This window comes from Lathyrus oleraceus, chromosome 4, assembly GCF_024323335.1.
Source record: "Lathyrus oleraceus cultivar Zhongwan6 chromosome 4, CAAS_Psat_ZW6_1.0, whole genome shotgun sequence".
Taxonomy (NCBI): Eukaryota; Viridiplantae; Streptophyta; class Magnoliopsida; order Fabales; family Fabaceae; genus Lathyrus; species Lathyrus oleraceus.
In genome coordinates this window covers 205593248-205665336 of record NC_066582.1, presented here as the reverse complement: position 1 = coordinate 205665336, position 72089 = coordinate 205593248, and the positions used below count along the sequence as shown (strand labels likewise).

The 72089-nt window shown below is 39.8% G+C and overlaps 3 protein-coding genes across 3 annotated transcripts; 1 reads left to right on the top strand and 2 right to left on the bottom strand.

Annotated features, from left to right (window-relative positions):
• Positions 1 to 27397: 27397 nt before the first annotated feature.
• On the top strand, positions 27398 to 29094 carry LOC127136676 (uncharacterized). Its single transcript, XM_051063209.1, has 2 exons — positions 27398 to 27946; positions 28444 to 29094. The coding sequence occupies exons 1-2, from the start codon at positions 27398 to 27400 to the stop codon at positions 29092 to 29094; spliced, it is 1200 nt and encodes a 399-aa protein (XP_050919166.1).
• Positions 29095 to 40473: 11379 nt separating this feature from the next.
• LOC127074539 (uncharacterized) lies at positions 40474 to 43407 on the bottom strand (the record flags this gene model as incomplete). The annotated part of the gene is made up of 1 exon (XM_051015872.1): positions 40474 to 43407. A coding segment is annotated over exon 1 (2934 nt), but the record flags the coding sequence as incomplete, so codon positions are not given.
• Positions 43408 to 44161: 754 nt separating this feature from the next.
• On the bottom strand, positions 44162 to 46642 carry LOC127136675 (uncharacterized). Its single transcript, XM_051063208.1, has one exon. The coding sequence runs from the start codon at positions 46640 to 46642 to the stop codon at positions 44162 to 44164; it is 2481 nt and encodes an 826-aa protein (XP_050919165.1).
• Positions 46643 to 72089: the final 25447 nt, after the last annotated feature.

The window sequence follows — 72089 nt, the reverse complement described above, 5'->3', positions numbered from 1 at the left end:
ATCGATTCTTTCTATTCATGATGTTTTATGCTTAGCTTTTTGTGGATCCGTCTTCTATGTTGCATGAGGATTAATTTGGTATGCTATTTGGTAATTTCTGGATAATTGCTGGAAAATCTGGAAAACGCATTTGAAGTTCATCTTCATCTTCATCTTCAACCTCATGAAGAAGATGAAGATCATGAGTTTTCCAGAACTTGCTATGAACTTGCTACGAATTTGCTACGAGTTCTTCAATTAGCTACGAAATTCTGGAGATTTTGCCAGGCTTAGGGTTTTGCTCCAAAACACTGTCGTTTTGGTGGAGCGCCAAAATTTGAATGTGGCTAAGGTTCGATCCTGGCCGAGCGCGCTTATTCAAATTACCATTTCATTTTCATGTTCCCTCCATATTTTGCCATGCCATATCCATTTTGACTTCAAATTTTTTTCCAAACTTCATAAAATCTTAACAAATTGAAAAATGCTTCAATTGATCCCCAATTTTTTGCAAAATGCTCCTTAGAATCTCAAGTTTTTTGTGATCATGATTTCCAAAATTGTGCATGGCTGAATTTTATTTGGTGCTAGGTTATGTGATCATGTATCCACTTGTGACCTTGCCTTGCTTATCTTATTGTGAAATGCTTGTTTTTGATCCAATGGACTTGATATTTTGGATGTTGGTTCTAGACACATTGCTGGACATTTTGGTTTTGGTTTGACATTTTTCTCAATTACCATTTATGTTTTATGCTTGTGTTAACTTGATGTGACAATTTGTGTCACACCTTTGATTGTCCAACTTATGCAATTCAATTTCCATGCCAAATGATCTCCAATGGTTCTGATTTTTTGTATGTTGATAATGTTAGGTGTGGTGAATGTGCATGATTTTTTCCAGATTTATTTGAATCATTTCTGTTTTGATTTGAATTTTTCATTCATGATGATCACATATGAGCTTTGAAATTGCCTTTGACTTCTTTTGATCATGAAATGCATTTGATGATTGATTTTGATGTGAGCCTTTTTAGGATATGTCAATATGTGTTTGAAGTTGCAATGTGTTGAATTGCAGCTCTTGTTTTAAATTTTTTCTCCATCTTTGACCCTAGGCTTTGACCTAGTGGTTTGTTGCTTACATGTGAGCTTTGATTTCAGGTTTAAGCATCCAAGTTCCATAGTTGATGATGCTTCATCATGTGAATGTTGATGTTTGCAATTGATTACTAACATTTGTGTGTCTTGTAGGTTGATGCTAACTCATTTGAGTTTGCCTTATGGCTTACACATTTTGTACATTGGGATTGTCTGTTGCTTATTGACTGTTGTCTGTTTGTCTGAGTATTGTACTGATTGGTTTAGCTGTTTCCACAGGTACCTAAGTTGCTTTAAGTTCATTTGAACTTTACTTCACATTGCTTGTGGTTTGCATACCACTGAGGTATAATTTATTGATCTTCATGTAGTCTGGAAGTCCTACTGTTATTAGTAGGCACCTGTCTGAAGCCCTCCTTAAGAGGCAATGCTTGTGATTGTTTAATTTTGTGCCAAGCAGGTAAAGCCCTCTTAGGAGGAAATTGGCAGGTAAAAGAGATGTGTAATCCATCTCCTGCTACTCAGTGTGTCATTCACCTTGCTCACACCATGTGTTGATGCATTGTGAATAAGAACCCAAGATCTTATAGAGTCAATCATTTGTGGAGAAGAGTTTCTACTTTCTGAACTCCCACACTTTCTACTGTTTAAAGCTCTCCCTGACCAGGGATAAGAGCTATGAGGCACACCCCTCATCTCCATCTCATCTGCTTCACCCTAACTCTCAATGTTAGGGTTAAGAGCTCAAAATACCCCATCCCAGTTGGCTGTAAAGCTTAACCTTGCTTGAGCCTAATTGATTGTGTATAGTCTGTGCTAATTGACTTGTGTATTTGCTTACTTGATTCATCTGTACATGTTTGATTATGTGTGCCTTTGTGCACTTATCATCATTACTTGTATATCATTTCATAAACATTGTTCATCACTTTGTAACATTTTGTTTTGTCCATGGAGGAGGCAAGCATAAGTCCATTGATTGGCAGTTGTTTCCTGTGATATGGTAGGAGACTAGTATAAGTCCATTGATTGGCATCTGGTATCCATGTTTTGTTTGTTTTAGGAGACTAGTATAAGTCCATTGATTGGCATTTGGTATCCTTGTTTCTTTGTTTTGTGAGACTAGTATAATACCATTGATTGGCATTTGGTATCCTTGTTTCTTTGCTTTTGTTGAGACTAGTATAAGTCGATTGATTGGCATCTGGTATCCATGTTTCTTTTTGTTTTAGGAGATTGGTGTAAGTCCATTGATTGGCATCTGGTATCCATTTTGTTTTGTGAGATTGGAATAAGTCCATTGATTGGCATCCGGTATCCATTTACTTTGTTCATCTGTTATTTGCTTGTTGCATATTCCAAAGGAATCACTTGAATCATCTACATATGATCTCAAGAGGTGAACATCTAAGAAGTTTTATATCCCTTAACCCTCCCACCTGTTTGTTGCTTTAAACCTCCATTTGCATGTTAACCCAAAACTTGAAAAATATTGTGCAAACATTTTCATCTGTTTTTCAAATTAGAAACCTAGGCCCTAAGCCTCTGATTTTCAAACTTCATTTTCAAAATACTTCTTTTGAATTGAATTCTAATCATACTTTGACTTCATTTTTTTGTGAATAGTCCAAACTGGTTAATTTCACTCACTCAATTGCTGTTGTGGCCCAAGTCCACTTCTTAATCAAGTTTTCATACATTAGCCATAGATCTCAATTATCTTAGTGGTTGATGTTAATCTCGCCTTTGTCCTTAGTGATCGAACCGTAAGACTTCCATACTGAAAACAGGGTTAACCCCTCTAGTATGTCGAAGCTATTCTCACATGGTGGACTCGTTGTTTGTATAAGGTTGAGTTTTCTCCCGTGGATAATGAAAGACCTTAGGGCTTTTGTTTAAAATCAATCCACTCACTTACTTTTGGAAATCTTTTAGCCGAACTACGGCGTTTTGATCCTTACCTTCCATGGAAAGGTGCGTAGGCAACGGGTTCATCCGTTCAAACACAAAAATAATAACTTGTACATTCTTTTCTCATCCCTTCAATCCATGTTTGCACAATAAATATTTCATAAACAAATAACATTTCATACAACAAGTTGTGAAAAGGGCTCTCTAGGAGTACCTAGGACGTTTTTGGTGCCTAACACCTTCCCATTGCGTAATTAACCCCTTACCCAGATCTCTGATCTTTTCATTAGTTTTCTATGTGTAAAACTTCTTAGGCTTTTGTTCGCTTTTTAGCCATTCCTTTGGATAAATAAAAGTGCGGTGGCGACTCTATCTTTGTATGCTTTGCTTTTGGTTTAATCAATAAATCATAAAGTGACGAATACACTGCTACAGAAAAGTGGCGACTCTGCTGGGGATACTATTTTCGATTTCCTTGGTGGTTTTGCCTACTTTTCACCCTTACTATATGATATTGTTTATTTGTTATATGACATATTTTTGTACAATTTGGGATCATTGTATTGATTGTAATGCTTGAATTGCTTGATATACAATTGCTTGTTTGCTTGGTGATCTCTGTGAGATGAGTTCTACACCCGAACTCGAGTGCACCTTAGGATAGGAGAATGGCATAGTCTTGCCGACTTGTGTGGAGTTATTCCTTAGCAAGTTGACTTGCGAGTCCATTCACTTGGTAGAGGTCATGTTGGATTAATAATGTCACACAAGTTATTTGTGGTTAGGCATTATTCTTTTAACATGTGCCTTAGAAGCCAAGGACCTTAGTTTACCAAGCCCATCTTAGCCTATTTCTAGGACGTAGTGCGGAGGTCATTCAGATGTAAGATCTGATGCGATTGTTACGCGATACTACACTCATAAGAGTGTCTCTTGAGAATATTTTTGGAATACGAGTATTCGTTCCTCCGATAATATTCGAAAGATGGGATGATGACTATGGGAACCTCTTGTAGAACATGTTCGGCAGGTTTAAACCCTAGTACACTCCCTTTGGGTGGTTCTTAACCGAGACTCCATGCTCGTGACTCTCAACAAATCCGTGATTCATGGTTGAGTCGTTCAGACATCCTTAATATCAATGGAACTTGGGTGTCGACAAGGTGAAAACCATAATTCACCAAAATGGATGATTGATATTAAGGATAATTGAACCGGTTCATGTATCGTTAATATCAATGGAACTTGGGTGTCGACAAGGTGAAAACCATAATCCACCAAAATGGATGATTGATATTAAGGATATTATGAGCTTTCCCATGACCTTTGTCTGGTATGATTTGCTTGATCCTTGAGTGTGATTGTTGCATTCATACATTCATGCATTCATCTGCATTCATGTCATCAGAAAAATCAGAAACTTTTCAAGGAACTTAAAGGGTTTTATTTGCAAAATTTTCAGACATGGAAAGACCAAAAAGGCATACAAAGAAGTACAACTTTCGACAGCCCGATCTGAAAGAGTTAAGGAATCTGACATCTTATGTATTAGATCCCTTGGGTTTCAAAGCTCATTATGGGAAGCTTCTGCCTCTGTTGACTACTCAGGTTGATGAAGGGTTGATGAGTACTTTGGCGCAGTTTTATGATCCTCTGTATCACTGCTTCTCTTTTCCGGACTTTCAGTTGTTGCCTACGCTCGAGGAGTATGCTCACCTTGTGGGTATTCCTATTCTGGATCAGGTGCCGTTCAGTGGCTTAGAGAGTATTCCAACTTCTCGAGAGATCGCAGACTTGTTGCACATAGATGAATCCCTGATTGAAGCGCATATGACCACCAAAGGTGGAATTCAGGGTCTTCCTTCTGATTTCCTCATCGCTCAAGCTACCGTTTATGGGAAGGCCATGAGTGAGGATGCCATTGAGGCCATATTCGTGCTGCTCATCTATGGTTTGGTATTGTTCCCCAACATCGACAAATTTGTGGATGTGAACGCCATTAGGATATTTTCGGTTCTTAATCCCGTTCCTACTCTGTTGGGTGATACCTATTTCTCTTTGCATCTGAGGAATGCAAAGGGTGGAGGAGTTATTGTGTGCTGTTTGCCTCTGTTGTATAAGTGGTTTATTTCTCACTTACTGCAGACGGTCGCTTTCAAGGAGAACAAGGGATGTCTACGGTGGTCTACGAGACTTATGTCTCTCACTAATGACGATATCTCTTGGTATGATCGCGTGTATGATATAGTTCAGATAATTGATTATTGTAGTGAATTCCCTAATGTTCCTCTTCTTGGTACATGTGGTGGGATCAGCTACAACCCTATCTTAGCACGTCGTCAGCTTGGGTTCCCCCTAAAAGATAAACCTCATAACATTCTGTTAGAAGGTGTGTTCTTTCAGGAGGGTAAACATCCCCAAGGCCTGAAAGCCAGGATGGTCCGCGCTTGGCGCAAGATTCACAAGAAGGGAAGAAGTGAATTGGGTCCGAAGAACTGCATTACTTTGGAGCCATATACGACTTGGGTCAGGCAGAGAGCTTCAGAGTATCTCATGCCTTATGATTATCCGAGACCTACACCTTTGGTTGTGGTTGGGCCTTCAACCCTCCCTAACCAAGGCGTGGAGGAGTTGAGAGACGAAGACCTTTCACGTGCCTGGATCCGTGAAAGAGAAGAGTTGCTTCAACAGCTTAAGGAGAAGGACACTCTGATCGAATTCCTCGAGCATCAGGTGATAGATGATCCGAATGATACCTGGACTTCTCTGCTTCCTCAGTCTTCCAAATTCTGGAAGAGGAAGTCTGATCGACTTGCTAAGGAGAAAGCGGATATGGAAGCAGCATATGAGAGAGAGATCAAGAGGCTTTGTGCATCTCGTCTTCCGGCATCTCGAGCTTCTAGGGATCCATAGGATGTTCATTTTCCTTTTCCCTTGTAATATGATCAACAATGTTGTACTTCTTTGTCTCGAATATATATTTGATGAGATGTTTTCCATATGTAATTAAATGCTTTAAATTTCAAAATTTGCAAATGATACCCTAAAAGTTCCTTGAAATAAAAACAAAGCATATGCACGAGCATTGCATGCATCATTTTGCATAAGCAGGTGTTGTTCTGGTCTTCTTGTTTGTGGCCTAACTCTATGATCTTCATTTATTTTGAAGACAAGCTGACTCATCGGTACTACACCCGAGCTAATTCTGCAAGAGTGATGGATCAACTCGAACAAGAGAACCGTAAGCTGAAGGAAGAGGTCGCCAGATTGAGCGCTCTGATGGAGCAATTCTTGGCTGCTCAGAATCAACCATCTCCACCTCCTGCAACTCCTCCCCAAAGGACTGTTATTTCTGAGGTTGCTTGGTCAACAGTGCGAGCTGCTAGTGCCCATTTTGTGCCGAATGCCATGCCGCCCGGGTTTCCTTGGGGTATGCCTCCAAGTTTTATGCCAGATCTTCCAGCTCCTACATTTGCTTCTATGCCGGCATCTAGCCCGGTCCTTGCGATGCCTCCTCCTGTCGTGCATACCATTCCCAGGGTAGACGACACCATCTATCATTCTGAGCCGTCTGAGGGCCCAGATGTTAATGAAAAGATGGATGCGATGAATGACCAATTCCTTGAACTCCGCAAGGAATTGAAGACCCTTCGAGGGAAGATTTGTTCGGCAAGTCTGTAGCTGAACTGTGTTTGGTTCCCGGTGTGAAAATACCCGTCAAATTCAAAGTCCCTGACTTTGAGAAGTATAAGGGGAACACCTGCCCGCTCAGTCACCTGGTTATGTATGCCAGGAAGATGTCTACTCAAACGGATAATGATCAACTGTTGATTCATTACTTCCAGGATAGTTTGTCTGGTGCAGCTCTTCGTTGGTACATGAGCCTTGACAGTGCAAACATCCGTTCCTTCAACGATCTTGGCAAAGCCTTCGTCAAGCAGTACAAATATAATGTTGATATGACTCCTGACCGTGATCAACTCAAAGCCATGTCTCAGAAGGACAAAGAGACATTCAAAGAGTACGCCCAGAGGTGGCGAGAGCTGGCACCTCAGATTACTCCTCCGCTGGAAGAGAAGGAAATGACTAAGATCTTTCTGAAGACTCTTAGTTCATTTTATTATGAGCGGATGATTGCAAGTGCTCCCTCTGATTTCACCGAAATGGTGAACATGGGGATGCGTTTGGAGGAAGGAGTCTGGGAAGGACGTTTGTCTAAGGATGAAGGCTCTTCTAAACGATATGGGGCGTTTAAGAAGAAAGATGGGGAGGCACATGCTGTGCAATCCCATGTTAAACCCAGAAGACCCTTTGATAAGAGGAAGCCAGTGTGTCATCAGCACCAGGTGGCTAATGTAGCACTTGTCTTCAGGGATAATTATCAACATCAGCAACACAATCAACAACAATCTCCTCAACCTTATCATCAACAACAACATCGCCCTCAGCAGCAGGCTTACCAGCCTCGCAGTAGTAATCCAGCTGGTCAGAATTATGAGAGGAAGAAGATCACTTTCGATCTGATTCCTGTATCGTATGCAGAGTTGTATCCCTCTTTAATAGAGCGGAAATTGATTACTCCTAGGGATCCTCCGGCTATACCTGCTAACCCGCAGTGGTGGTATAAGCCTGATTTGCACTGTGTCTATCATTCTGGCGCTCCAGGCCACGATGTAGAGAACTGTTTTCAGTTGAAGACTAAGGTTCAGGACCTTATGAGATGCGGCATTCTGAGCTTTGAGGACTCAGGCCCCAATGTTAAAAAGAACCCATTGCCCGAGCATGGGAAGTCAGTTAACATGGTCCAGGGTTGCCCTGGCAAATACAAAGTCAAATATGTAAGCCATATTCGACAGTCATTGGTCGAGTTGCGTCGGTTGCTGTGTGATTATAGTCATCTGGAGCACGACCATGACAGATGCCGTATCTGCTCCATCAATAGATTGGGTTGTCGCCAAGTGCGAAAGGATCTTCAAGAGTTGCTAGATGATGGGTCTATTGAGATTCTGCAGAACAGAAACGTTGACGAAGATGAACCTGAGGTGAATGTGATTTCTCCTGTGTTCAAAATCCCAGAGCCTGTTGTCATCCGATATGATGGTAGCAAACAGAAGTCTTTTCCTTCTCTGGTCATCAAGTCTGCAGGCCCTGTGCCTTATTCTTCTGAGAAAGCGATTCCCTTTCGTTACAGTGCTGTTGCTGTTGAAGATGGGAAAGAAGTATCGTTGCCTTCAACCTCTGTGGTAAATATTGCTGATGTGAGCGGGTTGACCCGTAGCGGTCGTGTGTTTTCTGCACCCCCGAAGCCTCACGTTGTTTCTGATTCTGCTGAGCGTCCGGTTGGGACTGCAGTGAATGTTCCGAATCCGGCACCTGTTGCCAAACCCTCCTCTATACAAAAGACTCTTACTTCTTCTGTTGGCCCGAGTGGCACTATGAATGAAGACTGTGATGAGATACTGAGGCTCATCAAGAAGAGTGAGTACAATGTTGTAGATCAGCTTCTACAAACGCCGTCCAAGATCTTCGTGCTATCGTTGCTTCTGAATTCAGAACCTCACAGGGAGGCTCTGCAGAAAGTGTTGGATCTGGCTTATGTTGATCATGATGTCACAATAGAACAGTTTGACAGTATCGTTGCAAACATCATTGCTTGCAACACTTTGAGTTTCTGCGACGCTGATCTCCCTGAGGAGGGAAGAGACCACAACATGGCTTTACATATTTCTATGAACTGCAAGAACGACGCCATGTCCAACATGCTGGTGGACACTGGGTCATCTCTAAATGTATTACCGAAGACCACTCTCTCAAGATTGTCATATCAGGGGCCTCCCATGAGGCAGAGTGGTGTTGTTGTGAAAGCTTTCGATGGGTCGCGTAAGACCGTGATTGGGGAAGTTGATCTCCCAATCAAGATTGGACCAAGTGATTTCCAGATCACCTTTCAGGTTATGGATATCCACCCATCTTATAGTTGTCTCCTTGGTAGACCATGGATTCACGAGGCTGGCGCCGTGACATCCACCCTACACCAGAAGCTGAAATTCGTCAAGAATAAGAAACTGGTTGTGGTAGGGGGAGAAAAGGCTCTCCTGGTTAGCCACTTGTCTTCTTTCTCATATATTGATGTAGAGGATGAAGTTGGAACGCCTTTCCAAGCTTTGTCTATTGCTGAGCCGATTGAGAAGAAGTCTCCTTCATTTGCTTCCTATCGTGATGCGAAACTGGCCATTGAATGTGGTGCAGTTGCTGGTTTAGGGAAGATGATTGAGCTTGAAGACAACAAGTCCCAGGCTGGCATTGGCTATTCTTCTGGGGCATTCAATGAGCAAGGGATGTTCAAGAGTGGAGGTTTCATCCACGCCGATCAAGCTGAAGAAGTTGCTGCTATTCTGGAAGAGGATGCAGAGGATTTGAGCAACTTTGTCATCTCTGGTGGTGCCTGCCACAATTGGGTCGCTGTGGATGTTCCTACGGTCATTCATAAGTCAGCGTAATTTGTTCACTTTGTTCAAAAAACACTTCTCCCATGCCAAAAGGAGAAGTGATGACATTGTTGGCATCATATATACAATGATATTTTCATTCAATTAATGCATTGTTAAACATTTGTTTTTCCATTTGTTTTCACTTTTTGCTTTTGCATGAAATCAGTGATCATAAAAAACCCTAAAAACAAGAATAAAACAATTTTTTCATCTGCATAATGGTTGCCTTGTTTGATTTCCAAAAAGCTTTTAGATTCAAAATCATTATGCAGGTTGATTCTTAAACCCATTGAACATAGTGATCCAACGCCATCTCCCAATTTTGAATTCCCTGTATTCAAAGCGGAAGAAGATGATGTTGAAGGGATTCCTGACGAGATTTCCCGACTTCTTGAGCAAGAAAAGAATGTCACTCAGCTGCATCTCGAGAATCAGCAGAACAACCAAACCGAGGCATTACAAATGTAATAAAAAAAAAAAAAAAAAAGAGAAAGAGGAGGGTGCAAAATCAAAATCAAAAATCAAGAAAAAAGAAAGAAAGAAACAAAAGAAAAATAGCACCCTCAAAGTCCCAAGTTGACTGATGCTGAATGGATTCAGAGTCGTTACGACTAACTGAATCTGATCAAAAGAAGCGATTGACTGCCATGTGCCATGGTCAGTTATATCAGCAGAGAATGAAGAAAGCATTCGATAATAAGGTCAAACCTCGTGTGTTCCGAGAAGGTGACCTCGTGCTCAAGAAAGTCTTGTCTTTCGCGCCCGATTCCAAGGGCAAGTGGACTCCAAACTACGAGGGTCCGTATGTTGTCAAGAGAGCCTTTTCAGGCGGAGCTTTGATTCTCACAACTATGGATGGGGAGGATTTCACTCGTCCTGTGAATTCAGATGCAGTCAAGAAATACTTTTCCTAAGAAAAAAGTATGTGAAAAAAAACAGAATAACTCGCTAAGTTGAAAACCCGAAAGGGCAGCTTAGGCAAACATGAGCGTCTCGGTGGAAAACCCGAAAGGGCGATCCAGGCAAAAATTAGAGACATAAAAAAAAATGATTTTGCATCCCGCTAGATTGAGTACCTCACCCTGGGGCAATCTAGGCAAAAATTAGGGATTTGGCAAAGTAACTGCATCCTGACAAGACTTTCTATTTCACAACTGTCTTTTCGTCAGAGATTCTCGATTCATCGTCAACTAAAGCTTCGAATACATCGAAATTCAAATTGGTAGAGAAAGGATCATTATGTTCAATATAGCCCTCTTCCAATATATATCACTGATTTCAAACTTGTACAGATCTATGGAGTCTTGCCATTCGCAGACTACCATTCCATCAAATCAATTTGAGCTTTTATCCAATTATTTGCATTCTTATTTGTTTCAATTCAACAAATGTTTTGCATGTTTTAATTGATAAAATGTCATTGTTTAAACAAATGAATTTTTCAAATTGTTGTTTTAAACAAAGTGAACATTCACAATGATGAAAGGATACTTAAGAATTTCTCAGTGCTCTCCCAAGGGTGGCATGATTTCCAACAGGGTAAGATATTTGTTCATATTCCTGGCATGTTTGTATCCTCTTTCTCCAGATCGTTGTTAGGGTTGCTCCCCAAGCAGAGCTTCTGTTGAGTTTGTTTGTGTTCCCAGAGCATAGTGCTTGTTGGAAACTTCAGTTTTCCTCTCCTGCAGCATTCTCTCCCCAGCACGGTCGTTTTACATTTGGAAGATTCAGTAGTTGGTGGGTTGACACCCCGTTACCTTGTCGTTTTCCCCGGTGAAGTCGCCAGAGGAGTTGTTGATATGATATTTCATCTATGATATCTCCCCATCAGAGTGCTTGTTGAGGTTTTCACCTCCCCCCCTTCGGCAGAGCAGTGATTCTTTCCTCCTCAGCAGTTGTGGTATTTTGTGAAGGTTTGGTATTTGGTGGTTGATTCCCCAGCCCTCCTTCTCTTTCTCAGGTAAATCTCCAGTAGATTGGTTGCATGGTGGATTGTATCTGTGTTGATTTCTCCCCTGCAGAGAGTGGGTAATTTCCTGATGTTTTGATCCCCAGTAGAGTGGCTTGTATGGCAGAATCTACTTGTGTGATCTTTTCTCCCTCAGTGGGTTGTTCCCCAATGGAGTCGCTGACAGTATCCCCAATAGAGTTGCTTGTGCGGCTAGATTCTACTTGTGTGTTCTGTTCTCTTCAGCAGTTCTTGCCTGTGCAGCGAGCACCTTTTTCTCAGATGAGAATGATAATCTCTTGCAGGAATCTCATGATTTCTCTACATCTCCAACAAAGTTGCTTCCGTGGCAGTTTCTGCTTGCTGTGAACTTCTGTTCCCCAGTTGGGTTGATTGATGATCCATCTCTTTAAGATTTGGTGATTCCTTTGATATCTGTGATCTCTTGCTTCCCCGCAGATCTTTGCTTTTTTAGCATTCAGATCTCCAGCAGATTGGCTTTCCAGTTGGATTTCTTATTTTTTTCCTCTGGAAGTGTAGTACCGGGCGTTTGTTCCCTGGACCTGTTTGTGTTAGAAATGTCTGTTTTGTCAACATTCATCAAACATAAATCACGCATATTCATGCATAATCATTAACATACAGATATTCATGTTGCATTTTTGCCATATATCTTTTGTTTGTTGTTTCCTGCTAATGGTGATACAAATCTCTCCAGTAGATCTTCCCAAGCAGATGTCGGGTGTCTAATCTCTCGATATAGAGTCAGCCCTTAAGCAGAAAGTGTCTATCCTTTCTTGCCATTTCCCTACTGAGATACATCCTCGTGGATGACGGTTGTTTTCGTTTCCTCCCAACACACATAATGGGACGGGTTTTCCCTTTTGAGTTCTATCCTCATTAGGATGAGTCTTGATTCAGTTCGCCTTTTTGGTTTGATCCTAAATTGGCCCCCCTTTGTCAACTGTCTCTCGTGTTGCCCTGTGGTGTAAATGAATAGTTGCTTACTAACCGACGCTCATTCATCTTATCCTCAGTGGAACTCTTGGCTTTCTGCCTACAAACCGACAGTCGTAAGTCCTATCTGTGTGGTTTATTACCTACTAACCGGTAGTTATGAACCCTGTTTTTTCTCCCCTAGCAGAGTTAACTTTGTTGTTCATCCCAACCGATGACAGTTACTCTTCTGTGGTATTCTACCCCAGTATTTGGTAGATGTAATCCCCTCTTTGTGGTTATCTTCATCCAGTATTCGATGTTAATTTTCCCTCTCTCTTCTGGGTAATTGTTGTATTGCTAGCAATTTTATCCCCAGCGGGTCCTTTCACCATTTGCCAGTGATTGTGTTCCTTGGATCATTGATTTTCATCAATGTATTCCCGGCGAGTCTTCTTTCATTTACCTTTTTGTTGGTAATGTCTGTTGCTTCCTTTGATCGTTCATCATTATATACCTAGTTTGGTATCCCGATGCCTTTCGTTTCGGATGATTTATCCTTTAACAGCCTACAACCCGGTTATGGATAATCTTCCATACGAGAGTATACTATCTACGTTTTGACGGCTATAGATAATATATCTCATGCGCTCTTCGGTCGAAGCCTTTCGTGTTTCCCCAGTCGAGTAAGATTCATTATCCCTTTGCGGAATCGAATATTCATTCACCCCTTCCTCCTGGATAACTGCCTTGTTCGCGCAATTTATCCCCAGTGAGTCATCTTTCGTCTACCCTGTTGTTGTTGGTAACGATTGTTTCTCTTTTCGGTTGATTCATCCTTTAACAACCTACAACCCGGTTATGGATAATCTTCCATGCGAGGTTATTATCTATGTTTTGACGGCTATAGATAATATATCTCATGCACTCTTTGGTCAATCTTTTGATTGTTTTCTCCAGCAGAGTAAGATTCGTATTCGTTGTGAAATCGAATGTCCATCCTATAAACAAGTCTGCTTTTCTAGCTTTCTTCAGGATGATGAGTGTTTTGGAACACAAACCAATTCACGATTTCGGATGATTTATCCTTTAACAACCTACAACCCGGTTATGGATAATCTTCCATGCGAGAGTATGATCTATGTTTTGACGGCTATAGATAATACATCTCATGCACTCTTTGGTTGAATCCTTTGTTTGTTTCCCTAATTGAGTAAGATTCGCATTCTGTACAGAATCGAATATCCATCCTATAAACAAGTCTGCTTTTCTAGCTTTCTTCAGGATGATGAGTGTTTTGGAACACACACCAATTCACGCCTTGGTCGGTCACCTGTTATATGCCTACAACCCGGTATCCTTGGTGTTCCTTCATGTCTGCTCCCTATTGCGACCTTGGTCCCCTGTGGAGTCAGATTTCCCTGAGTTGAAGTATACCTTTTTCAGGTTTTCCTCAAATGATTTGGTCGATTGATATCTCTCACCCGTACACAGGTCTTAGATATTCATTCTTCCCGAGCATGTTACTCACTAACCGATAACATCTCATCCTTTGGCTTCCCCTGGAAAGTCTTTGTTAGATTTCCCCAGCGGAGTTGTGTTTATTTTCGTGTTGCTGTATTGGCGTTTTCCCCAATACACGCATTCTTTGAGTCAGCTTGAGTCTTTCCAATGGATGTGTCTTCCTTTGGAACTCTTTCCTCCCCAGTTTGAGTCCTTTACTCCCCAGTAAGGTCTCCAGTCCAGTCGTGTCCTGCTCACGCAGCGTTAGTTTCCCCTAATTCAGAGCCGTGTCCTGCTCACGCATTTTTTATCCCCATGAGAATCCTGTTAGAGTCTCTGTTCCTGGTGAGTGTATTACTCCGATGGATCGTTTTTTCTTTGTGAACTCATATTCCCCACAGACATAGTTTGTTTTGCATTCATACATCTTCATCATGAGGTCTCTCAGGGACCAAAATTCGTCTCATTATTGTATTTAAGCCCATTCTACCGCGTCGAGATGAAGACTTTAACCTTCACTTCTTCGGTTAGAATGACCTTAAATAGGGGCATCTGTAAGACCCCAATTTTGTCCCTAAGATCCCTCATGGCATCATATCCTATCATTGCATAGCCTCAAGGATCATTGGACACCTTGCTTCCTTCCCTGTGGGTGGGTTATCTTTTTGAGAGTGATTCTTGATCACCAAGCATTCCTTGCATTTATATGTCATTGCTTTTCTTTTGACCACTAACCAAAAGTACAAAAATATGTCATATAACATTTGTCTTGCAGATGAAGCAATAACAGGTCAAAGCAGTTAAAGGCATTCATTGAGCAATAGATGGTGGTCATTCTTGAGATTTGGACCCCATAATCATTCACAAAAGTTCATATGAGTTATGATGACATGTTGAAGCAAAATCCCAAGTGGTAGAGGCTTGAATCTCATCAGAACACTTTCAGGTCATCTGAAGACCTAGAAAGTCAACTGCAAAGTCAACTGTGGATTTGGAGGTGGGAAGTGATTGGAAATACTTCATTCATGTTCAAACAAGTCTCATTTGACATTTCAAACACTCACATTGAAGAATTTGAGGTCCAGTCAAAAATTTCCCAAAATAGAAAGTGACCCATAATTTGAACTTTCCAAAAATGGAAGGGTTTTGGACCAACTTCAACTCAATATTACATCATCAAAAAAACTTCAAATGAAATTGTGTTGAACATGAAAGTTGTGGATCTTTCTCTCCCATTTCCAAAATGCCCAAGATCATGAGCATATGATGTGTGGTTGAGGAGATATGATCCAATCATTTCCAAGTATGCATGGGACTTCAAATGGCCATATCTTTTTATTCAAAGCTCCAAAATGAGTGGTTCTTTTTGCAATATTCTCCTCTTGACCTCTAATTTCCAAATCATGCATCACATTACATGAATTATCATCACATAATCACTTGTTAATCCATGCCTTTTTTGGAGGGAAATTGCAAAATTCAAAAATGGTGCATTGTATGGACTTTCACCATTGCCATTGAGTTCAAAAAATGATTTTAAGTGAAATGGTGAAGCAATTGGTACTTTTCACGTGTAAATGGTACATGCACCATGCAAATTTGGATTTTGGCAAAACACCTTATTATCATTAACCAAGTTAATTATGGATTAGCAAGTTGATTAGTAGAGCATATAAATACCTAAACCCTAACAGAATTGAAGGAGATTAATCATTTTTCACATTTCTAGATCCAAATTCTCTCTCATTCAAATTTTTTCTCTCATTCATAATTCAATTTTCTTCCAAATAGCATTGCATTTTGACTTCATATTCTTGTTCCTGAGCTTGGATTTAGTGTAGATCAATTGTTGTTTTGTTAAATTCGTGCAAGAATAGTGCAGTTCAAATTCATGAAGTTGAAAATGGAGTTTCTGTTTTGAGCTAGATCTAGCATCATTCAAGCTTCAATTGCTTCATCAAACTTCATTTCAAGCATTGTAGAGTGGAATTGGACCAGTACAAGCTGTGGATCGTGGCATTTCAAAGGTTCTGCACTTCAAGAGGTCAGAATTCGAACCTTTTAATTTTGAAATCCATGTATATATTAGTGTAGATCTTGTTCTCCTGGTAATCCTGGTGAAAGAATCGTGTGATTTGGTGCGTTTTTGAGCTAGATATGTATGATTGAATATTTGACATGTTGAAATGATTTTGATCGATTCTTTCTATTCATGATGTTTTATGCTTAGCTTTTTGTGGATCCGTCTTCTATGTTGCATGAGGATTAATTTGGTATGCTATTTGTTAATTTCTGGACAATTGCTGGAAAATCTTGAAAACGCGTTTGAAGTTCATCTTCATCTTCATCTTCAACCTCATGAAGAAGATGAAGATCATGAGTTTTCCAGAACTTGCTATGAACTTGCTACGAATAAGCTACGAGTTCTTCAATTAGCTACGAAATTCTGGAGATTTTGCCAGGCTTAGGGTTTTGCTCCAAAACGCTGTCGTTTTGGTGGAGCGCCAAAATTTGAATGTGGCCAAGGTTCGATCCTGGCCGAGCGCGCTTTTTCAAATTACCATTTCATTTTCATGTTCCCTCCATATTTTGCCATGCCATATCCATTTTGACTTCAATTTTTTTTCCAAACTTCATAAAATCATAACAAATTGAAAAATGCTCCAATTGATCCCCAATTTTTTGCAAAATGCTCCTTAGAATGTCTGGCTTTTTGTGATCATGATTTCCAAAATTGTGCATGGCTGAATTTTATTTAGTGCTAGGTTATGTGATCATGTATCCACTTGTGACCTTGCCTTGCCTATCTTATTGTGAAATGCTTGTTTTTGATCCAATGGACTTGAAATTTTGCATGTTGATTCTAGACACATTGCTGGACATTTTGGTTTTGGTTTGACATTTTTCTAAATTACCATTTATGTTTTATTCTTGTGTTAACTTGATGTGACAATTTGTGTCACACCTTTGATTGTCCAACTTGTGCAATTCAATTTCCATGCCAAATGATCTCCAATGGTTCTGATTTTTTGTATGTTTATCATGTTAGATGTGGTGAATGTGCATGAATTTTTCTAGATTTATTTGAATCATTTCTGTTTTGATTTGAATTTTTCATTCATGATGATCACATATGAGCTTTGAAATTGCCTTTGACTTCTTTTGAACATGAAATGCATTTGATGGTTGATTTTGATGTGAGCCTTTTTAGGATATGTCAATATGTGTTTGAAGTTGCAATGTGTTGAATTTCAGCTCCTGTTTTAAATTTTTTCTCCATCTTTGACCCTAGGCTTTGACCTAGTGGTTTGTTGCTTACATGTGAGCTTTGATTTCAGGTTTAAGCATCCAAGTTCCATAGTTAATGATGCTTCATCATGTGAATGTTGATGTTTGCAATTGATTACTAACATTTGTGTGTCTTGTAGGTTGATGCTAACTCATTTGAGTTTGCCTTATGGCTTACACATTTTGTACATTGGGATTGTCTGTTGCTTATTGACTGTTGTCTGTTTGTCTGAGTATTGTACTGATTGGTTTAGCTGTTTCCACAGGTACCTAAGTTGCTTTAAGTTCATTTGAACTTTACTTCACATTGCTTGTGGTTTGCATACCACTGAGGTATAATTTCTTGATCTTCATGTAGTCTAGAAGACCTACTGTTATTGGTAGGCACCTGTCTGAAGCCCTCCTTAAGAGGCAATGCTTGTGATTGTTTAATTTTGTGCCAAGCAGGTAAAGCCCTCTTAGGAGGCAATTGGAAGATAAAAGAGATGTGTAATCCATCTCCTGCTACTCAGTGTGTCATTCACCTTGCTCACACCATGTGTTGATGCATTGTGAATAAGAACCCAAGATCTTATAGAGTCAATCATTTGTGGAGAAGAGTTTCTACTTTCTGAACTCCCACACTTTCTACTGTTTAAAGCTCTCCCTGACCAGGGATAAGAGCTATGAGGCACACCCCTCATCTCCATCTCATCTGCTTCACCCTAACTCTCAATGTTAGGGTTAAGAGCTCAAAATACCCTATTCCAGTTGGCTGTAAAGCTTAACCTTGCTTGAGCCTAATTGATTGTGTATAGTGTGTGCTAATTGACTTGTGTATTTGCTTACTTGATTCATCTGTACATGTTTGCTTATGTGTGCCTTTGTGCACTTATCATCATTACTTGTATATCATTTCATAAACATTGTTCATCACTTTGTAACATTTTGTTTTGTCCATGGAGGAGGCAAGCATAAGTCCATTGATTGGCAGTTGTTTCCTGTGATATGGTAGGAGACTAGTATAAGTCCATTGATTGGCATCTGGTATCCATGTTTTGTTTGTTTTAGGAGACTAGTATAAGTCCATTGATTGGCATTTGGTATCCTTGTTTCTTTGTTTTTTGAGACTAGTATAAGTCCATTGATTGGCATCTGGTATCCTTGTTTCTTTGCTTTTGTTAAGACTAGTATAAGTCCATTGATTGGCATCTGGTATCCATGTTTCTTTTTGTTTTAAGAGATTGGTGTAAGTCCATTGATTGGCATCTGGTGTCCATTTTGTTTTGTGAGATTGGAATAAGTCCATTGATTGGCATCCGGTATCCATTTACTTTGTTCATCTGTTATTTGCTTGTTGCATATTCCAAAGGAATCACTTAAATCATCTACATATGATCTCAAGAGGTGAACATCTAAGAAGTTTTACATCCCTTAACCCTCCCACCTGTTTGTTGCTTTAAACCTCCATTTGCATGTTAACCCAAAACTTGAAAAATACTGTGCAAACATTTTCATCTCTTTTTCAAATTAGAAACCTAGGCCCTAAGCCTCTGATTTTCAAACTTCATTTTCACAATACTTCTTTTGAATTGAATTCTAATCATACTTTGACTTCATTTTTTTGTGAATAGTCCAAACTGGTTAATTTCACTCACTCAATTGCTGTTGTGGCCCAAGTCCACTTCTTAATCAAGTTTTCATACATTAGCCATAGATCTCAATTATCTTAGTGGTTGATGTTAATCTCGCCTTTTGTCCTTAGTGATCGAACCGTAAGACTTCCATACTGAAAACAGGGTTAACCCCTCAAGTATGTCGAAGCTATTCTCACATGGTGGACTCGTTGTTTGTATAAGGTTGAGTTTTCTCCCGTGGATAATGAAAGACCTTAGGGCTTTTGTTTAAAATCAATCCACTCACTTACTTTTGGAAATCTTTTAGCCGAACTACGGCGTTTTGATCCTTACCTTCCATGGAAAGGTACGTAGGCAACAGGTTCATCCCTTCAAACACAAAAATAATAACTTGAACATTCTTTTCTCATCCCTTCAATCCATGTTTGCACAATAAATATTTCATAAACAAATAAGATTTCATACAACAAGTTGTGAAAAGGGCTCCCTAGGAGTACCTAGGACGTTTTGGGTGCCTAACACCTTCCCATTGAGTAATTAACCCCTTACCCAGAACTCTGATCTTTTCATTAGTTTTCTATGTGTAAAACTTCTTAGGCTTTTGTTCGCTTTTTAGCCATTCCTTTGGATAAATAAAAGTGCGGTGGCGACTCTATCTTTGTATGCTTTGCTTTTGGTTTAATCAATAAATCATAAAGTGACGAATACACCGCAACAAGATAACCTTTTGTTCATCCTAATCGATGACGGTTACTTTTCCGTGATTTTCTACCTCGTATCCGGTAGATGTAATCCCCTCTTTGACGGTTCTCTTTATCCAATATTCGGTATTGATATTCCTTCATCTTTTTAGTATACCACCCAGTAGCCGGTGATATATATCTTGGATAATTGCTTTGATCAAGCAATATATCCCCAGCAAGTCATTTTTTTCATTTACCCTTCTGTTGGTAACGTTTGTTTCTTCCCCCTGGATTGGTCATCACTATATACCTAGTATTCGGTATCTTGGTGTCCTCTCCCTTGGGTCGATTTATCCTTTATTAACCCAGTAGCCGGTTGTGGATAATCTTCCATGCGAGTATATTATCTACGTTCTTACGGTAATAGATAATATATCTCATGCACTCTTTGGTCGAAGCCTTTTGTTCTTCCCCAGTCGAGTAAGATTCGTATCCCTTTTTTGGAATCGAATGTCCATCATATATTCGAGCTTTGCTTTTAGCCCTCTTTTGGATGATGAGTGTCTTGGGAATATTCCCCAATTCACACTTTGGTTGGTCACCTATTATATGCCCAGTAACCGGTATCCCTGATGTTCCTTCCTCCTTGCTCCCTATTATGACTTTTTGTCCCTTGCGGAGTCAGGTTTTCCTGAGCTGAAGTACACCTTTTTAGGCCTTCCACAGATGATTTCGGATGTTTGATATCTCTCACCTTTATACCGGTCTTAGATATTCATTCTTCCCGAGCATGTTGTTCTCTCACCCTTATACCGATGTTCAGATCATATGTCTCTTTGAGCTTATTACCCAGTAACCGGTAATACCTCATCCCGTTGCTTCCTCAGAGGTGTTTTGTTTGGGTTTTCCCCAGCGAGGTCCCTTAGTGGATTCTCCCAGCCTGAGTCCGGATTTTCATCTGAAGCATCCGAAGTGGATAACTTCTGCTGTATTGGCATATTCCCCAATACATGCGCCTTTGAGTCGGCTCGGGTCTTTCCATTGATTTCTGCTCCCCAAGCTTTGAGTCGTGACCTACTCACGCATCTTATTCCTTTTCTTATCCCCATGAGAGTCCTCAAAGTCTCTGTCCCATGGAGTGAATTACTCATATGGATTATCAATTTCTCCTAATTTCTTTTCTTTCTTTGTGGACACATATCTCCACAGAGTATTACCTTTTGCATACATACATTTGCATCATGAGGTCTCTTAGGGACCAAAATTCGTCTCTCTAATATTATTTAAGCCCATTCTACCTCGTTGAGACGAAGATTTTAACATTCACTTCTCCGGCTAGAATGACCTTAAATAGGGGCATCTGTAAGACCCCAATTTTGACCCTAAGATCCCTCACGGCATCATAACATTGCATTTGCAAAGCCTCAAGGATCATTGAGCATCTTGGTTTCCTTTGCCTTTGGGTGGGACTCCTTGTGAGTGGTTTGAGATCACCAAGCATGCTTGAATTGTATATTATTGCTTTCCTCATTTTATTTACTAACCAAAAGCATAAAAATATGTCACTAACATTCTTTGTTTGTCGCTTGAGCAATCACAAGGTCAAGAGCTTCTATGAGATCATTTGTGCAAAAGTATGGTCAAGAGAAGATGAAAGCAACCATGGTAATGGTTCCCAAAGCTATCATCCATCAAATATGCCTCCCAAGTATCTCAATTCATCATTTTGATCAAAGCAAGTCAAGGGGTTTGAGGTTTGTTTCTCAAGGAAACCCTAATTCATCTGATCATCCACAATGCCTTGCTAATGAAGCAACCACAACCCATGGTCAAATACAATCAAGGGAAGTTCTATAATTCATCATTTCATTCATATTTGAGCTTATTTGAGTGTCCTCAATCATCAATTCATCAAGGCATGAGTTGTGGACTTGAGAAGTTGATCAGTCAATTCATCTGACTATTTTGAAATGCACTGAGACCTAACGTTTTATGAGTTGGTCAAATGGAGATGATCCCAAAATAAAACATGTTCTTAAGGACAATATGAACAACTTTAATGTTAATAAAAAATTGATTTGAAGCTTGGAAGGTCATCTCCCATTCCAAGACATTATAGGTCATTTTGACTAAAACCCTAATTTTGGGTCAACTTCCCAAGAACATAACTCATTCATTTTTTATGATTTTGAGGTGGGATCAAATTAATTAGAAATCTTAAGATGTCTACTTAAAATTTTATGTTGAACAAAATTTCAAAATCTCAAAGGAAATACATGTGATAATGCAAAAAATTATAGGTCACTTTGGACCAAATGCATTAAAAGGCAAAAAAGTCCAACTTCAAATGCCTATAACTTCTTTATCAAAAATACAAATTATGCAAAATTTAAGTCCATTTTTATTATATTGAGAAGATCTACAACTTTGATGTTGGAGGTTTTTTCATTTGGGGCTTTCATCAGCAAAACAGAAGGGCTTGAAGTTGGTTCATTTTGACAAAATTCTCAAAGGCATGTTTTGCACTATGAACTTCATGGCCTGTTTTCATAGATTTCCACACTTAAAATGAGTTTTTGCTTAACATAACATTTGTTCCTTATGTCAAGACCTTTCCGAACATTACCCACATGCCTATGTTTCCATTTTTTAATTGGCATTTTCGAAGAGATGAAGTTTTATGACCAAGTATGCATTTCATGGTGAAACTTCATATGCAAGCAATTGGAGGGCAAACCACACGTCCAAACCTTCTCCAAATCATTTCAGCATCCATTTGCATTTGCTTTTGGGCCCTCCATGCCCCTGTACAAGCCCATGCATGGAGGCCTTCAATTTTCATGCACACGAAATTCACCTTGCCTTGCCTCCAATTCAGCTATAAATAGACATGCTATGCTTCATAATTCTCAACCCTGAATGAACCTGAAATGCTGCAGAAATCAAAACCCAGCCACACCTAAAGGAACAAGTTCACATTTTCTTCAATTTTTCAGATCTAAAATTCAACTGAATCTGGTTGAATCCTTAGATCTAAAGTTCCTAGACCTTCATCATATGATCCATTGAACTTCTATTTTGCCAAAAGAACCAAGGAAAGGAGCTCAGATCTTCACAATTCAAAGGTTTACTTCAACTGGTTTTTTCATCGAAACTCCTTATTCCTTGACCTATTGAACAGGATATTGTGTTGTCTGAAGTTCTCTCTATAGAGGCATCATTGCTGTGTGTTTAATTTTTGAAATCAAGCAAGTTCATGATGAACACCATCATGCTTCCATCTTTGATTTCTCCATTTATAGGAATCTAGAATGGAAGTGAGTGCTACGGGAGTGATGTACATTACTTCCTCTTTCGAACGGTACCTAGATCGCCCATTTTGGTGGACATTTGCATTTCTGCAATTTTTGAGTCTCACCGGAGCTCACCGGAGAAGACGGTGGCGCTGGCCACTGTCTCTTTTTCAGATCAACTGGGAGCCTTTGGATCTGATCTCCAGTTTGTATCCCAGTCTTTGGATCTTATGACTTTTAATAATGCCTTGTGTGACGCATTTGATTGGAGACCACCATGAGCGCGCGCATGTGGAGCGTTTGATCAGCCACGTCAATTAATGAGGCTTGATCAGACGCTCCTGGTTTTTTCACCTTTTCTAATTTCTGATTGTATTTCTTTTATTTCCTTTAATTTCAAAAATTCATAACTTCTTCATTTTAATTCCAAAAAATATGGGACCAATTGCATTCTTCTCCAATTAAATTCTAGTTTCGAAAAATGATTTTTAATATTTTTTATTTTGTCATTTGATATTTTTTGTGAATTTTCTCTTTTCTGGTTATTTTTAATTCATTTTAAATAGTTTTCAATATTCAAAAAATACAAAAATATTTTCGTAACCTATTTGGATGATTATAGATCTATGAAAAATATTCTCATCAATTTTTTAATTGATTTGAGATTTTATTTCAATTAGGTTATTTTTATTCATTTTTAATTGATTAAAAATAGTTTCTGACTTTTAAAAATGCTGAATTTATTTGTCAAACTTTGTTTGACCTTGTTGAACTTGGGATAAATCACTTGGACCCTTCAAGGTTGATTTGAGGTGATTTTGAAGTTTGACCCTCCTTTAATGTTTTAATTCAAGTTTATTTTAAATATTAAAATGCCAAAAAATATTTTGTTTGTTTCTTGACTTCCAATCTTCATCTCACTTCTGTTTTTGATTGTTTGACCATGATCCTCAATGTCATTGGTCAACACTTGTTGATTGGTACATTTTATTTCATTCAATGCACTTTATTCTTTCCTTTTCCATTTTCCATTATTCATCTTCTTCTTCTTCTTTCTTCTTTTTGATCAATGAGTTAAAGGTTGATAAGTTAGCATTGATTAGGGAGGCTTAATCTTCTTTGATTCAAATCTAATTCATCTTGATCAAATGATCAAGTGAATGGCTTTGCATTAAGGATAGGTTGTTTCCTAAATCATGCAAATGACTTAAACCAATACAAGATCAATTCTCCTCTTCTTTTTTTTGGCATGGCAAGTTGTTTGAACTTGGTTCACTAATCAAGACTTCTAACTTGTGTTGTTGCCTACATTATTATTGACCGGCCTCAGATAGTTGTGACTTCTACATAAGTCCAATTACGATTGCTTAACATAGCGCTAAATTTTCCTTATGGCACACTAACTACTAACACTAACCATTAACCAGTAACATTTACTTTTTTGCACTTTACATTTATGCAATTTATCATTGTTGTACATATTATTCATTTGTTTTTCCCTTTGCTCATTGGAGCACATGTTTATGTTAATGCAATTTGCCTTTTGCTCACTTGAGCACATAATTGTGTATATATCTTTGGTGCTTGTGTTTGTTTGATTGTTATTGACCAAATGCAAAGAATTGGACAAAATGGACTTAGACTTTAGGACCTTTACCCAAGCTAATGGAGTTTGAAGAGAAACTAGGCCTCATGCCTTTAGAATGCTAATAATGTCAAAGAGCAACTAGGCTTCGTGCCTTTAGAATGCTTAAAGCTTGAAGATGACCTTGAAAGGACCAACTCCTAAACTCTTCTTGTCCATTCTTTGTTTGTTTTGCTAGAGTCTTTTAATGTATGTGCTCTTGTGCCATGGATCCCAACATTTAGCCTAAGTGAGGAACCATTTCCATGAGCCTAAGTGAGCCCAAGAGTTCATTTGATTGTTGATTGCTTGAGTTTATGCTTATGTGATTGCTTATTCCAAAGGATGGGAGCTACTTGGATCATCAATATGATCTCAAGAGAGGAACTCCATTGTGGTCTTATTCTTTATCCCTGACCTCTTGTATGCTTAGGACTTTAGCCTTTCTTCTTCTTCCCTCCACTCTAACCCTAGCCAAGCTTTTGTGCAAACATTTAACAATTGTTTTCAAAATTAGAAACCTAAGCCTTATGCTTTTGATTTTCAAACTTTTCTTTTCATAACACTTATTTTGAATTGAACTTCTAAGTCAAGTTTGACCATTTTGTAAATACTTTTCATTGGTAAATACAACCCATTCAAATGTCTTTTTGTGGTTTCAATGGCCACCTTCTTAATCAAATTTTCATAACCTTTAACTATTAGGTTTGAGTTATCTTTGAGGTAGATGTAATACTCACCTTTATCCTTAGTGATGGACAATAAGTCTTCCATGCTTATTATAGGGTTAACCCCTCACTAGCATGTTGAAGCTATCCTCACATGGTGGATTTGTGGTTTTAGGTTGAGTTTTCTCCCTTGGATAACAAAAGACCTTAAGGCTTTTGGACCAATCAATTCACCAACTCATTTTTGAGACTTTTACCCCGAACTACGAGGTTTTGATCCTAATCTTTTAAAGATGGTACGTAGGCAATGGGTTTATCCATCCAAACACAAAATGTAAATAAACTTGTATATTCTCTTCTCATCTCTTCAATCATGTTTGCACAAATAAATTTTCACAAAATACCAACCTTACAACCAATGTGAAAAGGGATCCCTAGGAGTACCTAGGATGTTTTGGGTGCCTAACACCTTCCCATTGCATAACCAACCCCCTTACCCAGATCTCTGACTTTTTTACTAGTTTTTGATTCGATAAAACTTTTAGGTTTTTGTTTGCTTTCTAACCGTTCCTTTGGATAAATAGAAGTGCGGCGGAGACTCGACTTGTATGGTTTACCTTGGATTTAGACAATATCTTTAATGGTAACGAATACCCCGCTACAGGGACCACCTATGACAAACCTGTAAAACTAGTCATGAGTGAAAAAAATGCTTCTAAGAAAAACATTGTGTCTATAGATGAAGTAGAGGAAGTAGAGATACAAAAAGACCAGAAAGTGAAGGATAAGGGAGAAGATAAAGATAAAGTTTATGTTCCACCCTCTCCTTATAAACTACCAATTCCATTTCCGCAAAGACTTAAGCAGACAAAAATTGATAACCAATATTAAAAGTTTATAAAAGTGATCGAGAAACTCCACGTAGAAATCCCTTTCACCGAAGCCATCACCCAGATACCATCTTATGCTAAATTCCTTAAGGAAATCTTAACCAACAAACGTAGGCTGGATGATCCCAAACCTTTAGAATGCAACTCCATTATTGAGAATAAACTTGCTAAGAAGGAGAAAGATCCCGAGAGATTTTCCATACCTTGTATTTTAGGGAATCATGTTTTAGACAAAGCGTTCCTAGACTTGGGAGCAAGCGTAAGCCTGATTCCTTTAGCAGTTTGTAGGAGGCTAAACCTAGGAGAATTATAACCGACTAAGATGTCTCTTCAATTAGCCGATAGATCTGTAAAATACCCAGTAGGCATATTAGAAGACATTCCAGCTAGAATCAGACAACTTTATATCCCAACAGATTTCGTGGTAATGGACATTAAAGAAGACGGAGAAATCCCGATGCTCCTTGGTAGACCCTTCTTATCAATAGCAGGAGCCATAATAAATGTTAAAAGAGGAAAACTAACTTTCGAAGTGGGTGATGAAAAGATAGAATTTATACTTTCCAAATTCCTAATGGCACCAGTCATAGAAGACTCTTGTTATGCCATCAATATCATTGATGAATGCATAAGGGAGCTAGATCAAGAAAGACCTCCCAAGACGATGAAATATTCCTTGACTTCCATAAGAGAAGATGACGGATTTAGAATGGAGCCTCACATGGATGACAACCTTTATGAATGCTTAGCACTTACCCCGAACCATATGCTATGTCCTAAGAAACCATCTATAGAGCTTAAGGAACTACCCAAGAATCTAAGATATGAGTTTTTAGATAAAGAACTAAATCGCCCAGTTATATAGATATCAAACAAACCAACTTTCAGATATCTTGCGAAAGTATCCCTCAACTTTAGGATATAACATATCTGATCTCAAAGGGATAAGCCCATCCGTGTGCATGCACTGGATCGTGCTGGAGAAAGACTCTAAACCTTCCAGAGAACATCAACGAAGGCTAAACCCTATAATGAGCGATATGGTTAAGAAAGAAGTATCGCATCTACTAGAGGCTAGTATAATTTATCAAATTTCAGATAGTAAGTGGGTGAGCCCTATACATGTGGTACCTAAAAAAGGAGGTTTCATGGTTGTGGAAAATGAGAAAGGCGAGCATGTAGCTAAACGTGTAGAAAACGGTTGGCGTATGTGCATCAACTACCAAAAACTAAATAAGGTAACTAGGAAAGATCATTTCCCTCTCCCATTCATAGATCAAATTCTTGAGCGTCTAGCTAGACACTCTTACTTTTGCTATTTAGATGGATACTCAGGATTTTTCCAAATTCCCACTCACCCCGAAGATCAAGAGAAAATAACCTTTACATGCCCTTACAGATCGTTTTCCTATAGACAAATGCCCTTCGGACTTTGCAATGCCCCATCCATCTTCCAACGCTATATGATGTCAATATTCGCAGACTTCCTAGACAAGATTATGGAAGTTTTTATGGATGATTTCTCAGTATGCGGATTCAATTTTGAAGATTGTCTAGCTAACCTTGAGAAAATGCTAGACAGATACGTGGAAACAAACCTTGTGCTAAACTGGGAAAAATGTAACGTTATGGTTACCGAAGGAATAGTATTAGGACGCATAGTCTCTGAAAAGGGAATTGAGGTTGATAAAGCCAAAATAGAGGTTATAGAAAATCTCAAACCACCTAAGACCATTAGAGAAGTCCGTAGCTTTCTTGGACACGTCGGTTTTTATCGATGTTTTATTAAAGACTTCTCTAAAATAACAAAACCTCTAACTAGCCTTCTAATGAAAGATGTCGAGTTTATTTTCGACGAAGAATGTATAGAAGCATTCAACCTTTTGAAACAAGCACTGATTTCCGTGCCTATTATGCAACCCCCAGATTGGAACCAACCCTTTGAAATCATGTGTGATGCTAGCGATTTCGTTGTTGGTGTTGTTCTAGGACAAAGAAAGGAAAAGAAATTACATGTAATTTACTATGCCAGTAGAACCCTGGATGTCGCCTAACTCAACTATGCAACAACCGAGAAAGAACTCCTCGCTGTTGTTTTTGCTATTGATAAATTTCGATCTTATATGGTCGGAGCTAAAATTATAGTTTATACAAATCATGCATCTATTCGATACCTAATAAGAAAGAAGGACGCTAAACCTAGGTTACTTCGATGGGTCCTTTTACTGCAAGAGTTTGACCTAGATATTTGAGACAAGAAGGGAACGAAAAATTTAGTTGCTGACCACCTTTCTAGGCTTGAATATTTAAAACCAGACCTAGTGCCAATAAATGAGGATTTTACCTATGATAGACTCATGGAAAAAATCGAAACCATTCAGGACGATAACTCCGATTTTCCAATGGATTGGAACATTGAAAGAACTCTAGCAGTGACCAACATACCTTGGTACGCTGACTTTATTAATTACCTAGCTGTTGATATCATACCCCCGACCTTAACTACCAACAGAAGAAGAAATTCTTTAGTGGTGTAAGGTATTTTTATTGGGACGAACCTCTCCTTTTCAAAATAGGGACATACGACATATTTCGTCGCTGTGTCCCTGAAGAAGAGGTAGGAAATATCATAAAACATTGTCACTGCACACCTTATGGTGGACATGCAGACACATCTAAAACATACGTTAAAATTCTCCAAGCAGGCCTCTACTGGCCAACATTATGGCGCGATGTTCGTGCTTACATTACCATATGTGATTGGTGCCAACACATAGGGAACGTCTCAAGGCGTGACGAAATGCCATTAAGAAATATCCAAGAAGTAGAAATCTTCGATGTTTGGGGGATTGATTTTATGGGACCTTTTCCATCATCAATGGGAAATAAGTATATCTTAGTAGTTGTTGACTACGTGTCTAAATGGATTGAGGCTATAGCCTTAACTACACATGACACTCGAGTAGTGATTAAGTTATTCAAAAACAATATATTCCTTAGATTTGGAGTACCACGCCTTGTTATAAGTGACGGTGGATCACATTTCATATCTAGAATTTTTGATAAACTTTTAGATAAATATGGAGTTAAGCACAGAGTAGCAACACCATATCACCCGCAGACTAGTGGACAAGCGGAAGTGTCAAATAGGGAGATTAAATAAATCTTAGAGAAAACAATTTCAATATCTAGAAAAGATTGGTCTCAGAAGCTTAAAGAAGCATTATGGGCCTTGTCGCATTACGCGAAAAACCGGCGGGAAAAAGACAAAGAGCCGCCACCGTGCGTTATTCATCCCAAAGGAGGGAAACGAAACGCTCGAAGTAAACCTGGAAAGGAAATGGTCTTACGACCAGAGATTGATAGGATCGGGAGTCGGTTATGCGAAGGGAAGGTATTAGCACCCCTACGCATCCGTCGTACTCGACAGGATCCACGCTCAAAAGAATAGAAAAAAGGTTGCTAAAAAGACTGCTCAAAAACTACACAAAACTGGAACGAAACACAGATGCAAGAAGACGGAAGAAGATGACTCGGCAGGATATCGCATCCTGGGCCTACGTAGTTTGTCAGACACAAACATCAGAGTCGACGTAGTTCGGGGAAACGGGAAACGTGCTCGCTAGGATATCGCATCCTATGCATACGTATCTTCTTTAACCAGAGTAAGAATCAGAGCACTCGTAGCTCGGCTAACGCACTCCGAAACAAACACTGAAAAATAGACGTTGAGATGTCAGAGCAAACACCCAAACACAAACTGGAAACGGAATTCCAATCGCTAGGCTTACATCCGACTCCACAAACGAAACGCAAACAGGAATCTGAATGCCAATCGTTGGACTTACGTCAGACTCCAAGCAAACAAACACACACGGGAAACCGACTGCCAATCGCTGGACTTACGTCAGACTCCGCATAAACAAACACCCACAGGAAACCGACTGTCAATCGCTGGACTTACGTCAGACTCCGAACAAACAAACAAGAAGAAGGAGGGTCTCGATTGCAGCTAGGGCAAGAGAAAGGGAAGGTCTCAATCGCAACGGGGGCGAGAAAAAAGGATCAAAGTTAGTTGTTAGTCAAACTCGACAAGACATCGTATCTCGTGCCTACGTATCTCATCTGAACATGAGAAGCAGAGTTGCCGTAGTTTGGCTAAACTATTCCTATATGTTTTGTGTTTTTTAAGTGAACAACGTTACTACATAATCTACTGGATGCTCGACCTTTGGAGACTTACTCACCTGTAGTAGAAGGAGTTAACGTGTCATTAAGAGGGGATCAAGTTGGGTTGTGTTTTAGGAAAGCTCACGCAAGAAAGGAAGTCCTAGACGAAGGAACCGTGCTACCTTAATTAACATGCAAACGAGACTATGCGAAGTCTAGCAAACCTATGGGAATACAATCACACCACACAAACACATACAGCATGAATTAAATACACCAACAAGGGGCTCAAACATCAAGGGTGAGGCTTTAGTCAAGGGGTCATGTCAACCTTGACAAACAAGCCAGCACTGAAAGGGTATCTGGGGGCTCTTAACCACTGACATTGATCGTCAGGGTGAGCAGATGAAAAGGTAATGAGGATTGGTCCTCATAGCTCTTAACCCGGCCTGGGTGAGCTTCAATTAATGAAAACGTGGGAGTCCAGAATGTGGGACTCTACTCCACTTGACTGACTCTATATACAAAGGATCTTTGGTGTTTATTCAAATGCATCAGCACGTAGTGCGAGCAAGATGAAAGCCTCAACTGAATAGTAGGGGATGGATTGCACATCCCTTCTATCTGCCAATGCCTCTTCACTTAGGAGGCCTTTGAAGTACATGGAACAAACATAAACAACCACAAACATTGCCTCTTAAGGAGGACTTCAGCCAAATGCCTGCCAAACATAAACGGCAGGGCTTCCAGACTACATGGAGGATAGGAATTTACCTAGGTGGTATGCCAACCACAAGCAAAGCAAAGTTCAAGTAATGAACTTAAGCAACTAAAGTACCTGTATGAAAAGCTAAACAATTAGTATTATGTTCAGACAAACAACCAACAGTTAACAGATAGCAACAGACAAACAAATCCAATATGTACAACATGTAAGCCAACAACTCAAGTGAGCTAGCCACCCAAGGACCTACAACACAATCAACATTAGTTAAACAAAACAAATTGCATCTCAATTCATGAGATCAACATTATCCATTAAGACTTATTGCTTGAACCTGAAAGGCAAAGCTCAAATTGTGAGTTCAAACCCCTAGGGCAGAGCCTAGGGTCAAAGGTGGAGAAAAAATTCAAAACAGAAGCTAATACTCAACATGAAGCAACTTTAAACAAGTAAGAACATGTCCTAAAAAGGACCAAGTCAAAAGAATTAAGCAAAGTCATCATTCAACCAAGAGAAGGTAAGGCAAGCAAAGGGTGCATACAATTGGTCAACAAGAATCAAAATTCCATATTAAAACAAAAATGACTCAAACAATCATGGAAATTTTTATGAACATACAATATGTCAAACACAATCATCATGCCAAAAATTGGAAACAGAGGAGCTCATTTGATAAGGCAATGAAAATGAAGTAGATCAACATCAAATTGTGTGACATACATTGTCACACCATATTAACACATGCCTAAAGCAGAAAAGGAAAATTCTAAAAATGCATAACCACGTCTCACAAGTCATGTATCATGTTGGGAATCAGTGTTTAAAATTTCATGGCAATTGGACAAGTATTGAGCATTTCACACCAATTTGAATGAGGCAAGGTCCATTTGTATACATGTTCAATCAATTCAACACAATTAAATATCCAGACATGGTAAATCCATAAAATCAACACCATAAAATACTAGACAAACACATGATCATGTAGAAAAAAATTGGGAATTAATTGGATCATTATTCTATTTTTTAGGATTTTTTTGAAATACATGAATAAAATGAAATAAAATGGTGAGAACATGAAAATAATATGAAAAATATGAATGAAATTGAGATTGCATTCAGGCAGAATCGAACAGGCGCGGCATCAAAACGCACAGTATCAATAATTGAAGTGGCACGCCACATCACTGGTCAATGCATATGTGGAATGGTCAAGGAAACAAGAACCAATGAATTCGCCACGGATGCACACGCAAGCAGATGACATGGAAATGAATTAACCAACAAATGTTGCAAGCAAGAATCGAACGCGTGCTCATGAAGTGAGAGGCGCTTCTACAGTGGAATTGCATGAGCTGCACTAGAAAGCCCTAGCTACAGTAAGCACGGCCATGCACGGTGGTTTCCACCGTCTTCTTCATGAAGACGGTGGCTGAACAGTAATCACCATCAATTTTTTTTGCAGAATCACATAAAACAAATACCGTTCGAAAGGTTATTCCAAGCACAATCCAAATCTAGCATCAACTAATCACAATAAGCCGTGGATAATGAGAATCGAAGGAAAACATTCTTGAACACAAAACTTTAAATCATCATAACACAGCCAATTCTCAACCAAATTCCATGAAATTTATATCAGATTGATCAGCAAGCAAGGATCTACAAGATTATACACATAAAAAAGAGAATTGAGAGGTTCGAAAACCTAACCTCTGGAAGAACAGTCACTGAAATTTGCAGTTCCAAGGCCTGGCAAGTGTGTAGATCTACTCCTGAGCACTTGTGATGAAGCTTTATGAAGAAATTGAGGCTTGGAGAGGCTTAGATCTAGCTCAAATAACAGTTTCCATCTTCACCTTCATGAGCTTGCTATATGCTTGATTTCTGCTCGAATCTTCCAAACCAAAGTTTGATCTACACTAAATGAAGATCAGAGAACAAGAATATGGAAGAAAATCAAAGGCTTATGTGGAAGAAATTGAAGTTTTAAATTGGAGAAATTTTGGAGGGAACTTGAATTTAGATCTAGAAAATGGTCCAGATTCCAAAATTCTGTTAGGATTTACTATTTATACCATGTGTTAATCCATTTGCTAATGACAATTAAGCATGGTTAATGAAATTTTAGTGAGAAAAGAGGTGTTATGCCAAAATTGATTTTTCACCCCATGCATGGCAATCCCACATGAACAGTACACATGCACCATGCAATTTCACTTAAAACCATATTATGAACATGTTGGAATGGTTAAAAAGCTCATATAATGCACCAAATTCAAATTCATGATTTTCCCTCCAAAATGAGCATGAATGATCAAATGGTCATGTGATGAAATTTCATGCAATGTGATGAATGATTTAGAAAATACATGTCATGAGAAGAAATATGCAAAAAGAGGCACTCATTTTGGAGTTTTAGATCAAAAGTTATGGCATTTTGAAGTTCCATGCACACTTGGCAATGATTTGATCACATCTCCTCAACCATTCATCAGATGCTCATGATCTTGGACTTTTTTGAAATGGGAGAGAAAGATATTCAACTTTCATGTTGGACAAAAATTCATTTGAAGCTTCCTTGATGATGTAAAATCAAGTAGAATTTGAACAAAAAACTTTCCATTTTTGGAAACTTTCAATTACAAGTCACTTTCCATTTTGGGAAACTTTTGATCTGGCTTCAAATCCTTCAAGGTAGATGTTTGACATGTTGAATAAACCTCTTTGGGACATGAATGGGGTCTCTCAAACCATTTCTCCACCTCCTAGCCCTCAGTTGACTTTCAGTTGACTTTTATGGGGCCCAGATGACTTGGCAGTACACTGTGGACTTTTGAGCCTCTACCACTTGGTCAAGTTGCTTCAAAATGAACCTTGGCTCATATAAGCTCTCTAGAACAACCATAGGGATTTCATCTCAAGGAAAAACCTTGCTCTTTGGCACAGATGAATTCTCCTGATGCCAGTCTTGACTGATAAGATGCAATGTACTATGCCATGTTAATGTAATGTCAATGACTTAAAAATGAAATGATTGCATGAATGGGGGGTGCAAATTTGAGGTGCTACAGCTTCCCCTATTCAATCAACTGGGAACATGAATGGGTGAGAGCAGCGGCTGTCAGACCTTCCAGGTAAATAGGGATTGAATACCAAAAGAACCATAGAAATTTGCACTCTGCGAGGGATAAAGCGAAGAAAGGAGTGTTCACCAGCGGCCGCTTCCACTGGGGATTTGATATTTATCACTGGACCAGACAAGACGTTTACCGACAACTCTACTGGGGATTTTGATTTTTATCGAAGAAAGAAACCACGACCCGACGTCAATGGACGAATGGGAAGAGAAACCACGACCAAACGCCAACAGACGAATGGGAAAGACTCAACCAGACATCAACGGATGAATGGGAGAAAGAAACCACGACCAGACATCGACAAATGAATGGGAAGGACTCAACTAAACATCAACGAATGAATGGGAGAAAGAAACCACGACCAGACATCGAAAAATGATGAGTGGGAAGAGAAACCACGACCAGACGCCAACGGATGAATGGGAAGGACTCAACCAGACATCAACGGATGAATGGGAGAAAGAAACCACGACTAGACATCGAAAAATGATGAATGGGAAAAGAAACCACGACCAGACGCCAACGGATGAATGGGAAGGACTCAACCAGACATCAACGGATGAATGGGAGAAAGAAACCACGACCAGACATCGAAAAATGATGAATGGGAAGGACTCAACCAGACATCAACGGATGAATGGGAGAAAGAAACCACGACCAGACATCGAAAAATGATGAGTGGGAAGTGTCGCGGCGGGATTTTTCACGAGATTATGTATTGATTGAACTTAACCCGTTTCAAAAATATTTTAAATGCAAGAGTCGCCACCGTCTTTTATTTTATCCAAAAATAGGAAGGGAAAAATAACGATAAATCCCTTTAGAGTTACGGGTTCGGGGGTTGGTTATGCAAAGGGAAGGTATTAGCACCCTCTACATCTGTGGTACTCCACAGGAACCTTTTTGCTTATGTTTATGTGAATGCTTTGCTTTTTTCGCTTGATTGGGGAGATGAGAAAAGAACTTGATTTTATTGCTTTTGGACTCGATAAAGTCGTAGACTTCATGCCTACGTATCTCCAAGGCGCAATGGAGAAATCAGAATCCACGTAGTTCTCCCAAAAGAAAAGGGGAAAGTCTGTTTTGTTGATTTTAGATTTGAACAAGCCTAAACCCTAAAGAAATAAATAAATGGGCTCATTACAGGAAAGCCCAAGAGTAAGCTTATGAGTGTGTGAAAAGGGTTTCTTAAACGACGACCGTTGGAATCACATCGGGTTTCTCTTTTTTGGATTTTTCGATTTTTTAACATAAAACGTGAACAATACGATTAAACACACAATACAAAAAATAAAAAATGCGAGAAAGTAAATTATTACAACACAGTTAGCTATGAATAGTTAGTATTACGAATAGTTAGTGGAGTTAATCGAGCTGAAACTGAAACGAAACGGTTAGTAACAACATAAACAAATATAAAAAACAATATAAACATTTACTTTAGACAAAATAAACATTTGATATAAATAAACATTTAATTAAAATAAACATTTAAACAAATAATTAATTTAACTAACATTTAAATAAAACATATATGCAAAATAATAATAAAAGATAAACAATATTTAGTAAACAAAAGTAATATATATATATATATATTTTAGACAATAAATATATAGTAGACAAAAATAATATATATGTACATTTAGACAAATAATATATAATAGACAAAAATAATATATATAAATATATATATATATATATATATATATATATATATAATATATATATATATATATATATATATATATATATATATATATATATATATATATAGACAAATAATATATAATAGACAAAGATAATATATATATATATATATATTATATATATATATATTTATTTAGATATATAATAGACAAAAATAATATATATATATATATATATATATATATATATATATATATATATATATATATATTATATATATATTTAGATAAATAATATATTAAAACACATGTCGGCAGGCCGGAACTTTGCCTATTTCAGAGGTAAGTGAAGAATATTACCTTGTGTGAAGAGGATGAACTTCTGATCGTCCAAATGATCGACCGAAAGCTGGAAACCGTCACCGACGCAGTGCTGGCTGCCTTCGTGAGTACCTGACTTCAACGTCGCTTTTGATTGGTGAAACGACACCGGAATGAAATGAAACTTGGATATTTGTGACCTGGACTCAACAAACTTCAAAGATATGAAATCGGTTTTGTGTTTCGGTGAATAATCGGGACGATTTTGGGTTACCGAAAATGAAGAACAAGTGAAATACGGTAATGCTTTTGGAAAAATATTTCTTTTCAATTCTCTGTTTCTCTCACCACACGTTTTTTTCTTACTGATCCACCTCTCCTCCTTTTTTTCTTACTAACAACATCTATATATATATATATATATTTAGATTACTTAAACAATAGGAAACCTAAAAAATATCTAACATAAATTAATAATATATATTTAGATTACTTAAACAATAGGAAACCTAAAAAATATCTAACATAAATTAATAATATATATTTAGATTACTTAAACAATAGGAAACCTAAAAAATATCTAACATAAATTAATAATATATATTTAGATTACTTAAACAATAGGAAACCTAAAAAAATATCTAACATAAATTAATAATATAATTTATATATTATATAATAATAATAATAATAAACTAATATAATATTAATCCTAATTAAATAAACTAATTAACAACTAAACACAATTAATATTAAGCACAAATAATATTAAACGGCACACGATTAAAATACGATAAAATCGAGCGACACGAACGCGATAAAAATGATGACATTTTGCACAGCAAAATAGACAAATTGATAAAACCAATAAACCAGTAAACCGGTAAACCAGTAAAATCAACAACACGACTCAAACAGACTCGATTAAATCACACGGCACAACACGTAATTAAATAAACAACCCTAGGCAATAATAAAATCAACACGACATCACGAAAACACTGACAAACACAATCACAAATAATCAGACAATACGAAAACTCTAATATATTCGAAATACAGTCAAAATACCGACAAACAAACAATTAAATAGATAAAAACGCACAAAACCTAATCGAAGCGATGCCACGCACAAAAGAGATAAGCGAGATAAATACGAGGCAACGATATCGGCCAGGTTTTGCTAAAACAACGAAATACAACACGGTAAGCAACGAAAACACACAAAACCTAATCAAACCAGTTGTCACGCGAAGTTTAAGAAATTGAAATGAATACGAGACAACGAGATTAATCAAGATGTGGTCAACAAAGCCAAAGTCAAATTTGGGGGTGCGACAGATGCCCCTATTTAATTAACTTAGGCCAGATTGCCGGAGGCTATCGAATGGCGTAAGGTAATTAAATATGACAAACGCCACAAAATTTGACCGCAAATGCATGTATGCATGATGCAAAAGACAGACAGACACAGAGACACAGGAGTGCAAACTCTATTGGGGAAGGACATACACCGACTCAATGCATGAAGGTAAACACTGAGAACACTCAGCTGGGGAAGATTCACTACCTATTCATAGATGGAAAATAGGAGGAAAAGAGATATCGACTCAATGCTGACGATACATCACTATCTCATAGATAAAAGTGGGAAAAGATCAATATAACAAGAGTACTGATGTGACAGTACATTACCAACTCAAAGATGGAGGTAACAGAAAAGATGAATACCAACTCAAGGATGAAGGTATAACAAGGGCATAATAAGAATCGAACTGCGTTGACTCATGGTTGACAGCTCACTACCCACTCATTGATGAGGTAAACAGGACATGCCAACTCAAAGTTGAAGGCAAGCTTCAAAAGATTGATAATAACACTGCTAGGGAAATCAAATTCCAACTCGTTGATGATGGTGTAGATGAAGAATCAGATCTAAGGATCATTGTGTAGACTTACAGTTGAATGCACACTACCAACTCATTGATGAGGTAGACAGAGAAATGCCGACTCAAAGTTGAAGGCAACCACCGATTCATTGACAAAGGTGTTTAAAAGAATTTAGAACATATTTTCCTGGAGATGTTTATCATTATCGACTCAAAGATGACGGTGGAAGGACAAAATGTACCTAACTCATAGATGAAGGTACTCCATCAACTCAAAGACGAAGATGGAATCAGAAGTTATCTGTGCAGACTCAAAGATGAAAGCACACTATCAGTTCAACAAGGATCAAACATACCCTACTCATAGATGAAGGTACTCCATCAACTCAAAGACGAAGATGGAATCACAGGAAAATGTGCGAACTCAAAGATGAATGCATATTACCAGCTCAAAGTTGCAGGTACTTCACCAACTCAAAGACGAAGGTGGAATCAAAAGGAATCTGTGCTAAACTCAAAGACGAAAGCACGCTACCAGCTCAAAGTTGCAGGTAGAACCATGGAACTTTCTGTGAGGATGTTATCAACTCATAGATGGAGATAGTAATTAATTTATCCGAGGGATAACAAAGGTTACCACTCATGGATGTAGGTAACTCAAGTTTGTAACGGGTACCAACTCAAAGATGAAGGCATAAAGGACTTGGACACAATATCTGTCATGTCTGTTTTACTGAATGAGAGTCACAAAGACTATATTGTTGCCTTCTTTTACTGGCAATTTCTGAGCTTTATCTGGAGACACGAGGTTCAAACTAGGATAGAACTAGAATGAAACGGTCAAACAAGACTTCAACTGAAGAGGAATGAACTCATCAGGATTTACAACTGAAACAACCATCTTCCACGAGGCATAAATCTCTGTTGGGAACATGACCAATAACAGGTATTTTGCTGCTTATGAGGATACTCTATATGGAGAGATTGACTCAACCCACAATATAAACAAGGAAACAAGGTGCATAGGAATGCAAGCATGATATGTCATAGATATGCATGAATATTTAGTAATGAATGCATGATGGACAGACAAAACTAGGAATAACTAAAAATGTTAACAGCTGCATAAGGACTTGCTGGAGATTTGCACTGAGACTCGCTAGGGAGTAGTACAAAGACTTGCTGGGGATTGGTACAAGAGCACCATATCCAGGTTTCTTTAAAAGTCTGTCTCTGCTGAGGATTCCGTAGAAGAATGGAGATGCCTTCTACTTCAAAAATGTAGGAGATTCCCTGTGGTTCTTGAATTTGTGAGGTATATGAGGATTGGACCTTTCTGAGGACTCCGCTGGGGATATAAGGTGTTATCCTCTGGAAATAAGATGATATTGTAAGAGAAGTCCTGCAATTCTTGAATTTGTTGATAATGCAGAAGGGATTATTCTTCTGGAAGACTCCGCTGGGGATAAAGTCCGCTGGGGATAGGTGGTATCTTTCCAGGGAATAAGAATATAGGGGAAATCTATCCTTGATTTTTTTGCTTTAATTATCATAGAGACTTTCTGTATCTGAAGACTCTGCAGGGGATTATGGTGTCTGATATCTGGTTACGAGATCTTTCCTCTAGGAGACTCTGCCGGGGAACAGTGATGTCTGACCTTTGAATATAAATGAGAATTCAGGAGAAATCCTGCAATTCTTGAATTTGCTTAAAATGCATAACACACTCTTCTTTTACTACAAAACATTACTGAGGCGGAGACATATCCTTCTATTGAATGGACAGAGAACAACAGGAGATTCCCTGTAGTTTCTGAATATCAACTTTCTTCACTCGCTGAGGGATGGAGACCTCTGTATTACTCCTGCTCAGGGAAATCAAATCTTCCTTCTCATCCTCTGCTGGGGACATTGCTGATCCCGCCTTAATAAATTACTGGGGAAATACCTGTAGTAATCCCATAGGCCAAATTTGTAACTTAAAACCTGGATCAAATGTCTCAATCCTTTTAGAATTACTAGGACCACATGTCTCAATCCTTTCAGAATTACTAGGACCACATGTCTCAATCCTTTTATTGATGTCCACAAATCAAAATAAATAATCTTTATATTTTTCAAAAACTGTTTTTAATTCAAAACTTTTGTTTCAAAACATATCTGTCAAAGTAAAAGAACTTTCGTAAATTGAAATGAAAATTAAGAGTGCCAAGAAATATAGAAAGGCTCAAATTGATTTGATAGGATGGTAATCAGCCAACAACGTGATTCCATAGATCTTTACAAATTGGAAAATGGTAATTTCGTGGAAAAAGGGTATGTTGAACTACAATGACATCATTCTCTCTTCCACTTTTGACCTGTATTGCAGCCTTGAGAAAGTTGGAGAACTGTTGAAAATATTCTGATACTTCAATGATCTTATCTCTGTTATGCAGTTACTTGCCTGAAATCCCTAACTTTTGCCTAGATTGCCCTTTCGGGTTTTCAATCTACCGGGATAATATTCTCTTTGTTTTTTTATGTCTCTAATTTCTGCTTGGACCGCCCTTTCAGGTTTTCAGTCCACCGAGACGCTCATTTTTGCCTAAGCCGCCCTTTCGGGTTTTCAACTTAGCGAGCTGTTCTTTTCATTTTTTAGGCGAAGTATTTCTTGACTGCATCTGTATTCACGGGCCGTGAAAGCTCTTCACCATCCATGTTTGTAAGAATTAAAGCACCGCCTGAGAAGGCTTTCTTGACAACATAGGGTCCTTCATAGTTAGGAGTCCACTTGCCCCTAGAATCATTGTGAAATAATATTATCTTCTTGAGCACAAGGTCACCCTCTTTGAATTCTCTCGGCTTAACCTTCCTATCAAATGCCTGCTTCATTCTCTTTTGATATAACTGTCCATGGCACAAGGCAGTCATTCTTTTTTCTTCAATCAAATTCAACTGATCGTATCTGCTTTGACACCATTCAGCCTCTGACAACTGAGTTTCCATTAGTATCCTCATTGATGGAATTTCAACCTCTATCGGTAACACAGCTTCCATACCGTATACAAGTGAAAATGGGGTTGCCCCAGTTGAAGTACGGACTGATGTTCTATATCCGTGTAGTGCAAAAGGCAGCATTTCATGCCAATCTTTGTAGGTAACAACCATCTTTTGAATGATCTTCTTGATATTCTTATTTGCAGCTTCAACTGCCCCATTCATCTTGGGACGGTAAGGAGAAGAGTTGTGATGCTCGATCCTGAAACTTTCACATAATTCATCCATCATTTTGTTGTTCAGATTGGAGCCATTGTCAGTGATGATCTTGTTTGGAATGCCATATCGGCAAATGAGATTATTTTTGATGAATCTGACCACCACTTGCTTTGTCACCTTTGCATACGAAGCTGCTTCCACCCATTTGGTGAAGTAATCAATTGCCACGAGAATGAAACGGTGTCCGTTGGAAGCTTTGGGTTCAATCATACCGATCATGTCAATGCCCCACATTGAGAATGGCCAAGGAGCAGAAATCACATTCAAAAAGGTTGGTGGTACATGAACCTTATCAGCGTAGATCTGACATTTGTGACACTTCTTTACAAATTTGCAGCAATCTGATTCCATGGTCAACCAGTAGTAACCAGCTCTCAACATCTTTCTTGACATAGAGTGGCCGTTTGCATGAGTACCAAAGGACCCTTCGTGAACTTCTTTCATCAACATTTCTGCTTCCTTTTTGTCAACACATCTGAGTAAGACCATGTCATAATTCCTCTTATAGAGCACATTCTGATTAAGGAAGAAACTGCCTGACAATCTTCTCAAAGTCTTTTTATCTTTTTCTGTTGCTCCAAGAGGATACTCCTGAGTCTGAAGGAAATGCTTGATATCGTGGTACCATGGTTTATCATCAAAACTGGCCTCAGCTGTAAACACATGTGCTGGTCTATCAAGTCGCTTGATCACAATTCTGGGTACTTCGTTTGGAAAACCCACTTGATACATTGAAGACAACGTAGCTAGAGCATCCGCCATATGATTCTCATCCCGAGGAATGTGATGCAATTCAACCTTGGTGAAGAAAGTCAACAATCTTCTTGCATAGTCTTTGTATGGGATCAAGCCAGGGTGGCGTGTTTCCCATTCTCCTTTGATCTGATTGATAACTAACGCTGAGTCACCATAAACAGTAAGATTTTTGATGCGGAGGTCAATGGCTTCTTCAAGACCCATGATACAGGCTTCATATTCAACAATGTTGTTTGTACATTCAAAGAAAATTCTTGCCGTGAAAGGAATATGAGAACCTCCTGGAGTGATAATGACTGCACCTACTCCATGTCCATAAACGTTGGAAGCTCCATCAAATACTAAACCCCATTGAGAATCTGGTTCAGGTCCTTCTTCAGGAAGTGGCTCTTTACAATCTCTGGATTTTAGGAACATGACATCTTCATCAGGAAACTCATCCTCATTATCATCGTGATCTTCAACGGGTTGGTGAGCAAGGTACTCAGCCAACACACTGCTCTTGATAGCTTTCTGGGTATGATACTCAATGTCGTATTCTGATAACAGCATCTGCCATCTGGCAATCTTACCAGTGAGTGCAGGCTTCTCAAAAATGTACTTGATTGGATCCATTTTGGATATCAACCAAGTGGTGTGACTTAACATATACTGCCTCAATCTCTTAGCAGCCCAAGCCAATGCACAACATGTCTTCTCGAGTAAGGAGTATCGTGATTCACAGTCAGTAAATTTCTTGCTTAAGTAGTAAATGGCATGCTCTTTCTTTCCAGTTTCGTCTTGTTGACCCAGAATACAGCCCATAGAATTCTCAAGCACTGTCAAATACATAACCAACGGTCTTCCAGCAACAGGTGGTAACAAGATAGGAGGCTCCATGAGGTACTCTTTGATACTGTCAAATGCTTTCTGACAATCCTCTGTCCAAACACAATTCTGACTCTTTCTCAGCAATTTGAAGATAGGTTCACAAGTGGCAGTCATGTGAGAAATAAACCGGGATATGTAATTCAATCGTCCTAGAAAACCTCTCACTTGCCTTTCTGTTTTTGGTGTGGGCATCTCTTGGATAGCTTTTACTTTATCTGGATCAACTTCAATGCCTTTTTGGCTAACAATGAAGCCCAAGAGTTTACCTGACCTGACGCCAAATGTGCATTTGTTCGGATTGAGGCGAAGACGGAACTTCCTCAATCGTTGAAACAGCTTCAATAGATCCACTAAGTGACCTTCTTCTGAACGAGACTTCGCGATCATGTCATCCACATAAACCTCAATCTCTTTGTGCATCATGTCGTGAAAGAACGTTGTCATGGCTCGCTGGTAAGTAGCACCTGCGTTCTTCAACCCAAACGGCATCACTTGATAACAGAATGTTCCCCATGGTGTTATGAATGTAGTTTTTTCCATGTCTTCGGGAGCCATTTTGATCTGGTTATACCCGGAGAATCCGTCCATGAAGGAGAATATGTCAAACTTTGTTGTATTGTCTACCAACATGTCAATGTGAGGCAGGGGGAAATCATCCTTTGGGCTTGCTCTATTTAAGTCACGATAGTCGACACACATTCGTACCTTCCCGTCCTTCTTAGGAACTGGCACAATATTTGCTATCCACTCTGGATACACTGAAGTGGCAAGAAAACCAGCATCTATTTGCTTCAGAACTTCTTCTTTAATTTTGACGGCCATATCTGGATGTGTTCTTCTTAATTTCTGTTTGACCGGTGGACATTCTGGCTTCAAAGGTAGCTTGTGCTCTACGATGTAAGTGTCGAGACCAGGCATATCTTGATAAGACCAAGCAAACACATCTACATACTCTTTCAACAGGCTGATCAATTGCTCTTTGACCTGTGGGGATAACAATGCTCCAATTTTGACTTCTTTCACATTTTCTTCCGAACCCAAGTTGACTGTTTCCAAAGGCTCCTTGTATGGCTGAATAGTGTCTTCTTCATTTTCAAGCTGGCGGGCGACCTCTTCTGGAATCTCATCCCACTCTTCCTCTTCAGCTTCGAATACAGAATGTTCAAAGTTGGGAGAGGGCATGATGTCATTGTGTTCAACGGGTTTAAGTAACCTGTACAAACAATTGTTTTTAGAGGACTGACCATGACATGCAAAAATGTGTTCTTTTTAAGGTTTTTTTTTGTGTTATCATTTTCCGAAAAAGCTGAAAAGATAAAAGGACACAAGTGTATAGGAACACAAAAGATCTTTTTCATGGATAGTACGTTTTTGACAAAAGTGCCCATTTTACAAAATTAATGCTTCGCGCTTTGGGCTAAAGCCGAAGATTTTTGAAAACTGAAAAGCTTAATTACTTTGATATGTGGACACAATATGGGATGTCAAATGCGGTCCAGTTCTTCATAACTACTCCTGGTGTCACAAATCTGGGGCCTTCGTCTTCTGTCTTTCCCTCAAAAGTATCCTCCTCAACTGCTACCATGTTGATAAACCCACCGCTGTGAAAGATATCTTTGAAAGGTCGCACCACTGAAGTCTGCACTTGTTTTCCATCAACAAAGCCTAATCCTGCATGGTTAACGTTTTCTGGCAACTCTATCACCTTGCCCCACATTTCTGTAGGACCTGTCTTGACAATCTGCTGGGCGTCTTTGAATGACGCGATTGAACCTTCACTTTTCTTGTAATCATCGATGGTCAGGGCCTGAAATGGAGTTTGAACAGCCGTCTCGTCTACTTCTATCACACTAAACGATGAAAGGTGGCTAATCAGCATAGCCTGCTCCCCATTAACCGTCACTATTTGCCCATTCTTGACAAACTTTAACTTTTGGTGTAACGTGGATGTAATGGCACCCGCCTCGTGAATCCATGGGCGTCCGAGCAAACAGCTATAAGCTGGCACTATGTCCATAACCTGGAAAGTGATCTGGAATACGTGTGGTCCAATACCAAAAGGCAAATCAACTTCTCCAATGACTGTTTTTCTTGATCCATCGAACGCTTTCACAATAATTCCACTGTGCCGCATTTGCCCCCCTTTGTACTTTAGCTTCAACAAGGTAGACTTGGGCATGACATTCAGAGATGAACCGGTGTCAATTAGGATATTAGAAAAAGAATCCCCTTGACAATTGGCTGAGATATGGAGAGCGAAGTTGTGATTCTTTCCTTCTTCTGGCAGTTCTTCATCACAAAAGCCTAAGCCATTGCACGAAGTGATGTTGCCTACAACATTGTTGAACTGCTCTGTTGTTATATCTTGTTCTACAAAGGCTTGATCAAGCACCTTCAGTAGTGCTTCTCTGTGGACAGCTGAGTTCAATAATAAGGACAGGATCGAGATTTTTGACGGTGTCTGTAGCAACTGATCTACCACTTTGTAGTCACTGAGCTTGATAATTCTGAGTAGTTCATCTGTTTCTTTGTCAAGGGTTGAATTGCTTGTTTTCCCTTCTGCTTCTCTTGTCACTGGTACCACGACTACTGGATCTTTCTCAACATTTCTACTTGGGATAACCGGCGGAGCGAACACGCGGCCACTGCGCGTCATTCGGCTATTTGCTGCGATATTGGTAACTGAGGCTAAGGTTTTAATCTCGACCTCTTTACCGTTCTCAATAATAGTTGTTGCATAGCGGTAGGGGACCGCTTTATCTGAAGTGTAAGGCATTGGGCCCGGAGGGCAAATCACCACTGGCTCCCTCGGATGATAAGCTATCTCTACTTTCTCTGGAATGTTGAAGCAAGGAATGATGACATTCACCTCTTGTTCTTGTGATTCTGGAGAACTCACTTGTCTAGAAATCTGAATCAAACCCTGATCAAGGACGCCTTGCAAATCATCTTGAATCTTTCTACAACCTCTTGAATTGACTGAACATGTACCACATATCTGGTGGTCATGTTGGAATAGACCATGAGCACATAAAACAGAATGAATTTCAACCAAAGACTGCCGAATCTCCTCTATCTTCGTAACACGTTGTTCATTGAGACAAACTTCTATATTGTTCACTGATGAAGGACCATGACTTGGCATTGGATTGTCCTTCACATAGGGACCCATGTTCTTGAAGGTCAGGATACCTGCTCTTGTCAACTTCTGTACTTCCAACTTTAAAGAAAAACAGTTGTCTAAGTCATGACCTGGAGCATTCTGATGAAAGGGACAAGATACCTCTGGCTTGTACCACCAAGGTAGCACTTCTGGTACAGGAGGTCGTGGTCGTGGTTGCACAAGGTTTTTAGCGATCAAAGCTGGATACAATTCTGCATATGACATCGGAATTGGATCAAAATTGGTTCTTCTTTGTTGCTGTGGTGGACGTTGTTGTAACTGATGTTGATGTTGTTGAGGTTGATGTTGTTGCTGATACTGAGTATTCTGTTGGAAGCGGTTGGTACGCTGCTGAGGGTATTGGACTTGAACTGGAGCGGAAGTGATTACTGGAGTCACGGCTGCTATATGTTGGTGTTGGGAATGGTAAGGATAATTGATCCTTCTTGGATGATTATAGGACACAACATTAGTTTCTTGTTCCTTCTTTTTCATAAAACCGTCGTACCTCTTTGCCCCGCTTGAAGATGAACTTCCTTCTCTAACTAGACGCCCTTCTCGAACTGCTTCCTCTAAACGGACTCCCATGTTTACCATGTCAGTAAAGTCTGTAGGAGCGCTTGCAATCATCCTCTCGTAATAAAAAGTATCAAGAGTCTTTAAGAACACTTTTGTCATCTCCTTTTCTTCCATAGGTGGAACAACCTGTGCTGCAATTTCGTGCCACCTTTGCGCGTATTCACGGAATGTCTCCTTTTCTCTTTGTTGCATGGATCTCAACTGATCTCGGTCTGGCACATTATCAAGGTTGTATTTGTAATGTTTGATAAAGGCCTCGCCTAAATCGTTGAAAGTCTTGATCTGAGAACTGTCTAATCCCATATACAAGCGTAAAGCTGCACCGGTAAGGCTGTCTTGAAAACAATGAATGAGCATCCTTTGGTCGTTGGTGTACATTGACATCTTTCGCACGTACATAACCAAATGGGTCTGTGGACAAGAACTTCCTTTGTACTTTTCAAATTCTGGTAGTTTAAATTTTGCTGGCATCCTTACGTCTGGAACCAAACACATATCATTTACATCTCTGCCAAACAGCTCTTTCCCACGAAGAGCTTTTATCTCTTTTTGTAATTCCGCAAACTGATCCTGGAATTCATCCATTCTATCATTGAGACCAGGATCCTCACTTAGGGTAGGGCCGTGATAGACAGGTTCTCCTAGGTGAGGAGTATAGTGAACAACGGGAGGCACATTAGTGAAGACAGGAGCATTTGGTGGAACGAACTCTTGTTGATATCTATCTTGATTAAGATCCCTGGGTATTTCCTAAGGACGGGATGCTGTGATGGTAACAGAAGTGACTGGGACAGCGTTGATTTCTGAAGCGATGACTGTAGTGACGGGTGCTGCTGTTGTCTGATTCTGAATTTGAGGTTGATTCTGTGCCGAAGTTTCTCCTGAATTATGAACTTGAGCCCTAGCCTGGGCTTCCTCTGCTTGTAGACGGGCGGTTAACATTTGGTTGCGCATCTCTGCTGCCTGTGCTTGCGCCTGGATCTGTGCATCTTGTGCTTCGGCAACCTGAGCTTGTGCTGTTTGAAGTTGAGCAGCTTGAGCTGCTTGGTTTGCTATCAATGTCTCGACTATAGCAGAAAGGCGGTCAACCTGAGCTTTTAATTCTCGGTTCTCGTTATCTGTTATCTCCATTCTTCTTTTGTAGTTGGCTCTTGTGTTGTAATTATGCGTCAGCTTGAAATGGATCTGCTGGCGGGAAGCAACTGTTAGAAGACTGGACCAAGACAGATAACCTGTATGCACGTGATGCATGGATATGCAAAATGAATGATTTTCCAAGGAACTCTAAGTGAAGGAAAAGATAGAATTGCAAACATTTTTTATAACAAAACAAAGTTATCAACCCAAAATACAACCAAGAAAACCATTTAAGGACATGTGTCATCAGGATGAGCATAAACAAGTAGGAGTTGTCCTTCAAGTCTCTCAATTCTTTCTTCATAGGCCTTCTGCATAAAAGCTTTCTCCTTCACCAAACTGTCTACAAGACCTTTCCATGCACCTGAGGACTGTGGAATCTGGGAGTAATCTGTTGTGCCTGAGGAAAATAAATCCTCTTGCACCCTTGGACGTTTACCTGCACGATCTTCTCCACTCTGCTCCTTTAACTGTCTCTGAAGTTCTTCATTTTCCATTTCGAGCACCTGGGCCTTATCCTTCCAAGCGTCTCTCTCTTTCTCGACCCTCTCCAAGGTGGCTTGGAGTTCTTCTTTGTCATCTAGCGGAAGGTAGGGGGTCTTCAACGGAGCGGGTTTGATAGGATCATGATGTGGGTATGGCATTTTCAACTGTATAACTCTGGCTCTGATCCATTAGAGGTACGACTCATAGGGGGTACAATCTTTCTTACCCAATTCAAGTCTCCCTTTGCGACAAACACGATGCCAAGCTCTTACTACTCTCTCTTTCATGGTAGGGTCCTCCTCGTTATCCCTCAAGAAAATACCTTCTAAAAGAATGTTAGGAGGCTTGTCCTTCATAGGGTAACCGAGTTGTCTCCTAGTAAGTACTGGATTATAAGAAATGATTCCCTTTGTGCCCATGAGGGGCACATTGGGGAACTCCCCGCAACTATCAATGATCTTCACATCGTCTAAAACTCTACTATACCATGCAATATCTGACTGGGTAAGAGACATAATCCTCTGTGACCACTGAAGTCCTGACTTGCGATCCCAAAAAGTAGCTGACTTAGGAAGATGAGAGACAAACCATTTGTAGAGTAACGGTATACAGCAGACTATGGTTCCTCCTCCTTTCAAAGTACGGTAATGGATGGAATGCTAGGTGTCTCCGAGCAAAGTTGGAACAGGATTACCACTTAGGAAGATGCGTATAGCATATGAATCCACAAAACCTTCAATATTAGGAAATAGTAACAAACCGTAGATCAACAAGGCGAACAGATGCTCCACAATAATATCACAACCTTGACTGGCAAAATAAGAAACCTTCCCCATTAAGAACTTGGCAGTGAAACCTGGAAGTCCTCCTTTGGTGGTGAAGTTATTCTTGAATTCTGACTTCTTCATGTACAACACTTTTGCAAGAGAACTGTGCTCGAGTAACTTTTCTGAACCAGAGAAAGGTACTGTATCAGCAACTGGGATGTGAAGCAATTGGGCATACTCTTCCAATGTAGGCATGAGTTGATAGTCTGGGAATGTGAAACAGTGATAGACTGGATCATAGAACTGTACTAATGTCTGCAATAACCCTTCTTCCATCCTAAGTGTCAATAAAGATATAAGTGCCCCATATCTGTCTCTGAAACCAATAGGATCTGCGATCGAAGAAACCAGTTTCTTTTGTTCATCTATCTTTGGATTGATGAGATTGTACTTTTTCACACTTCTCCGTCCAAAATCTATGTTTCCTGCAATATTTGCAATCCTCACTTTAAGTTCCTTGGAAAAAGGTTGAAATGATGGGAATGAATGCATGTCATGCATGAATGCAACAAACACAAACATGGTCAAACAATACAAGGCTCAAAGTTCATCACCAGCATGGAGTTTAGGACAAAGCCCCAAGATAAGTTCTAAGGTTCACCTGCCAAACGGGTTCTAAAAGTTCCCAAGGTTATGGATCCTTCTTCGGATAATACCGGGTTAAGCAACTGCTCGCTTTCCAATATTATTCTCAAAAGAATCTTGCTTGAGTGTGATATCGCGTATCAACCAAACCAGACTTTTGGTCCGAAGTGGTCACCGCATCACATTCTAAGTAAGGCCAAGATGGGGTAAAGGTAAACTAAGGTCCTTGGCTTCACGGGCCCGTCGAAAGCAACAATGCCTCAAAAATGACTTGTTTAGCACTATCACCCTCAAAGAGGCCTCCACCAAGCGGACAAAGGCTCAAGTCAACTCGGTAAGGATTGTCTCCTATCAAGTCAACCTGAATTATCATCCATCCTATCTCAAATGTGCCCCAAATCCGGGTATAGGATTTATCACAAGTATCCCCCAAAACCCAAAATAACAAACATTACAAACAATACAATTTAGAAAATATTCACAAAGCAAACATATAAATAAGCAAAGATAGGCTAAACCCTCAAATAAGTTTAATCATGTAATTCCCTAGCAGAGTCGCCATTCTGTCGCGGCGGGATTTTTCACGAGATTAAGTATTGATTGAACTTAACCCGTTTGAAAAATATTTTAAATGCAAGAGTCGCCACCGTCTTTTATTTTATACAAAAAGAGGAAGGGAAAAATAACGATAAATCCCTTTAGAGTTACGGGTTCGGGGGTTGGTTATGCAAAGTGAAGGTATTAGCACCCTCTACATCTGTGGTACTTCACAGGAACCTTTTTGCTTATGTTTATGTGAATGCTTTGCTTTTTTCGCTTTGATCGTTTGATTGGGGAGATGAGAAAAGAACTTGATTTTATTGCTTTTGGACTCGATAAAGTCGTAGACTTCATGCCTACGTATCTCCAAGGCGCAATGGAGAAATCAGAATCCACGTAGTTCTCCCAAAAGAAAAGGGGAAAGTCTGTTTTGTTGATTTTAGATTTGAACGAGCCTAAACCCTAAAGAAATAAATAAATGGGCTCATTACAGGAAAGCCCAAGAGTAAGCTTATGAGTGTGTGAAAAGGGTTTCTTAAACGGCGACCGTTGGAATCGCATCGGGTTTCTCTTTTTTGGATTTTTCGATTTTTAACATAAAACGTGAACAATACGATTAAACACACAGTACAGAAAATAAAAAATGCGAGAAAGTAAATTATTACAACACAGTTAGCTATGAATAGTTAGTATTACGAATAGTTAGTGGAGTTAATCGAGCTGAAACTGGAACGAAACGTTTAGTAAAAACATAAACAAATATAAAAAACAATATAAACATTTACTTTAGACAAAATAAACATTTGATATAAATAAACATTTAATTAAAATAAACATTTAAACAAATAATTAATTTAACTAACATTTAAATAAAACATATATGCAAAATAATAATAAAAGATAAACAATATTTAGTAAACAAAAGTAATATATATATTTATATTTTAGACAATAAATATATAGTAGACAAAAATAATATATATGTACATTTAGACAAATAATATATAATAAACAAAAATAATATATATATACATATATAGACAAATAATATATAATAGACAAAGATATATATATATATATATATATATATATATATATATATATATATATATATATATATTATTTATTTATATATATATATATATATATATATATATATATATTTTTGTTTAGATATATAATAGACAAAAATATATATATATATATATATATATATATATATATATATATATATATATATATATATATATATATATATATATATATATATTTAGATAAATAATATATTAAAACACATGTCGGCAAGCCGGAACTTTGCCGATTTCAGAGGTAAGTGAAGAATATTACCTTGTGTGAAGAGGATGAACTTCTGATCGTCCAAATGATCGACCGAAAGCTGGAAACCGTCACCGACGCAGTGCTGGCTGCCTTCGTGAGTACCTGACTTCAACGTCGCTTTTGATCGGTGAAACGACGCCGGAATGAAATAAAACTTGGATATTTGTGACCTGGACTCAACGAACTTCAAAGATATGAAATCAGTTTTGTGTTTCGGTGAATAATCGGGACGATTTTGGGTTACCGAAAATGAAGAACAAGTGAAATACGGTAATGCTTTTGGAAAAATATTTCTTTTCAATTCTCTGTTTCTCTCACCACACGTTTTTTTCTTACTGATCCACCTCTCCTCCTTTTTTTCTTACTAACAACATCTATATATATATATATATATATATATATATATAAATATATATATATATATATATATATATATATATATATATATATATATATATATATATTAAACTTAAACAATAGAAAACCTAAAAAATATCTAACATAAATTAATAATATATATTTAGATTACTTAAACAATAGGAAACCTAAAAAATATCTAACATAAATTAATAATATATATTTAGATTACTTAAACAATAGGAAACCTAAAAAATATCTAACATAAATTAATAATATATATTTAGATTACTTAAACAATAGGAAACCTAAAAAAATATCTAATATAAATTAATAATATAATTTATATATTATATAATAATAATAATGATAAACTAATATAATATTAATCCTAATTAAATAAACTAATTAAAAAGTAAACACAATTAATATTAAGCACAAATAATATTAAACGGCACACGATTAAAATACGATAAAATCGAACGACACGAACGCGATAAAAATGATGACAATTTGCACAGCAAAACAGACAAATTGATAAAACCAATAAACCAGTAAACCGGTAAACCAGTAAAATCAACAACACGACTCAAACAGACTCGATTAAATCACACGGCACAACACGTAATTAAATAAACAACCCTAGGCAATAATAAAATCAACACGACATCACGAAAACGCTGACAAACACAATCACAAATAATCGGACAATACGAAAACTCTAATATATTCGAAATATAGTCAAAATACCGACAAACAAATAATTAAATAGATAAAAACGCACAAAACCTAATCGAAGCGATGCCACACACAAAAGAGATAAGCGAGATAAATACGAGGCAACGATATCGGCCAGGTTTTGCTAAAACAACGAAATACAACACGGTAAGCAACGAAAACACACAAAACCTAATCAAACCAGTTGTCACGCGAAGTTTAAGAAATTGAGATGAATACGAGACAACGAGATTAATCAAGATGTGGTCAACAAAGCCAAAGTCAAATTTTGGGGTGCGACAGGAAGGACTCAACCAGACATCAACGGATGAATGGGAGAAAGAAACCACGACCAGACATTGAAGAATGATGAATGGGAAGGACTCAACCAGACATCAACGGATGAATGGGAGAAAGAAACCACGACCAGACATCGAAAAATGATGAATGGGAAAAGAAACCACGACCAGACGCCAACGGACGAATGGGAAGGACTCAACCAGACATCAACGGATGAATGGGAGAAAGAAACAACGACCAGACATCGAAAAATGATGAATGGGAAGGACTTAACCAGACATCAACGGATGAATGGGAGAAAGAAACCACGACCAGACATCGACAGATGAATGGGAAGGACTCAACCAGACATCAACGAATGAATGGGAGAAAGAAACCACGACCAGACATCGATAAATGATGAATGGGAAGAGAAACCACGACCATACGCCAACGGACGAATGAGAAGGACTCAACCAGACATTAACGGATGAATGGGAGAAAGAAACCACGACCAGACATCAAAAAATAATGAATGGGAAGGACTCAACCAGACATCAACGGATGAATGGGAGAAAGAAACCACGACCAGACATCGAAAAATGATGAATGGGAAGAGAAACTCGATGTTGCGACATCGAAAGATGATGTCTACAGACACCAAAAAAGGAAGGACCCACACGGGGATCAACATGACACCTACTGGTATCGTAAGAACGACATCTACATGTGTCAAGACAAGGCCAGACACTTGCCAGGGACCAAGCTGGGGATAATCAGGCTTTCTTTTCACGAGCGGGGGAGGAAATAAACCTCTCTGGGGATTACCAATCCTGAATGCTGTCAAGAGCAACTGCAGCAAACGTGCCATACTGATGTTGAAAAATGATCCACCTCTGCCGGGGATATGATCCAATACGATTTAACACATGTATGCATATGTTTGAGCTTCTATGGCGTAATGCTCCATATTGAATGGAAATGCTACGCGACTTGAGGATGCAAATGCAAATGATTACTATATGCAAGATGCAAAGGCTAAAAATCCCTGCTGGGGAAAACTGGTCGCTTTGCTGAGCACACGATCCCGTTTTGATCTTCCAACTCTGTGGGGAGACGCAATAACTCTGCTGCGGATGCTAACTGATCTAACACTCTGGGGACAGCAGAGAAACCAACTCAACTGTGAGTCACCTGTTGGGAAAACACCAACCTTCCAATCATGCTGGGAAATAGCACTACTGCTGGGGAAACGAATAATCCTCACTGGAGACGACCTCCACTGAACCCAATCCACTCGGGGACTCCGCTGGGGAAAACAACCAATGCCAACCTCCGCTGGGGATAACTACCAACCCACGGGCAGAATTAACTCTACTGGGGATAATTTTTCACTGAACATGATCCGCTTGGGGACTCCGCTAGGGAAAACCATCAGCACAAACCTCCGCTGGGGGAATTGCCCACTTCAGACTTGCTAGGGGAAAACATTCACAACCCTGCTGGGGAAAGGCACTCAGAACCCTGCCGGGGATTACAGTACTTCAGACCTGACTGCTGAGGAACAACCTACTCACAGACACCTCCGCTAGGGAAATAGTAACCTTCAGGCTCGCTGGGGAACTAATAATCCTCAGACTTGCTGGGGAAAAGGCCACCTGCAGACCTGGTTGGAAAAAACATCCTCAACCCTGCTGGGGATCGCAGTCAACTTCAGGCCTGGCTGCCAAGGAAACACTGGTCTCGGACTTGCTGGGGAGACAAGCTCTGAACTTGCTTTAGACAACCCAACTTCTCACACTACTGGACAGTGTTGTAATAACTTCGAACAAACTGTGGCTCATCTGCTTTAGCCAGCAATCAAAGATAGTAACCTGCAAAACAGCAAGACATACATGCCCCAAGGGATTGTATGGACAAAATACACCCAAGTGCAATCAACATTCAAAATGATTTTCAAATGTTTTATCTTTCTGCACGTTATTGTCTAGCCTTCATGTTTTTAAGATGCAATGTTTATCAAAAATTCGGACGTTTTTTGCAAACAAAACAGTAAAATAAAAAACAAGAGAGCAATTTAACTGAATAACGACTTTTATTGATTGAAAATGGGCCTGAAAAGGCAAATACATCAGGAAGCAATTCCTAGGAAGAGGTAATTGCGCCAAAAAAGGAAATAAACTATCCTATTGGCAATGTGAGCACGGCATCCACTATTTTCCAATTCTGTTATGACTCGTATATCATCAATTTCCCCCAAATTCCTTGCTTTCTGAGAAGAATGATTGGACCGATCATATCCTTCAGGATGGTAGACGATGAAGCGCGATGGAGTACAGATAACTCAGACTGTAGTCTTCGCTTTAATCCCTCTTTTTCCTGGATCGCCTTTTCAGGTTTTCAATCCACCGGGATACCCATTTTTGCCTAAGCCGCCCTTGCGGGTTTTCGACTTACCGGGTGTACATCTTTTTCTTCTTTATCCCTAACTTTTTCCCGAACCTTTTTCTTTTTTTTGCTTGGTTCGCCGGGATGCCCTTTTTTGCCTAGACTCTCTTATTCTTTTCGTCCAGCGGGTCAATTTATGTGAAGTATTTTTTGACTACATCTGAGTTCACAGGGGACGAAAAATCTTCACCATCCATAGTTGTAAGCATCAAGGCTCCACCGGAGAAAACCTTTTTAACAACATATGGACCTTCGTAATTCGGAGTCCATTTGCCCCTGTTATCTGTACCGGGAGGAAGGATCCTCTTCAAAACTAAATCACCTGTCTGATAGCTTCGAGGACGCACTTTCTGATCAAAGGCCTTCTTCATCCTCCTCTGATACAATTGCCCGTGGCATACAGCTGCTAACCGCTTCTCTTCGATAAGGCTCAACTCGTTAAACCTCGTCCGGATCCATTCAGCTTCGTCTAGCTTGACATCCAGCAGGACTCTCAGAGAAGGAATCTCCACTTCAACAGGTAGGACTGCCTCCATACCATACACAAGGGAGTAAGGGGTTGCCCCGGTCGACGTACGTACTGAGGTACGGTACCCATGCAAAGCGAAAGGCAACATCTCATGCCAATCCTTGTACGTCACGACCATCTTCTGCACAATCTTCTTAATATTCTTGTTTGCCGCCTCTACAGCACCATTCATGTTTGGTCTGTAAGGAGAAGAGTTGTGATGTTCGATCTTGAAATCTCTGCAAAGCTCTTTCATCATCTTGTTATTAAGATTCGAACCATTATCAGTAATGATTCTCTCCGGAACCCCATAATGACAAATAATCTCCTTCTTGATGATTCAGGCAAACACTTGTTTGGTAACATTGGCATAGGAAACTGCTTCCACCCACTTGGTGAAGTAGTCAATCGCTACCAGGATGAAGCGATGTCCATTAGAAGCAATAGGTTCAATCTTCCCAATCATATCAATGCCCCACATCGCGAACGGCCAAGGAGAACTCATGACATTCAGAGGGCTTGGTGGTACATGCACCTTATCTTCATAGATCTGACATTTATGGCACCTCCGAGCGTATTTGAAACAATCGGATTCCATGGTTATCCAGTAATAACCGGCTCTCAATAACTTCTTGGACATAGCATGAACACCAGCATGGGTACCAAAAGACCCTTCGTGTACTTCCTGCATTAACATGTCTGCTTCGTGTCTATCCACGCATCTGAGCAGAACCATGTCAAAGTTCCTCTTGTACAACACATCATCCTGATTCAAATAAAAGCTTCCAGCTAGCCTTCTCAGGGTTTTCTTATCGTTCTTTGACGCTCCTTCAGGATACTCCTGGCATTTGAGGAAATTCTTAATGTCATAGTACCACGGCTTCTCATCAACAACAGACTCGACTGCAAACACATACGCAGGCCTCTCGAGTCGATTCATAGCAACGTGTGGCACATGATTATGCCAATGGACTTTGATCATAGAAGACAAAGTAGCCAAGGCGTCAGCCATCTGATTTTCGTCTCGGGGTACATGATACAGCTTCACTGTTTTGAAGAAAGTCAGAATCCTTCTGGTATAATCTCGATAAGGAATCAAATGCGGCTGATGAGTATTCCAATCTCCATTTACTTGGTTAATCACTAGAGCGGAATCTCCATAAATGTCCATAGTTTTGAACCTTAGATCGATGGCTTCTTCAATCCCCATGATACAAGCTTTGTACTCAGCCTCGTTGTTGGTTACTCAAAAGTCAATCTGGAAGAAAAAGGTAAGTGTGCACCTTTAGGATTGATAAGCACTGCACCAACACCATTTCCATTCACATTTTCTGCCCCATCAAACATCAATGTCCACTTGTCATCAGGATCCAGTCCTTCCTCGACAAGAGGCTCTTCACAATCTTTCATCTTTAGATACATGATGTCCTCATCAGGGAATTCAAACATCATCGGCTGATAGTCATCAATTGGTTGCTCGGCAAGGTAATCAGACCGAATACTACCCTTGATGGCCTTTTGCGACGTGTACTGGATATCATACTCAGTTAAAATCATCTGCCAACGAGCCACACGTCCGGTAAGAGCCGGCTTTTCAAAGATGTACTTCACTGGATCCATCCTAGAAATCAACAAGGTAGTATGGTTCAACATATACTGTCTCAGTCGGCGAGCAGCCCATGCCAAAGCACAACAAGTTTTCTCGAGCAGTGAATATCTTGTTTCACAGTCGGTAAACTTTTTGCTAAGGTAGTATATAGCATGCTCTTTTCGACCAGACTCGTCATGCTGTCCCAATACACACCCCATCGAATTCTCAGTCACTGATAGGTACATTATCAGAGGCCTCCCAGGAACTGGAGGTATAAGGATTGGAGGTTTCTGCAAATACTCTTTTATCTTATCAAAAGCTTTTTGACAATCATTGTTCCACCTGATTGCTTGATCTTTTCTTAACAATTTGAAAATCGGTTCACACGTGGCAGTTAGGTGAGATACGAACCATGCAATGTAGTTCAATCTCCCTAAAAACCCACGAACCTGCTTTTCTGTTCTCGGTTCAGGCATTTCTTGAATAGCTTTCACTTTCGCTGGATCAACCTCAACCCCTTTCTCACTGACAATGAAGCCCAACAACTTACCGGATCTTACTTCAAACGTACACTTGTTTGGATTCAGCCTCAATTTGAATTTTCTCAGTCTTTCAAACAACTTCTACAAGTTTACCAGGTGCTCCTCTTCTGTCTGCGACTTCGCAATCATATCATCCACGTACACTTCAATTTCTTTGTGCATCATGTCATGAAAGAGAGTCGTCATAGCCCTCTGATAGGTAGCACCGACATTCTTCAGCCCAAATGGCATCACCTTGTAACAGAACGTGCCCCAAGGAGTAATGAATGGCGTCTTTTCCATGTCTTCTGGCGCCATCTTAATCTGATTATAGCCAGAAAATCCATCCATGAAAGAGAAAACCGAGGATTGAGCAGTATTATCAACCAATACATCAATGTGAGGTAATGGGAAGTCATCTTTCGGACTGGCTCTGTTTAGATCTTGGTAATCGACACATATCCTGACTTTACCATCCTTCTTCGGCACGGGAACGATGTTGGCCACCCACGGGGGATAGTTGGTAACTGTCAGAAAACCCGCATCCAACTACTTATGAACCTCCTCTTTGATCTTGACATCCATATCAGGACTGGTTCTGCGAAGCTTCTGCTTTACCAAAGGACAATCTTCTCTGAGAGGTAGCCTATGCCCCACAATATCTGTATCCAACCCAGGCATATCTTGATACGACCATGCGAATATCTCCACATATTCTCGCAACATTTCAATCAGCCCTCTCTTGACAGATTCCTTCAAAGCAGCCCCGATCTTGATCTCTTTCTTGGCGTCCTCAGTACCAAGGTTAGTAATCTCCAACTCTTCCTGATGAGGTTGGATGACCCTTTCCTCCTGTTTCAATAATCTGACCAATTCTTTGGGGAGTTCACAGTCTTCTTCACTCTCCTCTTCGGATTGGTAAATGGGATTATCGAAATCATACTGAGCCATAACAGAACTGTTTTTAGTGGAGTCCGCGAGATCGATTCTGCATGTTTAATGCTTTATTTTAGAAAAGAATTCAAGAAAGTCACAAAAACAAAAAACATTGCCATTTTTTTTGTTTTGAAAATGAAAATAAAAACAGAAAGACAGTGAGCACAAATTTGTTTGCAAAACGTCCTTTGTTAATGATAATCATTTCAAAACATGATATGGCCCTACAATGAACCACTACGCCCCGGGCAGAACGTAGGGTTTTTGTGCAGAATGAAAAACAAAAGAAAATTACTCTGTCTGAAGAGTAACTTGGACTATTTTTTCGGCTGTCCACATCATAATCACTGTCACCGTCTTCACTACTGGCTGCAAAGACGTCACCATGATTCATCAACCCAGCGCTGGTGAAGGTACTCAGCCCTTTCTGAACACCCTGCTCTGCCTGAAGAGGCTCATAACCAATACCAAATTTGTCTTCTTTGACGGGCATGTCAACCATCTTGCCCCAGCCTTCTGCGTTGCCTGAGTTAACAATCTCCAAAGCCTGCTTGTATGATGCAATTGAGACACCTGGCTTCTTCTGCTCCACAAAAGCTACCTTCTCAATAGCAATGGTCTCGAATGCTTGGCACAGAGTTTCATGAATCTCGCTATCCATCTCCACATACTTGAAGGAAGATAGATGACTCACAAGAATGTCCTCCTCGCCACACACATTCACGACCTGACCATTCCATACATATTTCAGCTTCTGATGGAGAGTTGACGAAACTTCCCCAGCCCCATGTATCCAGGGACGCCCCAATAAACAACTATATGCTGGTTGGATATCCATCACATAGAAGACAATGTCGAACACCTCCGGGCCAATCTTCACTGGCAACGTGACTTCACCAAAAACAGATCGCTTGGATCCATCAAAAGCACGAACGATGAGATCACTCGGAGTGAGAACAACCCCTTCAACATCAATCTTGCTCAAAATCTTCTTGGGTAACACATTCAAAGACGAGCCAATATTGACCAAAACATGTGACAGCACCGCGCCTTTACACTCCATGGTGATATGTAGTGCTCTGTTATGATTGCGACCCTCAGGTGTCAGATCTAGATTTTTGAATCCCAAACCATGTCTTGTTCTCACATTCGCAATAACACCCTCCAACTGGTTGACAGAAATCTCCTGAGGCACGTAAGCCAGATTCAACATCTTCAGCAAGGCATTACGGTGTGCCTCAGAACACAACCACGGAGAAAGGATAGAGATTTTGGACGGAGTTTGGTTCAGCTGGTCCACGATCTTATAATCACTCTTCTTAATGATCTTCATGAACTCCTCCACGTCTTTTTCAAAGGAACCCTCAGGCACTTCCTTCTGCACAGGTCCTTCTTCCACCACAGCTTGCTTCCCTTTTGCCTTAGCAAGGGCTTCAGCATTATTATCCCATAAAGTCTGTGGTGCAAACAAACGACCACTTCTTGTAAACCCTCCAGGTCCTCCCACATTATCCACAGCCGGACCAACAACTACAGGAGTTCTACTTGGCACCTCAATTGTTACTGGAGCTTGATTCACCGGTCTTATCTAATTCTCTGGCCTTCTGTTGTTACGGAAAGCATTGTCATACCTCCAAGAGACTGCCCTACTGTTCTCAACAGGTCTACTGCCAGAAACATCAATAGTGGTAGGAGCACCAACAATTACTGGCGTAGATATGGTTACCGGAGTACCAATAGTTGTGGGCGCACTAACAGTTCTTAGAGCACGTCCAGGACCCTCAGACGGTTTGAAGTAAATAGTGACAGTTGATACCACCCCACGATCTTTTACAGCCCGGATAAACTGTAAGCAACCATCATCAATCAAACCCTGGATACCTCTTCTCAATTTTCCACAACCATTCTCTTGATCAACGCAATCTGAACAACTTTCATCACAGCCCGGGAACACTCCCCCTTTCAGCAGACGTTCCTTTACCACTAGCAACGACGTCTGAACCTCATCAACACTGACTATCAAATCCACAGCATCCTCACTTTCCACATTGTTCACCCTAGGCCCACCATGCTGATGCATAGGGTTATTCACAACATTCGGAACAGGAGCAAAGTTGATTGTCTTAGCATCAATCAGATCCTGGACCTTATGGTGAAAAGCCCGACAATTTTCAATATGATGCCCAGGTGCACCGGAATGAAAGTCGCAACGGACATTGGCATCATACCCAGCAGGTATCCTCGTCAACGGACCCATGGTGCGAAGCTCAACAAATTTCAATCTGAGCAGTTTGGGAAGCAACTCAGCATATGTCATGGGCAACGGGTCAAACTGACGCTCTGGCATCCTCTGTCTTGGTTGAAACGGAAGTTGCTGTTGTTGTTGTTGTCTCAGTTGTTGTTGTTGAGATTGAGGTTGGGGTGCTGGAATAGTCACAGCGGCAACCTGACGATATTGTCCTCTGTTCGTATTTCTCCGACTGTGCACAGCGTTAGTTTCACCCTCCCTCCTTTGGGGTGCCCCAGAAAATGGCTTCTTAGAACTGGAAGATGAGGAACCAGAATCTTGAATCTTCCCTGATTTAATAAGGCTCTCAGTCCTCTCTCCGCAGTTTACCACATCAGAAAAGCTACCGAACGGGCAACTCCCCATACGGTCCATAAACACCCCCTATAGGGTCCCAATAAACATATCCGTCAGCTCTCTCTCCAACATAGGAGGTTGCACTCTTGCAGCTAACTCACGCCACCTCTGGGCGTACTCTTTGAAGCTTTCACCAGACTTTTGGAACAAACTCTACAATTGGGTTCTGCTTGGAGCCATATCCATGTTATGTTTATACTGCCTCAAGAAGGCTTTGCCCAAATCTCTCCAGCTTCTAACAGACTCCCTCTTCAGGTCCATGTACCAGTCCAAGGACGCTCCAGACAAGTTGTCCTGGAAGAAGTATATCCACATCTTCTCGTCGTCAGTATATGCTGAGATCTTCCTGTAGTAAGCCTGCACATGGGTGCGAGGACAAGAAGTGCCATTATATTTGTCAAAGGATGGCGCCTTGAACTTTTAAGGGATTCTCAATCCATCAACCAAGCCCATATTCGTAACATCAAATCCCAAAGAGTTCTGACACTCCATGGCACTGATTTTCTCAGCAAGGGCATCAACTTTTCTATCCCTCTCTTCAGTCCTTCCCACCTCATCATCATCACTGAGGAGAGTGAACATATCCTCCTGTCTATCAACCAGCGGAGCAGGATGGCGAACTGGAGCACGGGTTGCTCGAACATTAACAGTCTCAGCAGCAATAGGTTGTCCGTTAATTCTGATACCCCTCAATTCATCACCCATAGCATAATTGTTGACGGGAATAGTAGCAGCAACATTGTCATTAAGAGGGACTCCCTCTGGCGAAGCACGGTTAACAGGTGGAATCACAGCTTCCTGTCTTTGGGCCAAAGCTCGCAGCTCTTCTTGACCTTGCACAACCCCTTGCATCATGCTCATAAACTGTCCATGTTAGCCCTCATCTCTGCCAACTCAGCCTGAACTTGATCCATGTTTCTCTGTTAATTCAGTCTTGTCGCGTAGCGGTGCGGACGACGATCAACAATCCTGCCTAAAATAGAAACCAGAATGAGAAGTCTTGTTCAAGAACACCTGTAATGCAAGAATGATATGTGTATGATGCGTATGATGTCTATGTTGTTTATCATGAATGATCCTGGAAAGGATATACATATGCGGGTTAACTGTTCTTTTTTTTTTGCATTATTTTTTTTTGAAAATAAACATGCTATGATGCAAAATGATGACACCCTAGCAGGTTGGCTGAGTATCACACGGCACAAGATCAGAACTTCGGCATCAGAACCAACAGTCATCACCAGAGCAAATCATCATCTGAGCAAGTACCCTCAAATTCGGCCCAGGGATCCGAAATAAACGGAACCCGCTGATCAATACCAAGGTCAAACCTTCGGTGTCCAGAAATAAAGACCCATAAATCCAACTGAACCATAGTCACCATCACAGAATCACTAACGGGCCCTGTACTTGCAAGAATCAAACCCTCCCCTCACAGGTGAATTCTAAAAAGGTTATCCTAAGGCGGATAATGGTCTCGACAATCGGACAAGATACTCAACGGGTTTGCCCTTTCGGGTGTGCCGTTGCAGCTCTCATAAGATTGTCTAACCCAAAGATCCGGGAAAGAACGATCACCGAAGTCAATAGCTCAGATGAGATCACCCAACCTTAGTGGAATACTCCAAACGGAAGGATTCTCTCAACTGAACCTCGTCCGACTGTGGTATGTCACGTCGCAACAACATGCTGATACAGCAAGTGAGGAGACGTGAGACCACGCTAATCCTAGGTGTATACTCGGGCCTGGGTTTTAGCCCCACTCAGAACACCCACCCCAAATCAGAGGAACCAACCTGTACAGAATCCAGCACAATGATAATATGATACATGCAAACACATATGCAAATATATAGGATCACAGCATAATAATCATAACTGCAATAAATAAAACAGTAAAAGCAACCACAACTATCCTAAAGAGCGCTAGGATTGACTCGCTTAGGGAAGATGGACCAGCAAGAGGTCAACTTCTTGTTTCCCCAGCAGAGTTGCCAGCTGTCGCATTACGTGAAAAACTGGCGGGAAAAAGACACAGAGCCTCCACCGTGCGTTATTCATCCCAAAGGAGGGAAAGGAAACGCTCGAAGTAAACCTGGAAAGGAAATGGTCTTACGACCAGAGATTGATAGGATCGGGAGTCGGTTATGCGAAGGGAAGGTATTAGCACCCATACGCATCCGTCGTACTCGACAGGATCCACGCTCGAAAGAATAGAAAAAAGGTTGCTAAAAAGACTGCTCAAAAACTGCACAAAACTGGAACGAAACAAAGATGAAAGAAGACGGAAGAAGATGACTCGGCAGGATATCGCATCCTGGGCGTACGTAGTTTGTCAGACACAAACATCAGAGTCGACGTAGTTCGGGGAAACGGGAAACGTGCTCGCTAGGATATCACATCCTATGCATAGGTATCTTCTTTAACCAGAGTAAGAATCAGAGCACTCGTAGCTCGGCTAACGCACGCCGAAACAAACACTGAAAAATAGACGTTGAGATGTCAGAGAAAACACCCAAACACAAACTGGAAACGGAATGCCAATCGTTGGGCTTACATCCGACTCCATAAACGAAACGCAAACAGGAATCCGAATGCCAATCGCTGGACTTACGTCAGACTCCAAGAAAATAAATACACACGGGAAACCGACTGCCAATAGCTGGACTTACGTCAGACTCCGCACAAACAAACACCCACAGGAAACCGACTGCCAATCGCTGGACTTACGTCAGACTCCGAACAAACAAACAAGAAGAAGGAGGGTCTCGATTGCAGCTAGGGCAAGAGAAAGGGAAGGTCTCAATCGCAACGGGGGCGAGAGAAAAGGATCAAAGTTAGTTGTTAGTCAAACTCGACAAGACATCGCATCTCGTGATTACGTATCTCATCTGAACATGAGAATCAGAGTTGCCGTAGTTCGACTAAACTATTCCTATCAAGGTAGATGTTTGACATGTTGAATAGACCTCTTTGGGACATGAATGGGGTGTCTCAAACCATTTCTCCACCTCCTAGCCCTCAGTTGACTTTCAGTTGACTTTTATGGGCCCCAGATGACTTGGCAGTGCACTGTGGACTTTTGAGCCTCTACCACTTGGTCAAGTTGCTTCAAAATGAACCTTGGCTCATATAAGCTCTCTAGAACAACCATAGGGCTTTCATCTCAAGGAAAAATCTTGCTCTTTTGCACAGATGAATTCTCCTGATGCCAATCTTGACTGATAAGATGCAATGTACTATGCCATGTTAATGTAATGTTACTGTAATGTCAATGACTTAAAAATGAAATGAATGCATGAATGGGGGGTGCAAATTTGAGGTGCTACAGGCCTATAGAACCGCTTATAAAACCCCTATAGGAACCACCCCGTACCAATTAGTTTATGGAAAATCTTGTCACTTACCTTTTGAGCTAGAACACAAAGCCTATTGGGCCATTAAAACCCTAAATTTGGATTACCTAGCAGCTGGTGAAAAGCGCATTCTAGACATTCATAAATTAGAGGAACTGCATTGCAGTGCTTATAAAAATTCCATAGTATATAAAGAAAGAACCAAAGCGTGGCATGATAAGAGAATTGTAAAAAAAGATTTCAACATAGATCCTTTTCTCCTTTTTAACTCCAGGTTGCGACTCTTTCCTGGTAAGCTGCGCTCAAGATGGACAGACCCTTACGAGGTCTCGAAGATCCTAAATTCTGGAGCAGTTGAAATCAAGAACAACTCTTGCAATCCCTTTGTAGTAAATGGGCAAAGGATGAAGCACTACCAAGGAGGTGACATCCCTACAAATTACTCTTGCCACACTCTGATCTATCCACCTGTTCCTATTTCTAAAATATAGATCTCTAATCGTCAAGCTAAAGACGTTAAACAAGCGCTGCGTGGGAGGCAACCCATGATTTTTCTCTATTTTTCTCAGTTTATTATTTTTTTGCGTTGTCTTTATTCAATGTTTTATTTATGTATTTAACTGAACTAACATTAGTAATATTTATGTTTCAGGTTTCAGGTCCCATTACTCTCCGTAGCGTTCTCCACTAACCGTATTTTTCAGGATGCAGAATTTCGATGATATGCATGTTGTGTCCAAAGATGAAATTCAGAGAAAGCGTTATGCAATCCCATCTGAGGGTCCCATGTTACCCACTAGGTACCCTGACCCTGATTTCATGGAAACCTTAGGTCTCGAGGCAAGTGTGAGGTATCTTTGCAATCAACTTCAATGGGAGGAATATGCTGGTGCAATGCAAGTAACCTACAGGAACCTGATCCTGGAGTTATTAAGCTCCCTCAGCTATGAACCCTACATTAGAATCGGTTTTCAAAGAGGCTATATTAACTTTAGATTGTTTGGAATTGAGTACACCTTCAATCATGAGGAATTTGCTGAGTTACTTGGGTTTCAGTATGGCCCTGATGTTATGCCTGAAATTCCTTTAGGCTACATTATGCAGGATGAGATAGACAAATTCTAGAGTGATATCACATAAGGAGGAAGCCCTGACCCTTCCACCCAGGTGTCCAACAAAATCCATAACCCAACTTTTCGCTACTTCCAGATGATCCAAGCCCACACTTTCCTTGGAAAGAGTGGTATTGATACCCATGTTAGTGCTGAGGAAATCCTTTTCCTATTTTGTATCACCCAGTCGCTCTCTGTAGGAGGAACTGTGTCACATATATCATCTGCCCTAGGTCTTGACAGAAAGTCAGTCCACCTGACTTATTTCTGTGGCTACACCCTGATGGATGTTACCTTCTATTTAGACCATGGCCTGATGAGGAGAGACTCTTTTAACTCGAACCAATATAAGCTCCTGATCAATTATGAGACCATCCATTACTTTACTTTACCTGATCCAGCAAAGACTAACGTCCATGACAAAGCAAATTGGACATACGCCTTAGAAGGCCAAGATGAGTCACCTAACGTACCTAGATCCCCTCCAGTACCAGAATACCATCCCTTGCCACCGTCAGATAGGATCACAGTGCTTTCTAATAATTTCAATCTGCAGAGACGCGACATTCAGACTGAGATTATTGAGTTACGTAGAGAACTTGTCATCCTTCGCCAGGAAGTTACTGATCTAGCCTTGTAGTTAGAGGTATCAGATGCTACTCATGCCACAAAGGTTGATTACCTATATGAGGAAACCGGTGAACTCTGTCCTCAGCTAGAAGAGGCACGAGATTCTGGTAGAATTGAGGAACCATCGACGCACTGAGGACTATGTTTTTGAGCTTTTATCGTTTTATTTATTCCGCATATTCAAACATATATCTATATTTATTTCCTAATTTCTAGATTTAGTTTATTTTTGCATAGAATTGTCTTTTTCAATTTTTTTTCTTATGATATTATCTCATCTTATAATATCATCCCTCTTATATTTTATTGTTTCCTTAAATTATTTTATTTTGTTTTATTTTTATTATGTTAAAAAATGAATTATATCATCCATGTACAAACATAAGAAAGAATAACATTTAGAAGATGTTGTACACACCCAAAAATGACTCAAAACCACAAGGCCCAAGTCCTATTCAACAAAATCCGGCCCAACTTGAATTACAAAGATGGCGGGCGCCATGGAGTCTGAGCACTATCTTGGGCAGAAGCGAACCAAACCTCTATTTTCACTCAAAATCTCATCTTAAAACTTCCAAAATCCCCATTTTCTCCATCTTAGACCTCCATTAAAACCCACTCAAATCCCATTAAAATTCTACTCAACCAAAATCCCATTACTAATCCTACTTCCATTTCCAATTTCCACCATTAAAATCCCATTTCACCATCTTCCACTCTAAAACCCATTTTCACCCTCATTCACCATAAAGAGAAAAAATGGAGCATCATCAAATCATTTTTCGCAGAGGAAAACCCGGAGAAAGGCAAAGGAGATTATTCGAGGAGTTGCAGACAAAAAGCATTTTTCCACCAAGTATATCGATGAAGACTGTCTGTATAATTTGGAAATTTATCACAGTGTTTGCTATATGTTAGACAATTTAGGATTGCATGATATTTTTATTAGGAAGGAACCTACATTTGAGTACCTGAACCGAGAATTCTTGAGTTCCCTGATTTATAATGTTCATTTTAACACTGCTAGCACATCCGGAACAGTACAATTTAGAATGTTTAATATTGAATATCAGTACACTACCGATGAGTTAGCAGGTTTATTAGATTTTCCTTACGGGGAAGGTGCCCTCTGTGAGACACCCTTGGACTCAGAATGGTCATCTGAGGCGTTTGAATTTTGGAGGAAACTGATAGGTTTAGATACCGACTCTTTTGAGGGGAACCTGACCTCAAGTATTCATAACCCGACCATACGCGTTTTTCGTTATCTATTGGCTTGCTCAATTTTATGCCGGGAAAATCCTAATAAAATCAATGCCAAAGAACTTTTATTTTTATAGGGTAGCCTCACAGAATTAACTTTATTCCCTTTATGATTTCAAATATGTGTGCCATTCGGAAAAAGGGAGGTACTATTTCTTTTGGAGGTTTAATCAACTCCATTGCTAGAGCTTTGCACCTTGACACTGAGTTGGGTACATTAGAACCACTACCTCACCGCATTATAAATTTAAAATTTTAAAAGATATGTGATTATGCAGAGTGAGGAAAGAGGGCGGTTTTAACCTCATGGTCCACAATGTAGCTATCCCGAGTGTAGTTTTACCTTGCTCTCGACGTACAAATGTGCGCCTTGAGAGAAATTGGATTTATGATCTACAAGCTCCACCTTTTACCGAAACTTTTCCACCCAACATACCTTTTGAAGAAGGTGACGGGACCGATGATGAGTATAAGCGGAGAGACCAGTCTCCCGTTCCGACCATGCCTTCACACCATACATCACCTACACACACTGCACCATCTTTTACTCACCCTTTTGCAGGTACATCCCCTAGATTCCACATTACTGAGGAGATGTGGCGAGAGCCGCAATCTCGAGAAGAAAGATGGGATGTCTTATTATCTTCCATGAGCCAACAACTGAAGGACAACATGGACTTCATGCGTGAATCACAGCGGCAAACCGATAATTCACTCTGCAACATTATGGAATCTCAACAAACCCTCCTCTCTAACCAGCAACGTCAGCAAACGTACTTTCAGAGTCACCTTACCCTGATGGAGGCCACTAAAGGCTCTGTACAATGTAACATTTGACAACTGCGGGAATTTGAAGCCTTATTATCGGCTAGATTTGATCGTTTAGAGGTTTCTAGAGAGGAGCGTCATCACAGCAGGAGTCGTCATCCCAGGCATTTAGAGCCAGGAGGAGAACGTACCAGTGGTCAGCAGTAGTGTCACCCAGGTTACTCCTTTCCTCATCTTTTATCGAAACATTGGCGACAATGTTCGGTTTAAGTGTGGGAGGAGATTTCTATGCTTTCTTTTTCTTTTAATTTTTTTGCATTTTTTAGTTTTTTTTAGTTTATTTTAATTTGTGTTTAAATAAATGGCATGTGCTAGACGATTCTTCTATGTAGTGTAACCCTACTTCCCCATTCTCGAGCCCTACAAAAAATTGACAAAGAAAACAACTTTTATTTTGAAAATTGTGGGCTTTTAGACAAGTTTAGGATATGATGTTAAAGACTTGGGAAAACTTAAAAGAAAATAGATATCGTCTCAATACCATAAGCTTCTTGACTTTGGAAACTGATCCCGGTACTTACTATATTATAACCTTAATTTTAATCCCAAATAATAAAGCCCTCAAGTAGTTTATTTCAGCAGTCAGCTCTTGCTTAAGCATACTCTACACAAGGAAACCGATGAAAATAAGTGAATGATTCTTGTATACCAAAAAGATAATAAAATTACCCATTGTAGTTGGTTCAGAGGTATCTGGTGTTGAACTTTCAAGGGCGTATTACGACCTGATCCCCTACAGCTACAATAGGGAAGACAAAGGGGTTACACCAATTATGTACTAGAGCCCCATACAAAAAGAGAAAACAATGATAAAATAAAATACCCATTATTAGTTGGTTCAGAGGTGTCTGGTGCTGAACTTGGTAGGGCGGATTATGGTCCGATCCCCCGCAACTGCAAATGGGTAAAGTAAAAAGGGGTTACCAAACTTATATACCAGAACCCTATGTAAAACAATCAGAATCACTAACCGGTCGCCTTACTATGAGTATGTACGGATAACGGGCTTAATGTGATTGTGGTTGAATGAAAATGGATTTAAAAATAAGGATGAAAAAGGTAGGTTTAATTATAGTAACATGATATGGATTAGTTTGTATAGGAGAGAAGCTTATGACCGCATTTGCGTGAAGTGTAAACCCAATATTTGTTTGATTCATCAGTTAGTACCTATCGACACATCCTTGACTAAACTTAGAATATTTTAGCCTAAATTGAATACTTGTGTGTTGATATTTTTCTTTCGTGATCCTTAAGATTTTTGCTTGAGGAAAAGCATAAGTTCAAGTGTGGGAGAATTTGATAACACTGAAACACACTGCGTATTTGACTCGGATTGCACATGCTTAGTTGAAGCGAAGTGGGTTTAATTACAGCTGGCATAGTTGAAGCGAAGTGGGTTGTCACAGCAGGCTTAGTTGAAGTAGCTACCTCATATATGACCGTCCTTGCGGGAGGAGTTGCAAGAGTTGATGAAGCTTGACTTTGTGCGGCCAGAACTGACTCCATCATGGCATTCAGTCTAGCGATCTCTTCCTTCAGATCCGTGTTCTCTTGCTCGAGATGTTCCATTATCTTCGGAAGATTTGCTCTGGTATTATACCAGTGCGTCAACTTGTCTTCAAAATAAATGAAGTGCAAAGAGTTAGACCACTAATCAAGAGCTTGGAACAAACCTACTTATGCATATGATGCATGCAATGCTTGTGCATATGATTTGCTTTTAATCAGAGGAACTTTTTAGAGGTCTATTTGTAAACATTTGGAAAATAATGAACTTTTAAGGCATATATGGAATACTCATTGCAATAATATTTGGAAACTTTTTACACCAAAGAAGTAGCACAATTTTGGTAACCAAATAAAATACAAGAGAAAAGGATAATAAACATCCTATGGAGCCCTAGAAGCAATCATCCAAAGCCTTCAAGATCGGAAGATAAGTTGCACGAAGTCTCTTCACCTTTCTCTCATAAGCTGCTTCCATTTCGGCCTTCTCCTTGGCAAGCTGATCATACTTCCTCTTCCAAAACCTAGATGAATGAGGGAGAAGAGAAGTAACCACATCATCAAGCTCATCAATAACCTGATGCTCTAGAAACTCTATCATTACATCCTTATCTTTGAGGTGCTGAAGAAGTTCCTCACGTTCACGAACCCACGCATGCGAGCGGTCTTTGTCTCTCAACTCCTCTACTCCTTGATTAGGGAGGGTTGGAGGCCCAACCATAACCATATGGGTAGGTCTCGGATATTCGTATGGCATGCGATAGTCAAGAGCTCTCTTCCTTACCCAAGAGGTGTAAGGCTCCAAAGCAACACAGTTCTTCGGACCAAGCTCATTCCTCCCTTTCTTATGAACCTTGCGCCAGGCGCGGACCATCCTATCCTTCAAGTTCTAGGGATCTTTACCCTCTTGAAAGAACAAGCCTTCCAACAACATGTTGTTAGGTTTATCCTTCAAGGGGAACCCAAGCTGACGGCGAGCCAAAGCTGGGTTGTAGTTAATTCCACCACATGTACCAAGAAGAGGTACATTGGAGAATTCCCCACAAGAGTCAAAAATCTGAAATCCATCATAAACACGATTATACCAAGAGATATCATCATTAGTGAGAGACATAAGTCTCGCGGACCACCGTAGACATCCCTTGTTCTCCTTGAAGGCAAGCGTCTGAGGCAAGTGCGAAATAAACCACTTGTACAACAGAGTCAGACGGCACACGATGGAACCACCGCCCTTTGCATTCCTCATACGCAAAGAGAAATAAGTGTCACCCAACAGAGTAGGAACGGGATTAAGAGAAGATAAAATCTGAATAGCGTTCACATCCATAAAGTTGTCGATGTTAGGGAATAACACTAGCCCATAGATGAGGAGTACAAATATGGCTTCAAAAGCTTCCTTACTCATGGCCTTCCCAAACAAAGTAGCTTTGGCAATCAGAAAATTAGACGGGAGACCTTGAATTCCACCTTTGATAGTCATATGGGCAACAACGTCAGATACATCCACATGAAGCATGTCAACAATCTCTTGGGAAGACGGAATCTTCTCCAAACCACTGAATGACAACTGGTCCAGAATAGGTATACCCACATGATAAGCATACTCCTCAAGTGTAGGCAAAAGCTGGAAATCCAGAAAAGTGAAGCACCGATACAGGGGATCGTAGAACTGTACCAACACACTCATAAGACCTTCATCTACTTTGGTAGAAAGAATAGACAAGAGCTTCCCATTACGAGCTTTGAACTCCAAAGGCTCTAATACATAAGATGTCAAACTCCTTAACTCTTTCAAGTCGGGTTGTCTGAAACTGTACTTCTTCGTATTCCTTCTCTCCTTATCCATGTCTGAAAATTTGCAAATAGACCTCTTTAAATTCCTTTAAAAACTTTTATTATTGATGATATGGATGCAAATGAATGCATGAATGCATGGATGCAACAATCACACTCAAGGATCAAGCAAGTCACACCATACAAAGGTCATGGGATGGCTCAAGTCATCGTCAATATCAATCATCCATTTT

What these genes read in the sequence shown, in the direction of transcription:
- LOC127136676 (XM_051063209.1), top strand. Translation starts at nt 27,398, where the DNA reads ATGTCAATATTCGCAGACTTCCTAGACAAGATTATGGAAGTTTTTATG. An exon ending in GAAAGGAAAAGAAATTACAT is followed by an intron (nt 27,947 to 28,443) that starts GTAATTTACTAT and finishes AACTACCAACAG; the next exon opens with AAGAAGAAATTCTTTAGTGG.
- LOC127136675 (XM_051063208.1), bottom strand. Translation starts at nt 46,642, where the DNA reads ATGCAACAAAGAGAAAAGGAGACATTCCGTGAATACGCGCAAAGGTGG.